The 65,918-nt window shown below is 38.0% G+C and overlaps 1 protein-coding gene across 8 annotated transcripts; it reads right to left on the bottom strand.

Annotated features, from left to right (window-relative positions):
- Nucleotides 1–5,733: 5,733 nt before the first annotated feature.
- LOC114292516 (S-type anion channel SLAH2) lies at nucleotides 5,734–29,621 on the bottom strand. 8 transcript variants are annotated; one of them, XM_082883076.1, is made up of 8 exons: nucleotides 29,390–29,621; nucleotides 29,164–29,235; nucleotides 26,404–26,489; nucleotides 10,702–10,885; nucleotides 8,413–8,925; nucleotides 6,961–7,731; nucleotides 6,463–6,494; nucleotides 5,734–6,376 (listed from the first exon to the last, which is right to left on the bottom strand). In XM_082883076.1, the coding sequence occupies exons 4-8, from the start codon at nucleotides 10,876–10,878 to the stop codon at nucleotides 5,977–5,979; spliced, it is 1,893 nt and encodes a 630-aa protein (XP_082739202.1). In that variant the 5' UTR covers nucleotides 10,879–10,885; nucleotides 26,404–26,489; nucleotides 29,164–29,235; nucleotides 29,390–29,621; the 3' UTR covers nucleotides 5,734–5,976. The 8 variants fall into 8 exon arrangements, with proteins under 8 accessions (XP_082739202.1, XP_082739230.1, XP_082739215.1 ...); XM_082883104.1 differs by lacking the exon at nucleotides 10,702–10,885; XM_082883089.1 differs by lacking the exon at nucleotides 26,404–26,489.
- Between the last annotated feature and the right edge of the window lie 36,297 nt (nucleotides 29,622–65,918).

Below are 65,918 nucleotides of genomic sequence, written 5' to 3'. Positions count from 1 at the left end.
CAATCCAACTTATTTCTTTTTCATTTTTTCAAACACACTCTCTCTCTCTCTCTCTCTCTCACCCATTCTGAAACCCTAACCCCCAAAACACTTGATTTGAAATGCTTATATATATATATATATATACCTTGTGTAGACACCCCATTTTTGACCGTCCTCAAGACTTGGGCGTCACCGTTTGAACACTCGGTGATCATCCATGTTCGTGTTCGTCTTGAGTTCTCGGAGGTCTCGGCCACGCGCCTTGCCTCAGGATTGCTCGACTCGATTGTTTTGTGCTTGGTTTTGCACCAAACACTTGTGTTTTTGCTTTGGAGGATAGGGAATGGCTTGTTGGCCACCCCTACACCTCACCGGCCATGGCTTGAGGCCACCGGCCATGTTTTGTTGCTACCGGCCATTGGTGATGGCCGGCCGGCAATCTTTGTGGCCGGCCGACCATTGTTTTGGTCAATTTGGCATTTTTAGCTGGCCGACCACTGTTCATCTACTTTTGGCAGATATTTTGTGCCAGCTGTGCTAGTTGGCACCCACTTTGCACCCCTTTCATACACGTGTATGGAGGGATTTCACTATTGCTAGCTTGTTTTGTAAGCTTTCCAAGAGTGATCCTCTATAAGAGGAGGGCTTCTCCTCCCTCCTCAGGGGTTACAAAAAAGTTCCAGAGAGCTCTGGTTCTAGGGTTAGCATAGTGTATCTATTCTATCTCTATTTCTCCCTCTCTTTTGCTCTAAGTGTGTGTTTGTCCTTAGTTTTGCACTAGGACACCTACCATTACACCTTACCTTGATTGCTGAGGCATTAGGGGGCTGTCCTTGAAGTTCTTGAGCTGTTTTGGAGCTAAGAAAGTTGCTGGAGTGATCCTTGCGAAGAAGGTCTTCAAGGGTAAAATTCTTGCCCTTTTTACCCAATTTTTTCATAGTCTTTTTGCCTACCTTGCTTGCTGTTTCAAGCTTAGCGTATACCATATAAAAGTCTTGTTTTTACTTGCTTAAAATAGTTGTTTAAGGTTGCTTTGAGCTTTGGGGTTGTTTGACCCCTCTTAGGCCTTGTTAGGCCCTATTTTTGTGCTATTTTGGTGAGCTCCGAGACCACCTTGTTTGGGCCTCCTCACCATTGAAATCTTGAGGGATTTCAATGGTGAGGATGGTGTCTTAAGGTCCTAAGGAGGAGAGGGACATCCCGTCTCCTTGTGGCCTTCAAAAAGTGCCATGTTTGCCTCATGTGTGAGCACCATTTTTTAAGTTCATATTGGCCATGTCTTAAGTGTTATTTGTGCTTATTTTGTTATGATATAGCACTGTTTTTACTTGGTTTAGACACACCATGCTTTCCTTGCATACATGTCTTGTAATGCCATGATTTACCTTCACATGTACATAGCACTTAGACTACCATGCTCATGTGTTTTGGCCTAGTTTTGTGAAGCTTTTATGCTTGTTTTAGTGTGCTTGAGGTCTATTTTTAGTCATTCGGGTCGTCCATGCTTCACTTTGTATAGCTACCATGTAATCCTTCTTGTATGCCTTGAGCATTGACCCCTCTAGCATGCCATCCATGCTTTGTTTCAGTGGTTTGGAACCACTTGCCATGCCATTTCAGTCCTACTGGTGTGCTCGTATGCTTGCATTTGATGCTCCTTTAATGCTTTGAAAGGGTGTTGTCCTATGCTCCATGTTTGGGCATTTGTGTATGCTTCCATGTGTAGGTCATTTAGATGCCATCTAAGTGGTTTTTGAAGTTCATTTTGACATGCTAAAACTCTGATTTTAGTTGTTTAAATCATGCCATGTTTGGTCTTGCCAAGTGTAGTTCAATGCCTCTTTGGTGAGTCTTAGGCTTTAGGCTTGGTTGCATGATATGCTTGCTTTGCTTGGTTGGTTTGGAACCTCTTATAGCATGATTCTCAGAGCTTAACATGCATGCCATTAGTCCATGTTTGACCCTTTTAAGTGTGCTTGAAAGTTGCTTCATTACGCTTAAGTCTTGAACCATGTATCCATGCATGCTTGTATGTGCATTTGGACCCATTTCTTTAGCATTGGCCACTGTTTTGGGCTTGTTTGAGGGCTGCCTAAATTAGTTTAAGACCATCCTTTGCATGTGTTGCATGCTTGCCTTATGTGTTTTTGCATATTTGGCCTTGTTCCATGCTTATTACATTACACATTTGCATGCTTAGGTTGTAATGCATTTGGCATGCATTGTACTTAACATGTTGTCCATGTTGCATCTTGCATGCTTGCATGGTTAAGATTATACTTTGCATGTTTGCTAGCTTGTATACTTGCCCACATGCTCATGTTGCATACTAGCACACATGCCAAGGTTGCATCGCATTGAGCATGCATGCCTTGCCTCTTGAATTGAGTATGATAGAGGTTGGGCTTTATGTGTTTATTTGGTTTGCATGTCATTTGAAATCAAAATGCACAACTTGGTTCCTTGGGCCATCACACATTGAAATGCGCGATTGGTGGTTCGAGAATCGAGTACCATGCTCCTTTGAGTCATGAATATGATAAGGAGTGTGGTTGGTGCAAACATTGCTTGAAATGCATTGCCATGCCATGTTTTGCCCTCTGCTGCTGTCAAAACAGGTTTCTGCAGGAAGCTTTGGCCAGTCGACTAAATATAGTGCCGATCGACCAAAAGTTTGTGGCTGAGAGCTACACCAATGGTCGATGACCACCCTGCCATGGTCGGTGATGATTTCCCTTGGCCGGTGGTGTTCCACAGTGTCCAAAGAGTGTACCTTGGGATTTGTGCAAGTCTCAGAGGAGCAGAGCAGGGTAAACAGAGGCAGATTGCGCATGGCATTGGATTTCCCGGCGAAGCCAATTCGAGCATGCGTGCATCCCTCCTTCCCCGAGGCCTTTTACAGCTTTCCTTACCTTAATTGATTTGTTAATTAATTAGGTGGTTTGTAAATTATTTAATTAGCTTGTAGGTTAATTAAATTGTATTATTCTTTTGGTCCCTCCAAGCGAGGGCGAATGTGTAATAAGTGTGGGTGCGTGTGTGCATGTCTTCCAACCCCCACTTCTTTCTCCCTTTTACTTACCTGCTTTTAATGGTTAGTACTAGGACATGTTTAATTTAGCATACCTTATGCTATGCATGCGTGCATCATTTATCAGTCTTGCATGCACCGGGCTCGGCGCATCATGCTAACCGCATAGTATTTCAATTCCAAACTTGAACACGTGCATCGAGTTGCTGCATTTCACATGTCATTCTTAGATTAGCCGAGCCTGTTCTAATGACATTCTGTATGCGATGCATTAGCCATTTGTTAATTTGAACTAGGATCATGCATGATTGCTGACTAGTTCATTGTTTTGGTACGGAGTACGATGTAAGTATTTATGCTTTAGCATATCGCATGAGTGTGAATGTTAACATGACAGCATGCTTACCATGTGGATATGTGCTTATGTGATATTACTGCCTGAATGCCTGTGGGTGAAGGTTGGATTGTTTGAGTTGGAACAACTCATTGAAATCCGTGTTTTAGCCTACTTGCGAGTAGCAAATTTCAAACCATTTTCCAAACAAACGGATATGCAATGCTTTGTTCCAAATTAGGCGATCTAGTCTATACTTATGTGTTGTGCGCATCACATAGTAATTCTAGCTAATTAACCGGAATAAGAACGCATAATGTTTTCAAAACTAGATATCATGGTTAGTAGAGGCCGATCTTCGGATCGGGCGAGCGGGGGTGCTCATAGTTGACCTTCCCTAATCGTACCAAAGTTCCCGAGCCGAGGCAACTTTGGCGATGACAGACACGTGGCCTTAGGCAAACGAGTTAGGGTTTCCTAAATTTCCCCCATAAAAAATATTTAGGTGGCGACTCTATATCTGGCAAAGCAGTCCATGTTTGGCACTTCTTTACAAAAATCTGTTTTCACAAACGATTTGCCGGATTTGGACTCTTTGGTTCAGATTTAGAACCGTGACAATTCGAGAGTCCGAATTGTAGTAAGCCCAAATGAACAGAACGGGACTTATCCTCCCGGGGCGTTCAGGGACATCTATACCTTGTGATAATGATTTTTGTTGAATGAGAAACCCACATTAGACGTTCATGGTTCCTTCGATTTAGGACTTCAGGACCCTTCGTTCTCTATTGGATGCACCGTGTATAATGTTTTGATATTGAATTTTGTTATGAATTCGATATATGAGCAATTTGAAAATGTATGGATTTCGACATGATAAATGCTCGGTCTGAATTCGTTATATGATATTTGGAAATGCAAAACATGGCAAATGCTTTGTTTTGAAAATGATTTCAGATTCGTTTTGAAATTGAAAGACATGTTTTATATTATGTTGGATTTCATTCATTAACCTCTTCATTTTGATATTACTCACTGGGCTCTAGCTCACCCCTCTCCCTTATATATATGTAGGTAAACAACTGGAAGATCAATATTAGAGATTGTCTCGGAGTCCGCACTTTTGTCAAGCCACCCAAGAAGTTCCTCTGTGATGAGGCTTTAGTTTTTGTTTTTGTTAAGATTTGTATTATGTTTAAGTCTTATATGTGTGTGAGATGTATAAGATATGTCTTCTATATGTATATATTAAGAATATGATTAAATGTTTTAAATATTTCAGTTTATCATGTATGCACATCTCAATGGACGTTCTTATTTTTGTTTTGCTTCCGCTTCAGGCCTCGATATTAATTAAATATTTTCGGTCATGGCCCAAACCTCTAGGGGTGAGTTTGGGGCTGTGACATGTTCATTGTTTGATTAGAATATGGTCAAACTTGTAAACCCAAGAGTATAAACTTTGATATGTTGGAGGATAGATTTCTGGCAAATCTAGGAGTATAAACTTCGATTCAGATGACTTTGTTCTTAGTTTCTATCAAAATCAAAGAACCCAGTTTTTCTTGGATTGGAAATTGTTCTCAATTAGGGTTTCAAATTGATTCAATCAATTTTCATTATCGATGATGAAGGGAGAGGGATTGTCGTTCTTCACTGTTGATGGAGAGGGATTGTTGTCGGTCTTCACTGTTGATGAAGAGGGTGGGCAAATGAGGTGGGTGTGCATAACTTGGTGATGATATTATAAATATTAAATAGGAGTAAATTTGGTTTTAAGTGAGGTGTTGAAAGAAAAATTATTAAAATTAAATTTTTTAGGTGTGAGTTCAAAGAAATAAGAGGTCCAAAGAATAAAGATAGGTGCTAATAGCGGTACTCTTTTTTTTCCTTCGTCACTCTTAAAATAGACATGTGAGACACATTCTCTATTAGTTTAAATGGAAAATGTAACTGCACCATTTTAGTTCAAAACCACGCATGAGGCATGTGATTATTAAAAAACGTAGATAAAGTGCTATCATACCATAAAGGGATAAAAAAAGGATTTTGCCAAAAATATATATTAGGTATATATATAACCTCCTTGGTCATCCTATCAAAGTGTTCAATATGTAATCCAAACACATGAATCTTACAATGTACTATTTCAATCTCTATCATACATACATTCCCGGAGAAATTAGACCCTTTTTTCTGGATTTCTAGACTATCTGTTACTGCTGGTTAATATTTCTTCAGTCTCTTGATTAAATACAAAAATAACTAGCTGGATATTATATTATGAAGATAACGACTTCTCTTCTCAAAGCAATAAAAATATCTCACCCAAAAAATAAAATAAAATAAAATAAAAAAATAAACGAAGAAGACGAAGAAAGAAAAAGACAGAAAAAGTGCAATATTATAAAATCATTATTTACAACTCAAAATGTTCATACACTAGAATTACCCTCTCCCACTAACGACGTAAACCTCCATTTCTCTGTATACATCAAGTTCACCGGAACGACAAAACCATACACCTCTCTCGTCTTTTATTTATTTATTTTTTCTTTCCTTTCTCTCCAAATATCTGAATGTTCCTCCCTTGATTGAGTGGTAAAAGTTCAGAATGACAATAGCATTATTAGGACTTCCGTTGATTGCTGTGGACTTCTGTTGTGCCATAATCATCATTCGGAGGCTTCTGATAAGACTCAATATCCTTGCAATCTGTATCTGCAAATTTAAGGAAATGTTCAGTATCATTCTCAGCGCTGCCAGTTCTCCTGTGGAACCATTTCCGGGTTGTTTTGGGCCTTCTCTCACTAATCGCAATAGCAATGTCATTTGGGAAAAGGTCTCGTAGCACAACGGCATGTAGGATAGTCGTTACAAGCAATGATGTCACGGTGAGTGTGGCAATGCAACAAAGTATAACAGATAGAGATTTTGTTACTATGTTTGGAACCTCATTAGAGTACTTGATGGTTGCAATGGCAGCACCAGTCATCGGGAAAGTGTAGGCCCACCAACCCAATGAGAACCTACGCATTCCAATAAATTAACCTCAGAAAACTAAACCAAAAGAGGGATATATGATAGGTAGCCAAAGACTCAACTAATACTATACCTGAACCCCCGAAAAAAATTAACACGAACAGCCTGTAAAAATACAGAAACAAAGCAGACACATTAGCGAGCCAAACTATTACATAATGAAATTTACCATAAAAGAAGTCATGCGCACGAATCTATCAGGACAACAAGCTCCGTATTCTCCCATTGATGAGGCAAAACAAGTTGAATACTCTATATCCCTTCCACAGATTGTAAACATGCTTTCCTTCACCAATTATGGTAGCTTTTCCAGGAGAGAGAAAATGAGACTGAGTAGGGCACTTGCCAAAAAATGTCCATACTAGTCTTATAATGATATTTAACTCCAAACTAGGAAATGCTTATCCCAGTGTAATAAAAGTAATCAGTGAAGCTAAACCCAGTTCTGGTGTCAACATTTCAATCACTACTGTAGATAATGAAATCCCTCAAACAAATTTATGTGCCTAGCGGAGATCGAGGACAACAATGTTGGTAAATGCTCATGCTATTGAGTGAAAGGCAGACTAACCAGTGAGAAATAAAGAAACAAGGCAATAAAGTATGCAATCCGCGACCCATAATCAAAGGATCCTTGAATATTTGCCCATGCCATAGAAGCGACACTTGGTGCTGCAACAAACAGAAAGAAAACTGGATGGAGCTCCTTCGGGAGTGTCTCATTTGTTGGAAGTCTTTGGTAGAGCGTTACAAACAAGACCATATAGTGAGACAATCCAATAGCAAAGAAGAATATTGGTCCTTCTTTTAGCCCCATCGATGCGCCCAGTAACGCCCCCACAAAGTTCCCAACAATAGCAAGATGATTTGAAGGATTGGCCACCTTTGAAAGCCTCCTTTGTCCTCCTGACATCCACTGTCCATAAATCTTAAGCTCTAGACAAATGATTGGTGTCATAAGAATGTACCAGAGAGAGGAAGGTAGGTTTTGAGTAACTGATGGTGGAACTCCGAGAGCTAAGAACAACAAGACTATCCATGGGGCAAAAAAGAAGTTGACACGTATGGGGTGATAATATTCACGACGAACTGCTTCAAAGTAGAATATCAATTTGAGCATGTAGATGAAAGAGACAATGGCTACAAGAGCAACTGAAATGTACCAGAGGATAAGGTTTACATTTAGGCTTATGCGAAGGAATTTTGTGCAAGAAGTAGTGGCCAAGGCTTTCCACATAATGGCTTGGCTGCTAACTCCGAGGCCAATACCAAATGAAGAAATAGGATAGCGAAGAAGAAACGGCCATTGCTTGTCTTCTGGAAGCAGTATTTCCTCTGAAGCCTGTCAAAAGAAAATGACTAGTTATTTAACATTTCTAAGTCAACTATCAATGCTGATAACAGGGGAAATAGCAAAATCACATTGCAAAATCCAACAATGTTGAACAAAGAGAACCCAAAACAATGATATTAAAAAAGTTCTGAAGAATGTTCACTATTTTTTAGTATATTAATTCATTTAATTATATAGAAGTGCTCCATTCATTTATGGAATGATAGGTTGCCCAGCAATAAATCACAACCAATACAAGTATATCTTCATTAATTATGTACGAGTATAACCTTTTGGTCACACTAGCTTGATTTACAACGGACGGTGGGCAAACCTGAAAATTATTTGTTAAAGGGAAGCACACACATGTATGGTCGAATTATATACACAACATGAAATCTAAAGTTTTCTGGGAAAGGTAAGGCTGGTAAAGAACTAAATAACAAGTATTTTGCAGTGCAACACTTGGATGAGGATGGATGGACACGTTTACAATGTACAAAAATTTACAAGAAAAAGCTCCTTGTTTAATCAAAAATCAATTTATCATCCGATGACTAGAACTTACAAATTGTGGAAATTGCAGCCTTGCACGGTGTATCCAATTCAGAAGGTCCAGAAAAATAAAATTATATGAATAAACAACATGAATTGACTTGCAGAAAAGGGTTGGGGATAGGAAATACATACCCTGAGGGTATCTAATTCTGGTCCTTCCAAAGCATCAAAGTATCGATCTACAGGTAAAGTCTCCATCTCCACATTCCGCACAGTGTTTTCCTCTGTCCCAGTTTCACGAGGCTTTCCACGTAAATGTGAAAGCTGCTTCTCAAGCTTGCCAGACCATGTTTTGAAAGAATCAAACCTTTTATCCTTCAGCCTATCAATCCTTGGATTCTTTGGTGGAAGAAGCTCTGGGCAGTTCGGAAATTTTCCAGTTGCAACTGCCTCATCAAATGCAAAACCTGCTGGCATTGGCTGAGAATAAAATTTTGCCTGTTTAGAGCCAGCAGTAGATGTAGCAGACAAATTTGAAATATTATTGTTGTTGAAAATTGGCCCATCGTCATCTCTGAAGAGAACTTGTTTAGTGCTCTGTAAGTGAACTTTCAAGGGGGAAGCGGGCATGCTGATAGAAACATGATGCAGTTCCTGGGACTGGGTACAATCACTCTGGCCTTGGACAGCAGCTGTTGCAGTTCCCTAACGTAATGAATCAAGAAACAAGTATGCCAGGATACAGTAATCATATATCAGTCACAAATCCTCTCTACTATAAATTAGAAGTGATAACAGATCAGGTAAACATTTTTCCAATTTATGCAATAAACAACACAATAAACAACATAATATATTGCCCACAAATGGTATCAAGGAGCATATTTGTTTTGAGAGCCAGAGACAGCAATATGCATTGGCAAGAAGATTTTTCACAAAGAAGAAAGGATTGGACTGTAAAAATAAATCCTTCACCATATTTTTTTTCTTTAAATTTCTGTCATCCTTTTTTCTCTAAAAGAATTGAAATCTGCATTAAAATTTTTGTTTTAAACTTAGCTATCTCTATGAAAATTCACATCTAAAGTATTTCTTAAACAGCCCCTTTCCTCTTATCTTCTTTCTAATCTTTTACTGAGTGAAAGTTGTTACAGCTACATCTATCACAGTCTTAACTGCAAATAGGTATGAAAATATGGGAAGGGAAGCTTTAAGCATGAAAATTTGATACAATTCATTTCAATTGTAACAAGTAGTCATTATGATTGATGCTTCCTAGTTGAGTTCATGTGTGTATGAAGCAGGGCCGGCTCTGACATATTCAGGGCCCAAAGCGAACTTCATATATGGGCAGCCTTTCATACATTTTTAAAAAAAAATTTGTGACCAAAAGATTATGTATCTTTTTTTTAAGACAATATTTATGAAAAGGCTACATCTATATATAATGATTTAAATATATACAAAAAAAAAAAAAAAAAAAGAAGTTTACCATAAGAAAAACTACCAAATAATCCAAACTCGAGTAATAAATAAAAAAGTGAACAAATTGTAATAAAATATCACTTAAATATCATTCATTTTCACAATTTTAATTGCAAAATTGTTAATCCATTTAATTTGTTTTATGACATAGTTGACTGAAAGTAAAATTTAATCAACTTTAAATTTAAAAAATTTCTTTCCCCATAAACAATTGGTTTTTTTATTTTTTGGGGGAAAAATAATCATCTATTAGCTTTAAATAATTCACTACATCAACTATTTATTAATTTTGAATTTTCACCAAACTTTATTGGGGCTTTTTAAATACAAATATATTTTTTTTTTTTTTTGAACTAGCAGAATAGTTTTTTTTTTTTTTTTTTTAAATTGAGGCCTTTTTTCCATCAATTTTTGGGGGCCCAAAGCGGCAGCTTTGTGGGCTTTGGAGTATCAAGCTCAAGATTACTAAGTCCACTTCGTAAGCTGAGAGTGTTTAGCTGTCTTTCTTGGTGTGGATTACCACAAACATATCTATGAAGACGGCATTAGACATTAAACTCCATGCAATATGTCATTTACTGAAATATAAAAGGGTGTTCTAAACATTTATGGTAACATATAAAATGGATGAAATAAATGGCGAGTAAATACTTAAAACCAAGTTAAGTTTCATAACTCTGCTGAAATAAATGCAACTTAAACGAGGTTATCATGAAGACTAGGTCTTGTCACGAGCTATTTCAATCTTGAATCATGACAAGCCATGCACCAGAGCGAGCTTAGGTAGCTTCATCCTTATGAACCTCTACACAATATATCCTTTGGAATACCACCAGTAGTTTACAAATCTATCACAAGTATGAAAATCATAATATGAATGCTTATCAATGTGTATGCCAGACCTGTCTGGACCATTCAAAATGTGAACAATGAGTATATTGTGAGGAAAATAATGCTTTTTCCTCTGGCGGACAGCACAAAAGTTAAAAAACTTACAGTTGCTGAAGGACTGAAAGAATGACAACGAGTTTGTTGATATGAATTACCCATCATTTTGAGCTCTTCAACACAATCAAAGCCAGCCACTTCAGTTGCTGATATATATTTGATGAGTGGTGGAAGTACTTCAGAAGAATCCTTCTTTGACAAATCCAAATGTTCGCTGCTTTCCATGATAAAGCTGTTGGGTGCAAAGTGTATTTGTGTGAATTACGTTGAGACCAAATTCTAGAGAGAGAAATTTGCAAGACCAAAAAATATACAAAAGGAATTGTGTGTGTGTGTGTGTGTGTGTGTGAGAGAGAGAGAGAGAGAGAGAGAGAGAGGAGAAAAGAGAAACTCTTGTATCCAATTTAAATAATGAATAGGAGAGAAGATAAGGTATATACAGAAAATATACTATATAACAAATAACGTATATACAGAGAATATACTATATTTAACACCCCGCTCAAGCTCAAGGTGGTAATGCAAATATCAAGTTGAGCTTGGAAAGTAAATCAAAAAATTGTCCTGGAGGATTAGCCTTGGTGAATATGTCAGCTGTCTAACTAGCAGAGGTAACAAAGATAAGATGAATAGTGCCATTAGTAACGTGTTGCCAGATGAAGTGACAATCAATCTCAATATGCTTGGTGCAATCATAGAGGACATCATTATGTGCAATCTAAATAGCACTTTGATTGTCACAATAGAGGTTAGTGGCAGCAGGATGGGAAATTCTCATATCAGTAAGAAGCCAATGAAGCCACACAAGCTCTAGAGTAGTATCCGCAAGAGCACGATACTCAGCCTTAGTACTAGAACGAGCAACAATAGTTTGCTTCTTGCTACGCAAGGCAATGAGAGAATCACCCAAGAAGCAGAACCCTATAATAGAGCAGAGGTCAGTAGGATTCCCCGCCCAATCTGCATCAGAAAATGTATGTAACTGTAGAAAAGTGTGCGCTAAGTAGTGAAGACCATGAAACATAGTGCCTTTTAGATAGCTCAAAATGCGAACTAGAGCATCATAGTGCGGAGAGCGAGGAGCAACCATGAACTAACTGACAATGTGAACAGCATAGGCAATACCTGGACGAGTAACCGTGAGATAAACAAGACTGCCAACTAGCTGACGATATAAAATAGCATCAGATAATAGGTGACCATCAAGAGGTGTGAGACGAGTCTGAGGATCAACTGGAGTAGTAGCAGTCTTGCAATCGGTAAGACCAGCACGAGCCAAAAGATCAAAGATATACTTGGCTTGGGTGAGAAAGTAACCAGAAGGATCGTGAGAAATTTCCAAGCCGAGGAAGTAACTAAGCAAGCACAAATCTTTCATCTCAAACTGGTGACTGAGAAACTGCTTGAGACTAGAGATATCAACTGTGTCATCTCCAATGATGATCATATCATCCACGTAGAGAAGAAGAAGAAGAATACCACACTCTGTCTGACACATAAACAAGGCAAAATCATAGGCACTGGACAAGAAGCCAAAGTCATGAATGGTAGAATTGAACTTGGCAAACCAGGCACGAGGAGTTTGTTTCAAACCATACAAAGCACGGCGAAGTTAGCAAACTTTGATGGATGGAATAGAGGAACCAGGAGGAAGTTGCATATAAACTTCCTCAATGAGATCACCATTGGGAAAGGTGTTCTTGACATCCATCTGATAAATACTCCAGTAACGAGCAGCAGCAATTGCTAATAAGCTGTGAACTGAAGTAAGACGAGCAACATGAGCAAATGTTTCCTCATAGTCAATCCCATACTCTTAAGTGAATCCTCGGGCAACAAGACGGGCTTTGTAACGTTCAATGAAACCATCAGAATGAGTTTTGATCTTATAAACCCATTTACAACTAACAACAGTCTTGCTAGGAGGAAGATCAACCACGTCTCAAGTATGAGTTTTATCCAAAGCCTGCAGTTCATCAGTTATAGGCTACTACCAAAGAGGGTTAGAACAAGCCTCACGATAGGAAGTAGGTTCATAAGAGGAAAAAGCAAAGGAATCAACAATATAATCACGGAAAAAAACAGAAGGTTGTTTTACCTGAGTCGAATGACGATCTGCTGGAGGAGATGGTGGTGGGGATGGAGAAAGCTCCATAGGAGATAATGGAGGAGGCTTCACAGGAGGTAATAGAGGAGGCATAGAACCATCGTCAGATACAGAAACCTTATGATTGACGGTAGGCATAGGCAACTGTGAAGATTTTGGACCGGAATCTGCATCAAAGGCAGGAGACATCAAGTCTACAGAAAGATCAGTAAAAAACGGGAAATGGGTGGACTATGGTAGGTGAAACTTAGTTAAAGTATAGAACATTTTATGTTCCCAGAAAAACCACATGACGAGAAATATGAAGAAGCTTGGAGACTGGATCCTAACAGCGATACCCTTTATGTTATATACCATATCCCAGAAAACAGCAAAAACGAGAACGAGGTTCTAGTTTAGTGTGTTCATGAGGTTGAAGGAGAACAAAACAAGCAGAGCCAAAAACTTTAAGAGTGGTGTCTGTAGGAGGAGAACCATATAGACTTTCATCAAGAGAGAGATTGACTATGAGAGGAGTAGGCACACGATTTTATGGTGTAGACAGTAGTGACAGCAGCTTCCCCCAAAAACTTTTTAAGACATGAAAAGGAGATAAGAAGGGCCCGAGTAGTGTCTAGAATATGACGATGTTTTCTTTCGGCGCGACCATTTTGTTAGAACGTGCCTGCACAAGAACGATGAGATTGGGTACCATGTGCCCGAAGAAAGGAAAGAATATCAGAATCCAAGTATTCCATGGCGTTATCAGAACGAAAGATTTTAATAGTTCAAGAAAATCGAGTGTGGACCATGGCAGAGAAATCATAATAAACTTGTTTACGTTTAGACCGATTTTTGAGAACACATATCCAAGTATAACGAGAAAAATCATCAACAAAAATCACAAAATATCTAGAACCCCCCCCCCCCCAAAATGGTTGGGGTAGGGGAAGGTCCCCAAATATCTGAATGCACAAGAGCAAACGGGGCAGTAGAACTAGAATTACTTTTATTAAAAGGTAATGCAAGCTATTTAGCAATTTGACAAGGTAAACAATCAACATTTTCAGAACTAATAACCGACCACTAGAAACCAAAGTTTTTAAACGACTAAAACAGACATGTCCTAAACGACAATGCCAAAGGTGAAAAGAAGACATAGAAGTAAAGGTAGCGGAAGAGGCAACAGAAGCAGCAGTGGATGATGTAGATGGAATGTGAAGATGAAGAAGCTCGAACAGACGTCCATGCCTACGGCCTATCCCAAGGATATGTTTCGTCTGAGGGTCCTACACCAAACAACCATTAGCAGAAAAGGTGACAGTGAGACCAAATTCACACAATTGACCAATAGAGATAAGGTTTAATTTAAGAGCAAGAATGTGATAAACATTAGAAAGAGATATAATGGAAGTAAAAATTTGACCAATGTGACTAACAGACATATGAGAACCATCAGCAGCATGTATAGGGGGAACAAAAGAGGTTGATGAAATAGAAGAAAATATAGTAGAATCAGAGGTCATATGATTACAGCAAGCAGAATCAAAATACCATGAAGGATTACCTAATGTGATTGAAAGAGCAGGGAGAATGAAAAGTACCGGATTTGGCAAGCACCTACTAAATAATGGACTCCGCATCATCCATAGACAATGATGGAGCAATAGGATCAATAGAGTGGTGAGTGAAAGAACCCTCTGATGCAGCAGCGGCAACGGCAGCAGAACGAGAACCATGAGCAGATTTGAACGGATGCCCAGAACATGAAGACCCTTTCCGGAATAAAGAAGCAGGGGTAGCTTGAGGAAAATTGCTTTGGAGATGACCAGGAGCAGTCTTGCAAGTCAAGCATTCACGAACTTAGCACTGAAGTAAAGAATGATTAGCAAGTAGGCCACGGTTGCGACAGTAAATGCATGAACTAGGAGGCTGTGAAGATGAAGAACCCTATGATGATGGCGTAGCAAGAACAGAATCCAAGTTTTGAGTTTTAAGCATTCCAAAACAAGTTTCTTCTAATAAGAGTTCGGTAATGGCTTGCTTCAAAGTCGGTACGGGCAAACGATGGAACAAGGAAGCACACACAGACTCAAAGGTGCTATGAAGAGCCATAAGAAACTGCAATAGCCGCTGATGATTCCTACGAACAATAAATAACTGTGCATCCTCAGAATGTGCCCAAGTACGTTCAGAAAGAGCTAACTGGTCCCAAACAGATGACATCTAGGATAAAAAATCATTGATGGACTGACCAGGCTCTTAGCGCATGTGATGAAGAGTTTGTAGGAGTTGATATTGGTGAGCATGTCCAGTAGTCTGATAGCGTTCGTTCAAGAAATCCCAAATTGCCTTGGCAGGAGAGACAATGAAATCATCATCCTCAAAGTGTCCACACTGAAGGCTAATGGAAAGAACAGAAGTAGCCTGAAACCATGTGATAATCTGGTAGTTCTTCCCTTTCCATTCATCAAGACGCTTATCGAAAGCAAATACAGTCTCTTTTTTTTCCTAGACAAGTTTAGAAAGAGCACCGGTGATAATATGCCAAAGCCACTTCCCTTAGATGAATCCAGAGAGAGTTTGGGCCCAGAGAACATAGTTGGACCCATCAAGTGTAACGGAGACTAAATAGATGTTGTCAAAATGATTCATGATGCTCAAACAGGGCCCAAAAAAAGGTCCTTTGTAGAGGTTGATTTTGCCAAAACAGAACACACCAGCAGATTGGGATATGGTCTGAAACACGACTAGAAAGGCAGTGAATCGGCTAGTTAAAGTGGTTTGACCAATCTGGTCAACCAGAACTAGGGCTGACATCACAAAAAGGGGGTTGACGTCAAAAACGTGCGACGCATGTTAGCAGAGGTGTGCATGGCGCATGATAGCAAGCAGAGCAGCAGTGGCGCATGGGAACCAGGGCTGACGTCAGTGATGACGTCAGAAACACACGGCTCACGTTAGCAGATGAGGCCACGGCGCAAGATAGCGCGAGACAGGAGCAGAAGGCGCGTAAGGCGCGTGGGAAAGCGGCACAGCGCGTGTCCAATCTTCAAGCGGCGCGTGGCGGCAAGCGGGGAGTTGGATGGAGATGATTCTTGTGGCGTTGGCTTCGTCTTGAAGAGACAAAGAAGTTGGTATAGTCCAATCGTCGAAACAGGAAAGGACTAGATACGCAGAAACCAACATGAGAAGGAATCAATCTGCCAGACAAAAAAAGGAAAGAGATGAAGAAGAATAGGAGGTTAGGAGAAAACCCCAGGCTCTGATACCCTGTTATGAAAGTAGAAAGAGAAGAGAAAAGAGAAACTCTTGTATTCAATTTAAATAATGAACAGGTACACACTCCTTATATAGGAGAGAAGATAAGGTATATACAGAGAATATACTATATTTAACAGAGAGAAAGAGCAAGCTTTGTATTGCTTTGCTGTTGGTGTGTACTACAATTGAGGAGCTATTGCCTTTACATAGGCATAGTTGCCACCCCTTTCTATCCAATGAAAAACGGCCCATCTATCCTCAAGTTACTTCCAAAGGATTTTACAAATCTTACACATACATGAACCTGAGTAATATCAGATTGTATGCAAGTTGTTTAGTTGGCAACCTGCAAAACTTATTTACAAACTACCCAAACAAAAAACATATTACAAATTAGTTATTTAATTTTAACAAAAGCAACTATACCTACAGCTGCAAACAGGTCAGTTATACAGTGTCCTTTCAACAGTCTAAACAAAAACTTAAATACGTCTTTAAAAATAAAAAATAAATAAATAAAAAAGAAGAAGAAGAAAAAGAAGAAGAAATGAAGTTATGGTGCATATCCATATACGTATGTGTAGAAATTTAATGTATAAAGAGAAATAGAGAATTGTATTATTGATTGATTTATATTGATTTCTATTACAATGATTCATGATTCCTATATATAGAAGAGGGTGAGTGTGTAGTAGGTAAGGAGTAGGTGAAGTGGAGGTGGTAGTGGTATAGTGGGTTAGGTTTAGTGGAGTAGGTGAGGTGGTAGTGGTGTAGTGGGTTAGGTTTAGTGGAGTAGGTTTAAGTGGGTGAAGTAGGTGGAGAGTAGGTGGATTTTAACAGCCCCCCGCAAACTCAAGGGGGATAGGAACTAACCAACTTGAGTTTGGAGAGAGTAACAAAACAAGAAAATACATAAAAATAAAAGAGGATAAGAGACACTGTATGGTCGTGTCAGACCATTGGTGAAGACACTGGATGGTGGTGTCATAACGTTGTAGAGGACACTGTATGGGGGTGTCATAACCATGTAGAGGACACTGTATGGTGGTGTCATAACGGTGTAGAGGACACTGGATGGCGGTGTCAGACCGATGTAGAAGACAGTTTATGGGGTCATGTCGGACCGTTGTAGCAGACAATGTGGTGACAGTTGTGGTGACAGTTTACGGAGTCTTGCTGGACCCTTGTAGAAACTAACCGGAATCAATGTCGGGACAGTTTACAGAGTCTTGTCGGACCCATGAAGGAGCTAACCGGAATCAATGTCGGGACAGTTTACAGAGTCTTGTCGGACCCTTAAAAAGTCGCACCCTCAAAAGGTGTGCCCAATCTTTCAAAAGGCGTGCCCAATCCATAAAAAGGCGTGCCATCAAAAGGCGCGCCCACTTCATCAAAAGACGTGCCCGACGAAAGCGTCGAGCCATCAAAAGGGGCGCCTGACACGCGGCGATGCACGTGATTGACAGAGCGCGTGTCGGCCTCGTCGTCTCTGTCTTTATAAACCAAAGCGAAGTCTGAGGCTTGGAAGCATAACAAACCAGTTGAAACCTCTTCGTTCTCTGTAACATTCTGTAACCAACCCTTCTCTGAAACACTCAGCAACCCAAAAACATGGCTTCTTCTTCCCGTTCAGCTACCCAGAACATAGCCTCTTCTTCCCGTGGTCTGCTCACTCTCTTTCCCGACCTCAACGAGTCAACAAGAGAGATAACTGGTGTGGTGGCCTGTGAACCTCAACCAAACACCTCTGGTTTTGCTCCGTTGAACTTTCCGATGCGGTCGGTGGAGCAAAAAATGGCAGTGCAAACGGATATTGAAGCTAATCAGTATACATTGAAGTCCTGTGTTGAAACTATGACTGCGGTCACAAACTTGTCGCACCGGCTGCAGAGTAGGACAAATGAGGTGCAGCAGTTAAACGCCCAACTGGCTCTGCTCCAACGCATGTATAAGGATGCGCGAGCAGAGATAAGTGTGCTAAAGGCGGAAAATAAGGAGCTGAAGCGGAAGGCCACCGTTATGTTCCGATTTGGAGGTCCGTCATATGCTGTAGTGGAGGAGCATGGTGGAGTGATCGTGCCCAGTGGAGTGGGAAACACGGAGGCAACACCATCAAGGGCCGCCCAGGACGGAGGCAAGAAGAAAAGACCGGCGGAATAGGCGAAAAAGTGAGGTCGGTGGGTGGCCGTCTGCAGAAAAGAAAACAAATCTTGTGGTGTTGTGGTTTGTGTTGTTGTGGTTGTTTTTTTTTTTTTTTTTTTTTTTAAATTGTGATCGGGGTTGATCCCTGAGATGAATAAAAGATGGTTTGGTGTGCAAAGCTATATGGTATGAATGGAATTTGAAAAAGATTAAAAAATAATGTGAAAGAAAAATAAAGAAAGAAATAATAAAAATATATTTGAAATCAAAATGAAAGATGGGGGAAATAAGGAAAGTGGTTTGGAGAAAATAAATAAAAATAATAGATTTTGAAATCAAACGGAGGAGAGAGAGGGGACAAGCCCATGTGAGAGAAAGAGGGAAAAAATGATAGCCGATGCACCCAAAAATAATCTAGCTGCTATCCACATGCGCTTAGGGGAAGGAAATGGTAGCAAGAGACGGCCAACACCATATATGGCTATAGCAAAGAAATGGAGTATCAAGCTCAATGGGCTAGGATTTAGACCAGAGAGTAAAGCCACTGGTCCTGTTGAACACACACCTCCAAGGCTCAAATAATCAAAACATGTGTTAGAATTTACTATCACCTACCACCACTACCACCTCACCTACTCCACTAAACCTAACCCACTACACCACTACCACCTCACCTACTCCACTAAACCTAACCCACTACACCACTATCACCATCCACTACACACCATCCACTACACCTACATCTATATAAGGAACCATTTGTAATAGACAGAAAAAAACACAACAATCTTGTAATACATCAATCAATAATATACATCAATTTATTTTACATGGTATCAGAGCTAGGTTAACAACCTAGTCATTCTGCTTCACCGGCGGGCAGCAGTCTCGCCTTGGCCGCCCGCCGAACCTCAACACATATCTCCCCCCTGCTCCAGCCTCAGAAAGAACATCATGTATCAATTGCCCAGCCTTCGCTATTTGATCTGGAGTACCCACAAGCTCAACCATCCTGTTCATAATTTTGCTCTTGTTGCATATGACCCTTCTGCTCTGGGAGCTGTTGGTGCCTCAGCAGTTCGTGCTGCTGAACTTCTTCCTGAACCTCCGCTGCGACGTGGAGATGCAGTCATTCTTGTGGGGTTAAGTAGGAGCCTGCAAGCTACATCAAGGAAATCTGTTGTCACCAACCCTTTTGCTGCTTTGAATATTGGGTCTGCCGATTGTCCACGCTTCAGAGCAACCAATATGGAAGTCATTGAGCTTGATACTGACTTCGGTGGTACATTTTCTGGTGTGCTAACTGATGAGCATGGAAGGGTTCAGGCTATCTGGGGAAGCTTTTCAACTCAGCTAAAATATGGTTGTAGTTCATCAGAAGATCATCAATTTGTCAGAGGTATTCCAGTTTATACAATCAGCCAAGTCCTTGACAAAATCATATCTGGTGGAAATGGATCAAATCTTCTCATAAATGGCATCAAAAGGCCAATGCCTCTTGTCAGGATCTTAGAGGTTGAATTTTATCCTACTTTGCTTTCCAAGGCCCGTAGCTTTGGATTGAGTGACAAATGGGTACAAGCTCTTGTTAAGAAAGATCCAATTAGACGTCAAGTCTTACGTGTTAAAGGTTGTTTTGCTGGATCAAAGGCTGAAAACCTATTAGAACAAGGTGACATGGTATTGGCAATTAATAAAGAGCCAATCACATGCTTTCGTGACATTGAAGATGCTTGCCAAGCATTAGACCAATGTGATGAAATTGATGGGAACTCTGATTCCCAAACACTAATGATAGACAGACACACCATTCACACTGCCACATACACAGTACATGCACGACACCATTCACACCCATCCTTTCTTTTTATTTTAATACACACATCCACTACCTCACCTTTATTTTCATTATTATAAAGCACTATCCCCAATTTTATATAAACTTTTCTATTCTAAACTTTTCTCCACCACCCAACACCATCATCACATTTTCCACCACCCATCTTTTATCTTTTATTTCATAAATAAATAAATAAATACATACATTAAACAAAAAAAAAAAAAAACAATTAAACCAAAAATCCCCAAACCATGGGTTTTACCAAAACCGTGGTCCCATCTTTTTTAATATTTCAACTCCACTTGCCATAATGATGCTGTCCATGCCTTGGTTCCTCTTCTTATTCTTATTACAAAAAAAAAAAAAAAAAAAAAAACCAAACCAATTTCCATATTTGCACAACACACCATATTTTATTCATATTGGGGATCAACCCCGATCACACTTTTACAGCAAAACAAAAAATAAAAAAAAATAAATAAATTTAAAAAAAAAAAAAAAAAAAAAACCAAACCCAAACACCCACATCCACAGGCGGGATTTTTTCTTCTCTACTCTGCCGCTGGTCTCTTCTTTTTGCCTCTGTCCTGGGCGGTCCTTGACGGTGTTGCCTCTGTGTTTCCCACTCCACTGGGCACGATCACTACCCCCTGCTCCTCCACTGCAGCATATGGCGGCCCTCCAAATCGGAACATCACGGTGGCCTTCCGCTTCAGCTCCTTGTTTTCTGCCTTTAGTACACTTATCTCTGCTCGCGCATCCTTATACATGCGTTGGAGCAGAGCCAGCTGGGAGTTTAACTGTTGCACCTCATTTGTCCTGCTCTGCAGCCGGTGCGACAAATTTTTGACCGCAGTCATGGTTTCCACGCATGACTTCAGAGTATACTGATTGGCCTCAATATCAGTTTGCACCGCCATTTTTTGCTCCACCGACCGCATCGGAAAGTTCAACGGAGCAAACACAGAAGTGTTTGGTTGAGGTTCACTGGCCACCGCACCAGTTATTTCTCTTGTGGACTCGTTAAGGTCTGGAAAGAGAGTGAGCAGACCACGGGAAGACGATGAAGCCATTTTCTAGGCAACCGAGTGTTACACAGTATCTCTCTCAGAAAACAGAGTGTTACAGAATCTCTCTCAGAAATCTCTCTCAGAATATCTCTCGCAGGTTTTTTGCCTCAGCCTCAGCCTCTGTCTTATAGCCGAGGCAGCCACGCGCATCGCGCGCCTCTTACCACCAGCCGACAAACGGGCACGCAAGCCAAGGCGCCCACGTGCCTCGCCATCATGTCCGGCACACCTTTTGATGAATTGGGCACGCCTTTTGATGGCACGCCTTTTGAAAAATTGGGCACACCTTTTGAGGGTGCGACTTTTTTAAGGGTCCGACAAGACTCTGTAAACTATCCCGACATTGATTCCGGTTAGCTCCTTTATGGGTCCGACAAGACTCTGTAAACTGTCCCGACATTGATTCCGGTTAGTTTCTACAAGGGTCCGACAAGACTCTGTAAACTGTCCCGACATTGATTCCGGTTAGCTCCTTCATGGGTCCGACAAGACTTTGTAAACTGTCCCGACATTGATTCCGGTTAGTTTCTACAAGGGTCCGACAAGACTTTGTAAACTGTCACAACAACTGTCACAACAGTGTCTGCTACAACGGTCCGACATGACCCCGTAAACTGTCTGCTACAACGGTCCGACATGACCCCGTAAACTGTCCTACTACATCGGTCCGACATGACCCCGTAAACTGTCTTCTACAACGGTCCGACATGACCCCGTAAACTGTCTTCTACAACGGTCCGACATGACCCCATAAACTGTCTTCTACATGGTTATGACACCCCCATACAGTGTCCTCTACACCGTTATGACACCACCTTTCAGTGTCTTCACCAACGGTCTGACACGACCATTCAGTGTCTCCTATCCTTTTTTATTTTTTATGTATTTTCTTGTTTTGTTCCTCTCTTCAAACTCAAGTTGGTTAGTTTCTATCCTCCTTGAGTTTGCGGGGGGCTGTTAGAATTTACTATCACCTACCACCACTACCACCTCACCTACTCCACTAAACCTAACCCACTACACCACTACCACCTCACCTACTCCACTAAACCTAACCCACTACACCACTATCACCATCCACTACACACCATCCACTACACCTACATCTATATAAGGAACCATTTGTAATAGACAGAAAAAAACACAACAATCTTGTAATACATCAATCAATAATATACATCAATTTATTTTACAACATGCTTCACGCATTTCCTTCATTGCTTGATCAGGAGATGCACAAAACACCTTATACAGGGCTCCAGTCATTCCTCCACCAGTTAAAGGATGATGCATGTTGAAAGCATCACCTATTAATAGTGCTCCAGGAGTAGGGTAAGGAGCAGCTGGCATACTTCTATTGGGCATTGTTCTAATACTTCCCTTATCAATTGCAGCTATAAATGAATCATGCAGCTCAGGTGGAACCTGGGGAGCCACCAGAGGGAAGCAAAGCCGAAGGCTGCTGCAAAGCCGAAGGCTGTAAAAGCGAAAAAGGAAAAGAAGGCTCCGGCTAAGACAAAAGCTGCTGCGCCAAAAGCTAAAGCCGCTGTGAAGCCCAAACCAGCGGCAAAGGCCAAGCCAGCTGCGAAGCCAAAAGCTGCTGTGAAACCGAAGGCTGCCGTGAAGCTGAAAGCTGCAGTGAAGCTCAAGGCTGTGGCGAAGCCCAAACCAAAGCCGAAGGCGAAGGATCCTAACAAGAGGCAAATGAGCATGGAGGAGAAGCATAGATTGAGTGTTGGGTTGCAGAGTTTGCCCCAGGAAAAGATGCCACAGTTAGTGCAGATTATGAAGAAGAGGAATTCACATTGGCCTCAAGAGAGAGGATTTAGGCAGTGATGGGAAGGTATGTGTAGAAAATAAGCGGAATAGGTTGAGGTCCGGCGGGCGGCCAAGGCGAGGTTGCCGCCCGCCGGTGAAACGAAAAATACTAAGTGCTTAACCTTGCTCTGATACCATGTAGAAATTTAATGTATAAAGAGAAATAGAGAATTGTATTATTGATTGATTTATATTGATTTCTATTACAATGATTCATGATTCCTATATATAGAAGAGGGTGAGTGTGTAGTAGGTAAGGAGTAGGTGAAGTGGAGGTGGTAGTGGTATAGTGGGTTAGGTTTAGTGGAGTAGGTGAGGTGGTAGTGGTGTAGTGGGTTAGGTTTAGTGGAGTAGGTTTAAGTGGGTGAAGTAGGTGGAGAGTAGGTGGATTTTAACAGTATGTCATCGAACAAACTAGGACTGTCCCTAAACTACTAATCACAAGCCATAAGTAGACTTGAAAGTTTCATCTACCTATTTCCCTGTTTGATGGGTTTTTTGGATGCAAGACTCCCTCAATTCAATAATTATCAGCCAATTTTCACCACTTTTATTCTTAATAGGCAGTTATCTCAATTAGGAAATCAGTGTTGGTTCGAGATTGACAGCAACCACTTGTACCTTCTGTCTCCAATCTTACCCCCAAGCGCTCTCGATAAACAGAGACTAACACTAGGTAATGTCCTTATAAAAGACAATAATCAAAAGAACCATACAGCAGTGTCAAGTATTCTCATGCTACGAGAAACGGTCAATCAAATTATTTTGCTATTACAAATAGTAAATATGGAAATTAAGTTGTGTCGACTCATAATATTTTCTTGTTAATTGCTATAAATTGGCATGCCTACAGAAAACAATATGCCTTTTTTGGTAGTAATCTATTTAAAGCCCAACCAGGTCAATCAGTAATTACCTAGCTGCACCACTGTTTTTAAGGGCAAAGCAAATCAGACAAGGTCTCCTAAGGCCTAACCTCAAGGCAAGAAGTGAGGCAATGGCTTCATTGAAGCAAGGCAAACGCTAATGCTGTGTTTGGTTGAGGAATTTGGGCAGGAATTCAGAAGAGAGAAGGGAAAAAGGTGTGTGAAACTAGGTGAAATGTAAATATATTTTATTCACATTGTACCTCCGTTTTCCATTTCTCTTTCTAAATTCTTCAACCAAACACAGTGTAAGTAAATTTTCTTAAAACTAAATAGCATACAAAAACTCAATAATTCCAAAAAAACATGATGCATCCAGCATTCCATATACTAGATATCTATATAAAAAAAAAAAAAATTTAAAAAACATAAAAACATTCAAAAAAATCCAAACATTTGACATACCAATATCCAACAAAAACACAAGACATCCACCAAATACAAAAGTTTGAATGTTTGAAAACATAAAAAAGGAAGAAGAATTTATTAATTGCTCAAAAAATGATGGGAAAAAAAAAAAAAAAAACCAGGATTTGACCTTTGTAACAAAATGAACCCTGATTTTTAATTTTATTAATTTAAACCGTAACCTTTTGATTTTTTTTTAATGTAAACCATTTGCATATTGTCATTAGGTAAAACCGACAGAAAAGAAGGGTTTTTAATCATTAAATTCAACAAAAAGAAGTATATTTTAGACAATGTGTATACTTATATTGAATTTAATGATTGAAATATTCCTTTGATATCGATTTTACTTGACGAAAATAAGCAAACGGTTCATATTGAAGATAAATCAAAATATAAGAGGTTCACCTTGCAAACAAATCAAAATATTAGGGTTTAAATTGACACAATTAAAAATTTAGAATTTATTTTGTTAAAATGATCAAATATTGGGTTTTTATTTTTTATTTTTTATTTTCTTGGTAATTTTCCCGAAAATGAATTTGTCCCCATCTGTGGCCCAAGTATCAATTGTTTAGCCAAAGTGAAAAATAAATAAACAAAAATTATTAACTTCACCCAAAAAAAAAAAAATTAAATTAAATTAAAAACAAATAAAAATAAAAAGATGCAGCCCCTAGTCCAAAGCTATGATCTAGTGTACTACAGCCCCGAGCAGCTCAGCTTGGCCTTGTTGAAGTTGTCTCGCTTCTCGCCTAGGTCCTAACACAAAGTCTAAATGAATTCCACAATATTTTCTAGGAATAGATATTACACATTTTGACTTTATATCTCATACAAATCTTCTAGGATCTACATAGTGTATGACAATCAGGTTCATTATTTAGATGAGATGTAATTGAAAATCTTCATATCAGAAGTGAATCCCTCTAGAAAAGTGACATAATCAATCGTCAAATTCATATGACAATACATGTGGAGAAAAGGAATATTTCTACTAAAGAAAACATACATAGCAGATATGTAGAAACAACAGGCATGAAATGAACTAACAAGATTTGAAGAAAAAAAAAAAAAATTGGGTAACTTCTAGAAGCGAGATTACTACACCAATGTAATAAGTTGCGTACCCATATCTCACAAAGCATCTACGTCACATGGAGTCTTTAAAACAAATCAAATACTTGTGTTAGATACCCAACACTTCAATAAGGGAGTGGGATATTAGTTTGATACTTTCTATCAGACACTTCTTTTATATTTGTATTTAACAATATCATTATATATATGTTTGTGTGTATATAAATTATTGTATAATTGCTATAAAATGAGTAAAATGTCTTTCTAACATTGTGTGTTAGAAACAACACCATTTTATAAATAAAAATACATAATTTGACCCTTTTTTGCAGAATCCGCATACTTTTAAATTTGAGGTTTGATGGGTCCGACCTCCAGATATGTACTTGCACCCACACACGAGTCCATGTAACATAGCAAAAAAGAAACCATTGCCAGAATTCTTTGCATTCCATACCAAATTAATGAGAGGAAATAGCACATACAAAGAGAAGGCTGATAAGGATCCTCACATATAGACAGTCACCATGCACTACTTACTTTTGAAATCTAATATCGAGAATCTCATTATCACATCAAAAAACTGATCTTAAACTCCTCAGCAGTTCATGTATTTGAATCAATGGTAATTTTCTTTGTTAGTGAAAACTACTCTGATATCTAAGATGTCTAGTAAACATGTTATGCATCATAACACAGTAGAAGAGACCAACAGTATCCAAATTGTCACTCCTGTCTCCAAATAAAGCTGTCTTGCCCATGTTTAATTTCAATCTCTGAATTTGTTTTCAGAATTTTTTTTGGAAAACTAGAAACTAGTTTGACAAAATAAATATCAAAAATATATTTTAAAATTTTTTAAATTATTTTTGCCATCCAAAAAAAATAAAACTACACAAAAATGATAAGTTTTTTTCATTTTTTTTCATTTTTTCACAAAATTATTTTTTAATTTTTTAGAAAAAATTTCTGAAACAAGTTTCTAAAAACCAAACCAAATATGGCATAGTGAATAAAGATGCATAAAAATAGTAATCAATTGTGCTAAGATAAAAATCTCAACTTCAAAAATCCAGAGTTATAGATAGCTGCTGATGAAGAAGAAACAGTCTGTACCTTCAAATTCAAGCAACAACGCTGAGTACTTGGGTAGACAATTATTTAAGTTCGCGGAAAAGCACCAAGAAAAAGTATTCCCTTCACTGAAAAAAATGAGTTGTAAGAAAACTCATAGCAGGATCAGTTTTTGGGTTTCTCATACGGTGCAGGAAAGCAAAAATGGGATTTATAGGCATCCAATGCCATTGCAAGATCTACATCAATCACACTTCATGTATGATAAATACAGCTACTATATGTGAAAATAACACATAATTCAATAGGCACAGAAAAAATGGAGAAAAGATTTCTGTTTATCCCGAAAGAAAGTAGGTGAGCAAAAGAACAATAGGCTTGAAAATCTTGTGGTTACTCCCAATTTTATATTCTTAATTTTCAATTAAGAAATCAGGTTTTTGACTATAATATGCAGTAGACAGCTCTGAGTAGACTTGCAAATAGCACGAAATGCGTAATCTGGTTACAAGTAAATAAAAAATAATTGATGAGATTAGTAATGAAATCTCAAGAAATATGATGCTATTAAGCAATCACCCCTGCAATAATGTTTCAATTGTATTTTAAGTGAGAAGCTAGGAAGTATGGATACGGATGCGGACATGGATGCAGATATGATATACAGCAATTTTAAAAATATGGAGACACGAACATGGTTGGAACACAACAATAAAATATATTTTTACATATTTTTATTTGCTATCTAGATTAATACTACATCCACAAATAATCAACATTAACAAAAATTAACTCTAATTCTAAATTTAAGAAGAAAAAAAAAACTTTTAAATTAACACTTACAGTTTATATATTTTTTTATAGATGATATATTAAATATTTAAACATAAAGAAAAAATAATAAGAGGATTTGGTCAAAACCCTCTCATAATAAAACTTAATGCATTAAGTACAAGCAAAAAAAAAAAAAAAAAAAAAAAAAAAAATTGAAAATTCTAACACATACAACTATTACCAAAATATTAAACTTTAAAATAATATAATTTTTTATCTAGACGTCAATTTTTAATAAAATTAGTATTTTTATAATCTTCTCATCAAGATCTATCAAATAAGATCTATGTTGACTATGAAATTCTTTTAAAAAATAAATATATTTATTACCGTCAAAATTAATGTAAACAGGGTTTATGAAGCAAAATAAATTGAGCTATCCTTTTCACAAAATAAGGATCTAATTGAAGGGTTTTGACTAAATTTTACAAAATAATAAACACTCAACATTCATCGGAAACACTAAAGAAAATGAGAGAAAAGACAACTTGACATGTCCCTTCACTACAAAAAATTAAAGTTTTAGAGATCAAAATTTAGGGACAAAATTATTATTTAAGGACCAAATATTTTTGTAGCGAAATATCGTTATTATATTTTTATCAACAAATATTAGATATTAGTGATGAATTATTATTTTTTTGGAACCAAAATTTTTATCTCAAAAAAATAAACCATTTTGAGACTAAATTATTTTGTCCCTAAAAGTCTATTTATTAGTGACATTTTTAAAATTTTGTCGTTAAAAGCCTTGTTTTTTACTTTTCGAGACGACCTTTTGACGACTATCTTCATGACAATGGAAATTGGTCCCTAAATGTCTTTTACAACAAAATTTTCACCTGAAGAGACCAAAACATTTGGTCTCTACAACCATTAGATGTTGTAGTGGCTAGTGTATTTCCAGTGTCTCCAACGTGTCCCCTAAAAATAAATTAATACAATAAGGGGACACGTCATGTGGCATATCCCATACGGGGACAATACGTGTCCCCGCCATGTTTGTGTGTCCGATACAAATACATAATTTATTTTAAAGTGCCGGTGCTTTATAGGTGAGTAGTTTAAGCCCAAAACACAATCAATAGTCGTTCAGTAGATCATTTAAGACAGCAATCTTGATTATTGCAAGAATATTATTGCAGAGATTCTTATCCTGGGGAGGACAGGCCTCATATTTTTCATTAAAATGTACAATTATTACTTCAAGACCAAATCTACACTAATATTTGACATAAAACTTCCCCATTACAAGACAGCCTCAAGAAGAAGAATATTAGTTAGATATTTTTGTTAACACAAGCAAAATATGGCAGTAAAACAAAGAAAGAGACATAATTGGAAAAAAAAAAAAAAAAAACTCCTAAAACAGTTGATGATCAGCTTATAAAACTGATAGATTGAGAGCAGCCTAGGGTAAGAGGCGCCGTCACTACGGGAAGGATCAGATGGATGCAGGCAATTAGACTTTTTATAAAAAAATAAATAAATAAATAAAATGAAAAACGATTAAGTACAGAATAAACTACTTAATGTCAAAGATTAACAAATATAATACAAATACACGGTTCTCACAGACGCCAACACAAACACATGGCTGGCTCCATTACAGGAGCAAGGATCCTCTAGAGTTTTTTTTTCCTAAAGTTTCCTAGAGTGGTGCATTGTGTGGTTGAGATTTAATGACAAGTCACATCAATTTTTTAACATTAAATCTCAACCACACAATACACTACTTTAGGAAACTTTAGGAATAAAATACTCTAGAGGATCCTTGGTGCCATTACAGATAGTTACGGCTGAAAACATAAATAGGGAAATAAATAGAACTTAGTTGTCATGGGATTGATATTTTAAAATTCAACACATTTAGCAATGCTTGTATATATGTCAAAACCAAATTGAAAACTACATTCAAGAAAAAAACAAAAACCAAATTTAAATTTAAATTGTACAACAACAGATCACCTCAGAGAATCAACGGCTATATTTTCTGGGAATCAAAAGCATCTGGCCGGCACCGTCGATTAGGGGACCCGCCTAGAACATCAAACAAAACACGAAACCCACATAACAACCACATCAAATGAGTCGAAAATCAAATGACGAAAATTTATAGAGATCATCAACATTAGTCCCCACATCCATCCAGCACAGACAATACATATATATAACAATAAAACTTGTGACCCACCTTGAGGCGGTCCACGACGGTACCTTTTCTTGATGAACAATGAAATGGCCAGTACCCACTCAACTGGGTTTTTTGTCAGCCACTGAAATGTGTTAAAGCATTGCCATTATAGTCTTTTACAGCAATAAAATAATAAGAGTGTATATCTTCTAATATACCACCCGTATTTTGACAAAAAAAGAGATTAGAGACAAAAAAAAAGGATGAGGGGGTAAGAACAGGACAGTGTAAACTGTTGTTTAATTTGTGAAAATCGTACTCATCTGTATTAATTTATATTGTTTTAATTGTTAATTGTGATTTAAATTTTAAAATTTATAATCCGTTTTCGAAATCATTCCATTTCGTTATAGTTAATATATATATTTTTTAATTTTTAATAAAATATTAAAGTAAAAATGAGTATGAGAAATATTTAAGATTTAAAATTTATTACAAATTAATAGTTATATATATCAAATATATTATGTAAAATTACTTTGTGCTCTATATATAAAATATTATACAAATTAGTATTATATATTATTTAAATGTATGATAATTAATTTGAATATTTTTCAATCTGTCCATCCGCTAAAAACTGTTAAAATCGCAATTTGTCAATCCACTAATCCGTCAATCCATCATTTGATATGTAATTTTACTCTCAAGCTATTCGAATAAATGAGAAGTCAACAATAAAATAATAAGAGTGTATATCTCTAATATACCACCCGAATTTTGACCACTAGTGTGGTGAAAAAAAAGAGATTAGAGAAAAAAAAGATGAATGGTAAGCAGTGAAGTCATATAAATTAGAGATGCTCAATTAAAACAATCAAACATTTATCAAATAATAATAATAATAATTTTAATTGAGCATAATTAAAGGTAAATAATAAGCATGTTGCATGATCAGTTGAAGAACAATGCTATATGTACTAATCAGTATATTAATTAGTATATCAATTGAAATTCTTAAAATTTATTATTTGTATAATAGTGGAGTCAATAATAATATCATAATTAATATTGATATATTAATTAATACATTAATTGATGTATATAATATCACCGTCAATTGAAATAGAAAATGAAGAAAAATAATTTGCACTAACTACAATGGGTTCCCAGTTGGCTGCTTATTCCAGCAATCACATTCCGGCGAAAATGATGGTGGTGACTAGGTTGCGGCTGGGGGATCCGGAATTCACGCAATTTTTGACCTAATACCTTATCTCCAACATTTAGAATAACATGATCTTTGGGAGTTCTAATTTGTATCACATGTTGATTTTTTTTTTTGACACCTCATTAGAGCTAATGTTAGAACTCTCTATCACTACCTTTTAGAATAAATTGTGGGTTTTGGAAGATTATTTTTATTTATTTATTTATTTTTTTTATCTTTCATGAATCACTAGTATTGGATTTCCATTTATCTATGTTTGGCTGCTGAGAAATTTGAAGAAAATGGAAAGGAATTGCAACCGCGTTAGGGAGTGTTTGGTTGTTTGAATAAAATTTTGATTAAAAATGGAATGGATATTCAAAATGGATCTCGAATGAAATGAAATGAAACATCAACAATAATTTCCATTCTAATATTTGTGAAACTTGAGCTTAGTCCAGTGAATAGACAAACTCAAATCTTTGGAGAAAACATGCATCAATCATCAATTCAAAAAAATCGTATCCGCGGAAAATGTGGTTTTGTGTCGTGAAATCTTACTCCTTGTCTGTTATAATTTTCAAAAATAATTTTTAGATCAATTTTCATTTGTTTTTACTGAATTTATATATATTTAGGTGGATTACACTAATAGTCCTTATAGTTGACTTGTGTCACTTTGGTCTCTGACTTTTCATTTGGTCCTGAATTTTAAATCTTGTTCTAAATAAGAATAATTGAAGATATCATTAGATTTTTCGAGGGTAAAATCGTCAAATTGATAAAATATAAACTAATTTGACAAAAATAAATGTCAAACAAATATTTTTGAATTTTTAAAAATTATTTCTATCCACTAAAAATAAAATTATGTAAAATTGATAAATCTTTTGGACATTTATTTATTTTTTTACCAAATTAATTTTTGTTATGTGTTTGATGATCATCTAAAATTAATCATGTAATTTTTATTAATTTTAATCAATTTTACATAATTTATCATTGGTGGATAAAAATAATTTTAAAAAAACTAAAAAAAAAATTAATATTTATTTTTGTCAAATTAGTTTATATTTTATTAAATTGATGATTTTGCTCTTCAAATTAAACAATGAAATCTTCAATTGTCCTTATTTGGAACAAGATTCAAAATTCAGTGTCAAATGTGTCATAATTGAAAAGTTATAGATTAAAGTGACACGAGTCCCAAACTATAGGGACTGTTAATATAATTTGCCCATATATATATTAGATACATTAAGATTAGATGAATCTACAAACAAAAAAAAAAAAAAAAACAAAACAAAACAAAAACAAAAAACTAAAGTACAAAAAAAAAATACTAAAAACAAATGAAAATCTTAACAAAAATGCACACAAATTTTTGTTTGAATTTTCGTTTTTTTTTAGTAATTTTTTAATATTTTTAGTCAGTTGATTTTACTTTTTTAAATACATCTTGATTTGGCATCTAAAAACTACAAAAAAAAAAAAAAAATTAAATTAAATTAAATTAAAATATCAAAATAAAGCACTAAAAACAAAGGGCAAATTACAACAACAAAAAAAAAAAACCCCAGAGTTTAGTGTGTTTTTCACATTAAACCCCAATATTTTTATTTTGACAATTTAAACCCTGAATTTTTAATCATGTCCCAATATTAACCCTCCGTTTGTTTCTGTTTGTTTCTGTTAACTTTTTACACTTATTTAATACACGTGTCACTTTTAGATTCGTCTATAATTATTATAATTGTTTTATTTCTAAATTGCTTTTTTTTTTCTCTATCAGCTCTCTCTTTCTCTCTCTTCTCTCAAAACCTTAACTCTCTCTATTTTTCTCTTCTACGGTCGTTTGTTCCTCATTCGTCGTTGCTTGCATCGACGTTGTCGCAACTTTGCCTCTATCATATCTAGATCTATCACTACAGTGGTTGTCGATCCACCCACAACTGCACCATCTCTGGCCTTGTTTCCCTCATCTCTCTCTCTCTCTCTCGTCCACTCGCTGCAGCCAAAAATCCTCGACACCGTGTTCACCAAAACTCAGATCAAGCCTTTCCTCTGGCCACATCTCGTAGGTTGCCTTTGATTTCGGTACATTTCTAATATTGAAGGATCAGTATCTGTAGCTCTCATCTTTTGTCCCTTCCTACCGTTCCTCCCTCTACGGCCTTATAAAACACACCAAGAAGACCTTCAAGCTCCTTCATAACCTGATTTTGACCCTATGGAATGTCGACATATCCCATGCCAATCTTGACCTCAATTTGTATGGTTTCCACCCGTTCTACATGGACGTCAAGTCCCCAATTTTGAATTCAGATTTGGATTCTAAAGGCAAAAGAGAGAGACATATTTGGATTCTAAAAGCAAAAGAGAGAGAGAGAGACAGACAGACAGAGACTGTTTCAGAGAGAGAGACAGAGACTCCTCCGCCGACGAGAGACTTGGTTTGGTTGCCTTTTAAAAATCGACAATCCGAGAGAGAGAGAGAGAGAGAGAGTTGGAAGAGAAATGGTTTGGTTGCTTTTGTAAGAAATGATCATTCATCTTGGAAGAGAGAGCGAGAGAGACAGCTGATAGAAAAAAAGAAAAAAAAAACAATTTAGAAATAAAATAATTATAATAATTATGGATGAATCAAAAAGTGACACATGTATCAAATAATGTAAAAAGTTAACAGAAATAAATGGAAACAGACGGAGGGTCAAATATTGGGACACGGTTAAAAATTTAGGGTTTAAATTGTCAAAATTAAAATTTTGGGATTTAATGTAAAAACATGCTAAATCCTGGGTTTTTTTTTTTTTATTTTATAATTTGCCCAAAAACAAATAAAAACTCATCTAAAAATGATTTTTGAAAAATCAAACCAAACAAACACTTATCTAGGTTGTAAAATAAATAAAAAAAATATAAAAAATCAAATCAAATTTTCGTCAATTTTATTAATACCATACACGTATAGATGCAATAATAATGGTTGGTAAACAGATCAGGTTTTGGACTTAGATTTGGGATTCTCATAATGGCATGACTCATGACTCATGATCCATGTAAAACCTATTTGAATTTAAGATTGAATTTAAATTCACAACTATCATAGTGGATAAGGATGGGTGGTTATCTATCTTTTTATATAGCGATCATATATTAAGATACAATATACTCCCTTCGTCTCAAAATATTAGTCCCTTATTTCATTTTTTATTATCTCAAAATGTTAGTCCATCTTTATAAATCAAGTACAAAAATAATGTAAATTTTCTATTTTGCTCTTCTTTTAAATTAATAAACAATTTAAAAAGTACAATTATGATATTGATATTCTCAAAAAATGTACTATCAAAAGGATAATTTTGAAAAATTAATTTTTTTCAAATGTAATAAATATACTACCAAAAAAAATTAAATTCCTCAAAAGAGACCAATATTTTGGGACGGAGGGAGTATGTATTTATTATGGGTGCGAAAATATTTGTAGATAAGTATCTGAGCTTTCTCAATCTCTACTATTAGAGAACTAAACGCACGTACTTGTACTACGACTTGTAGGATCACTCCACTATTAAGATTTTAACTAGTGATTTGGAGGCACATGATTCACTTATCAAGTTTATCTTTTCGGATTTGAGTTATTCAAATATGTATTGAATTCATTGGTTCATTGTATATAAATTATTCTACAATTGGTTTGACTTTTTTGAATTAAGTTTTTTGAAAACTCAATTTGTGGTTTTCGTGTTTTTTTTGTTTTTAGTGAATATTTTTAAAATTTTAAACATTTTTTTTAGATGCACCTTACTTAAATGTATCTAAAAAGTAAAAAATTTGTGAAAAAATATTTTAAAATTTTAATAAATACATAAAAATATAAAAAATGTATTGAATTTTCGTATATTTTTTGTATTTTTGGTATTTAGTAAATTTTTAAAAGGTTTTTTCACAAATTTTTTACTTTTTAAGTATATTTATGTTAGGTGTGTCTAAAAAGTAAAAAAAAATTGCTTAAAATATTAAAAAAAATCAGTAAAAATAAAAAAATACGAAAAACAAGAAAATAGAATTTTCTAAAAAGTGTTTTTGAAAAAACATAACCAAGCATAGTAATTATAACTTGATTTAGAGGGTAAAGAATTAAATGTTGCCATTAAAAATATAAAGAATAAAATTTTGATAAAAATATAGAAGAGCTAAATGTAATAAAATAAAAGGAAATTTGTGAAATTAGTCTAGGAGTAGGATCGTCCCAAACATCAACCGGTCCAGTAAAAAATCAATCTGCCTTTTTTTCGGTTTGGGAAGAAAATGTATAGATTAAATTGAAAAAGACAAAAGTATCAGGTGTCCGGTACTACACTGAATAAAATGGTCCCCTTTATGCTGTGTTTGGTTGGAGTTTTTGAGGTGGGATTTGGAAAAGGAATGAGAAATGTAATCCTATTTATGTTTGGTTATAATAAAAAATATATGGAAAAAGAAAGGGGGTGAGAAATAAATAAAGAAATAGAATACCTTTTAGGACATCAATTCTATTTTATAATCAACACAACCAAACATAGTTGGGATTTGGAATTCTATTAATTCTTTCTCCTTTTCCTTTCATTTCCATTTCCCTTTCCATTTCCCTTCCCAAATCCCCCAACCAAACACAGCGTAAATGTCACATTTATTTGGCAGATTAGATTGGATGAAATTATTAATAAGGAGATAATTAATGAAAATATTGTTAACGTATAAATTGCTAGTAAAGAGATTAGATAAAAATGTAATTGTTTTGATGATATAATATTAAGATGGTTAGTGATAAATTGTTAAATTATTTTTTATATTAAAAAATATCTAAAATAAATATAAAATTTTCTTTTAACGAGTTGCAATTATTTCAAATAAAAAAAAAAAACTATTTCAGCCAACCAATCAAATAATCGATCAGACGTCTAAAAGGATATCCAGATGAACGACTAGATAGATCTAATACCTTCACTGCTTTCTTAATCTCACGCTTTTTGTAATCAAACTAATCTCCTTACTAAAAGAGATTAGTAAACCATTCATACTGTCAAACCATTTTTTCATGTCATCACCAAATATGTTGTAAATGAAACTCACAACTGTCGTAATCTAGTCCAGCCGCTCTCGCGGCCAAACAACGGGACCCAAGGGCAATGCCGTGAGGCATTTGGCACCCATTTTAAATGGTTGTCCTTTTAGTAGGATAGATAGTGGGTGGGTGGGTGACATTCGTCAGACTAGAGAGGCCGCTGCCATTATTGCTAGCCCAATCAATTGCCATTTACTAGTGGGGTTTATTCCGAGTTCAACAATTGTGAGTAGGGGTGCAACTCGGGCGGGCTCAACCCGAGCAATTCGAGTTCAGTCTGAGGTTTTTTAGGGTTTGGGTAATTATATCTTGTAATCTGGACGGGTTTAGGTAGATTTTTGATGCCCGAATTGCAATTCGGGCCGGGCTTGGGCAGAACCAATGGCTAACCCGAGCAACCCAAACCCGAATTGAATTTAATATATTATATAATATATAATATATAATATATATATATAATTTAATAAATTATATAATATATATAAATTAAGTAAAAGAGTTAGTCTTAATTTTTATTTTTTATTTTTTTTTTGGTTAGTCTTCTATTAAGTAAAAGAGTTAGTCTTAATTTTTATTTTTTATTTTTTTTTTGGTTAGTCTTCTACCATTAGATTAGCATCTTTTATGTCTACCTTTAGATCTACCTACAGGTTTCTGGACTCGGGCAATTCGGGCAATTCGGGCTAACCCGAGTTCAAAATACAAAGCTTGGGCCGGGCTTGGGCAGCAATGCTCGGGTTTATGGTCGGGCTTGGGCGGGCTTGGGCACTGCCAAATACAATTCGGATCGGGCTTGGGCAGACCCCCAACCCGACCGAACCCGCCCGAGTTGCACCCCTACTTGTGAGGTGGATCACTGTGATATATAAATTTTTTTGTGATCAATTATTTTGATCTTTAAAATTATTATTTTGGTTTTTAAATAATTGTTTTGTGATAAAATTAAATTCGTCGTCAGAAACGTCGTTGAAAGTGTCTTTAGAAAAGTTAAAATTAAATTTTAGCAATGAATTTTGAAAGTGTCGTTGAAAATTATAACAAGCGATGAACTTTCTATCGTCACAAAATATTTGATTTTTCAAAACTAAGTATTTCGTAGCCAATACTTTGGTACAAAATGTCTCAATTTGGTTGCAAAAGCCAAAATAGTGGCATCTTTAACCACAATTATATTTGGTTGTTAAAAAACAAATGACTTTCTTTGCTGCAAATTTTCATTTCTAAAAGCCAGTTTAGAAAATGTTTTGTTACCATTTAATTTCATGCACAAAAATTAAATGTCATCCAATGATATAAAAAAATTATATTTGACATTCACACATCAAAACTACTCTGTTCCCAAACCATAATGAGTATATAAAAAGTAAAATTCTACAAAAACTAAAACTAAGTTTCCAAATTCCAAATTTAAATCAAAATAGTTCTTATTCTCTAATTTCAAATGAAAAATAGCAACAGATTCTTTAAAAGAGAATCTTTCAAAATGTATCTTTGTCACTTGTCTTTGTGTTCTTTCTTATTCGCATCCCTTTCAAATATTTATTCACATTCCAGAACTGAGCACAGGTTCCAAACCACACACGCTAAGGCTCTGCCCCCAAACCTAGCAAAGCCCAGATGTAATTTGTCAGATTTTTTTTTTTTTTTGGGTACATCAGAAATAAATTTGTCAGATTTAATGTAGCTGAATAAGAACTACTTTGAAATAGCTATCAGAACCAAAGAAACGAATATAAGTAAACTTAACCTAAACAAACAAAATAAGAAAAAAAATATCACTTTATAAAGAAGACAACATTATTCATAATGCTCTATGACGTAAAAGAACAAGAATCACTAGCACTTCATTTATACATTTGTTTGATTCACAAGATTAATAGTGAAGTATTAATAATTCTATTAAATCAGTGTGGTATTCACTATCCAATTGGATTAATATCCATTTGATTAATAATTCCACCCCTACCTCATTACTAATAATCCTACAAATTTATTGGATTAATTATCCATTGGATTAATAATCCTAAACCAAAATGTTAAAACAAACATAGGATAATTGAGCCCACGAATTAATAATCCCAATCCCATATTCTAATCCACCCAATCAAACATGCCCTTAAGAAAAAATAATAATTCCAATCAGTAGTGGAGTCACGATTTCGACTTAGGAGGGGTAAGATTGAGTTAAGATTATAGTGATCTATCACAATGTAAATAATTTTAATTTTTAATTGAGGATAAAACAACTAAAAATGAATATAGTTTCATATTTAAAATTTTAAAGTTATGCTCAAGTTAGTTATTTTTTTTTTTTGCTTTATGTTTTTGATTTTTGATTGTTTATTTATTATTAATATGATTTGCTATTTTAATTTTGTGAATATGATGATGATTATAATTTAAAATGCGATCACATACTGTTATTAAAAATGAGAATGACAAAATTATACCAAAATACACCCAAAGAAAAAACAGAGTGGAAGAGAAAGACATAAGAGAAAAGAGAGAAATAATATAGAATTTAAAAGAAAATATTTTAACAAAATTAAATATTTAGAGTCATAAATTACAAGAATTTGTCTTTTATTTTTAAATAATGAATCATTTTATAATGAAACTAATGAATTATAATTATAATGAAAATCAATACACCATATAACTAATATAAATAAATATTTTCAAAAATAAGAGAGAAATCATAAATAAATAACATGGAAAATACAATCAATAACAAGATTGAGATATTTGAACCTCTAACCTCATAATGAAAATGCGCCATGTTGGTTTTGCAAAGATTTTGTCAAAAATTTAAAAAAACAAAAACAAAAATAGAAGATGAGATATAAAAAATTATGACATACTTTGAATTTTAAAAATTAATTATTTTTCAAACAGGGATAAAAGTGTAATTTCCAAAAATTTAGGGGAGGGGGAGGGAGGCACATTACCCTCCTGGTCCTAACATGCCTCCGCCCCTGATTCCAATCAAAAGATTATTCACCAAATTAAAAAAAAAAATTACTTAAATATATAATAAAGTTTACAATAAGAACAATAACCAAAATAATTTCAACTTAAGTACTAAATAAAACGTAAACAAATTGTAACAAAATATTAACATCACCATTCTCGTAATTTTAGTTGTAAAATTGGTAATCAAATTTGCATTATTCAACTTATCAACTAAATATTTTTTAATGAATAAAATTACTAATCCATTCAATCTTTATTGTGATATAAGTAAGATTTATACAATTTTAAATTTGATTTCTTTCCCCCTAAACAATTGTAACTCATATAATTACTCGTATTCAACACACAATCCATAAATTTGGGAAATAATAATTTCAAATAACTCATTATGAATAAACTTTTCAATTTTTTTAGGGTAAAAACAATCATCTATTAGATTTAAATGATTCACTACATTAACCATTTGTTAATTTTGAATATTTATCAAATTTTGTCAAGGCCTTTTACATTTAGGTGAGATTATTTATGGCATAGTATAATAACTAAAAATATTTCTTTAATCAATTTGCAGATCTCAAAGTGGCGGCTTTTCTAGCTTTGGGCCATAGCTAGCTCGGACAAAAAAGCCATCTTCATTACAGCTTGCTAGGGGTGTAAAAATGGTCCGCAGTCTGTGAGCGGCCCAAAACTCGCCCGCGGCCCGAGATGGGCCCGGTCTGTTTAAGCTCGCTTGAGCCCAGGCCCAAGCCTAGCCTAAGCCCCTAGGCTAGGGCCTGGGCCATTGTTTTGAAGCCCGGTTCGGCCCGTGGCCCAACATATCAGCCCTCTTAAGGCCCACTTAGAGCCTTGCTCGAAGCCCAGCTCGCACCAAGGCCCAGTGTATTTTTAATGAAAAATAATAAAATTTTGGTAAAAAAAAATTAAAAAATAGAAAAAAAAAAGAAGGTTAGACCTACCCAAGCCTGAGGCCAGGCCCAAGCCCATTGGACTGGTCCAAGGCTCGAATACCCCTGGGCTTAATTTTTTGGCCTGTGGGCCGGCCTGGCCAGGGCCGAATTTTGGCAGGAGCCTGTGAGGCTCGACATTGGCCCGCCTTGTTGCAAGCCTAGGTGGGCCGAGTCAGGCCGGGCCGGGCCGGGCTGGGACAGATTTACACCCCTACAGCTTGCATGAATCACAATCGATTTTTTAAATACATGTTTCATGCATACTTGGTTTAACAATGCAGACCTGAGGAAAATGAGGTAATTAACAAATTTACTATACTTTTCTCCATTAGATTGTTTATGTTCTTATCTTTCATCATATTTTAATCCAACTTACAAACCAAGATAAAAAGGATACCCGGAGGACTATATATCAACACACATTATAACATACACTTGTGTTACAACAATTTGTCTTGAATTCTTCAATTGGTGATCTTCGGGTTTTCAAAACTTAGCAATGATCTTGTCTATGAAGAACAGAAAATTTGGTACTTCAAGTCGCGCTACTTAGTCGTTTTCCTAAAGACAATATTTGCACTCACTAAAAGGTGTGCAGTGAGTTACAACTAATTCGCCTCCATAATACAATGAAGCCTGATTTAAAGATCAATTCTACTAGCGTCTACACCGATGACAATAGATTAGAATACTCTTGATATAATTAAGAAAACCACTGATAATCAAGTGTGCAGAATTTGATTACCAGTAAGAAAAGCAGAAACTTGCTTAAGAAACTCTTGATTGAAAACTCTAAATCAAGAGAGAGAGAGAGAATTGCACGAATGCTTTATGAATTTTGGATGGATGGAAATGACTGGTTTCGCAGCCTATTTATAGGCCTTAATGCATCTGATTGAATGGTCATATCCCTTGATCACATCCGATCAACTCTGATCGTTGGATCGACGATCTACGGTGCAGATTATTCTCACACCAAGTAGATGCCTTGATTGATCATACTTGATCATGATCTGGTGCCATCTCATCCCTACAATCACGCGCATCTCTAATCAACGGCTATGATAAAATCGCTCCAGATCGGATACGCAACCGTGCGATCGGTTGATTGACTTATCGCCAACGGATGCCACATCATTGCCACGCAGAGCCGATAGTATTCCATGTAACCCATGCTACATCAGATCCACGTCATCGCCCTTATGGCGCCTTGCATCTATGGTAAGTGCAAAGTGCGCCATCAAACGCCACACAACCCACTACCCACGCCACGCGCATGTGCGTGTTTAGATGGTGCGAAGCACTATCCTTGCGGTGTGAGTGCATGAACACTAGCATCCATCCCACAATTCCATATTCAAAAGAATATTCCATGTAGCACTTTATTAAGTACTCCATGTTTTCCTATCTTTACAATGTGGGACAAAGTCCCCAAGCTTATTTCAAGTTTTCTAAAGAAAATAGGAAATGTTTCGAATACACCCAAAAACTAAACAATAAATTTTGAAAACCTATTTTGAAAATTTCCTAACATTCCCCCACCATTTTCAAAATATCAGATGATGATTCTTGGTTCACTTGGTAGCCTTATGCATAAATGAAGACATCTTACAATTTGAATCATCCACTTAGTGAGGACACCTCAAAGTTAGTCAAGATGGCATAGTAGACTTGTCTTTGAACTAACGATTGTATACGACTAACTGGACATGTCTTACGCACAGTATAGGTTAACTGAAGTATTCAAACAAACCGACACATGGATTGGCCTTGTGTCTATATCCTGTTTCATGAGTGCTTTAGAGTCAAACCCTTGGACTCATAGGAAACGGCACCACCTCCTATACTCACATAGGTAAGCTTACTAAGAGTACTACTGTAATTTACAGTACCCTAACAACCCATTTGTAAGCTTATTAAGAGTTTGCTAACTCATCCTCTTCTTTTCACATTATAGGTACCAAGCACTTTAACCTTGGGATAAAAATGAACTAAAACTAAGTGCTTGCAATCACGATATATAGCGTACTTGGGCTCATTGAACTCATGACTCGATGTTTTTTCAAGCGTTGAGTTGAGTTTTCACCATGAGTAATTATGTTAAGTGGGCTCAAGACCCATCCCCTTTGATGTTTTCTGCACCAAATCCCTTGCAAGTCCCTTTGTTAAGGGGTCAACCAAGTTTTCACTTGACTTTACTTAACTAATGGTAATTACACCTTTTGTGATTAATTACCTGACACAACTATATGCCTGGACTTTCCATTATAGAGACGGCTATAAGCCTGTGATAGAGTTGCTTTATTATCACAATGTAAAGATATTGGTGGCATATGTTTTGGCCATATCTTAACCTCTAACAAGAGATTCCTTAGCCACTCTGCCTCTTTGCTACAAGAAGCCAATGCTACAAACTTTGACACCATAGTTGAGTCTGTTATGCATGTTTGCATCTTAGAACCCCAAGACATAGCTCCTCCTCCAAGAATAAAAATCTAACCACTCGTAGACGAGTGATCTTCACGGTCAGTTATCCAACTAGCATCCTGTAGCTCATTTTTCGCGCTCCTCGGAGGGGTTAGTCTCCTGGAGTATGATAGCCTACAGTGAAGACGACAACATTAGATTAGGAATACATGACTAATATACATGATTTATATACTGATGAAGAACTCTCCTTCTCCTTTGATAATAAGATCCTGAACAGCGGCCTATCCGCCCAATATCTCTCTACCTCGAAGGACCTTCAAGAACAGGAAAAAGGCCCTACAGTTCGGACTCCCATGGTTCTGAATCTAGTTTCACAAGTGCAATGTGAAACAAAAAAACACAAATGAGAGTTCAAATCCAGAAAATCTTAGAAAATCCATTTATTATTAGTGATGCCTAAAATGGACTACATTGCTAGATTTCAAAGTCGCTACCTAAATATTTTGGAATGCTTTGATTTTATATTTGTTTGAAAAGAGTTTTGAATATGTGTTACTTGAATGAAAAACAAGCTCATATGTATATTTATCAAAGTCGTTCCAAGTTAAGTGAAATAGCCTTTATCCATAGGCATTCAAAGAGGTATTTCAAATAAGCGCATAGCCTCATGGTAATATGCTTGACATGGCAACACAAATACATATGTAATATGCTAAAGCAAAAATGCTTACCTAGTACTCAACCGAGACAAACCAAAGAAAAGAAAATAATTAGAAAAATGCATGGTTCTAAATATGTAAGTGGCCAATGCTATGCATACAAGAATGCAACTATTAGGTTCGGCTTATTAACATGGATTAACTCAAAACATGCAGTAACACACGTATTCAAGTAAGTAACGACAATGATATTCAATAATGATTAATCGAACCTTATGTATGCAAAAATGGATACAAAACATGATAATGATATGAAACGAAAACATGAAACCAAATGCAACCATGGTAAGCATATTAATAAAAAGGAGAAAGAAATGGGGGTTGGAAGACATACAAATATTACAAGTTGGCCCTTGCACAAGAGGGTCTGAATGAATGTTCTAATTAACTAATTATTACAAACACAAACAAAAATGAATAAACTAATTAATTAACTATTACAAATTCGAACGAAACCAAAGCAACTAATTAATTACAACATACGAATCTAGAAGCTACTAATCTAATGGACTTGAACGGAAGGCGAAGAACCACATGTGCACAACCGAGAACATCTTCCAGAAACCTCTCTGTTTGTTGCCAGAATGTACTTTGTTTACAATTAGAAAATTGTTCTATTTTGGCCTCAGGATCTACTCTATTTTGCTGTAAAAACACCATTGCCTGTACAAAAATTGGTGGCCGGTGGGCCTAAGAGAGTGGTCAGCTGCACAGAATGATGGTCGGCCAGCCACTGATTATGGAGAATACCCTGCTGCAACAGAGCTGAAACAGAGCAAAACAGAGTGTTTCCAAAAGATGTTTTTCCCCTCTGCCCTTCCCTATCATGAAGGTGATCAATGGAGGAGGGGATTCAATTCTCAAATCATTAACCATCTCAAATTTGTTGCATGATGCTTTTAGAATTGATAGGACAAGAGCTTAATAAATAAAACAAAAGATAGATAATAACTCCTCCCTATCATAGAGTTACCTCAAGGGAGAGGGTAGAGTTGCTTCATGAATCACCGAACATCACTAAAATAGTAAGCGATGATTCAAGACGCAATAGGTCCAATATAACGTCCGACTGAACCTAATCAAATTTTATTATCTTTTTACCCATTTTTTACTCCAATTTTATTAGACCTTTTTACTTTACCTTTCCATTTTCTTTATATTTTCTACCTTTTTGTCCGAAGGTGATGATTACGTTGACTAAGTCCAAAACAATAAAGAATAGCAAGCCTGATTTAACCCGAGAAATGAGCTTTTTAAGCCCTTTTCTATGAGAGAAACTACAAAGGAAGAATCAAACTCATTTACAAGTGATAATGGATTTGGAGTCAAACCCAGAATGAGTGATAGTGACTCCAAATCCAAACCCGATAATGAGTTATAATGAATCTTTCCTTTGTGATTTCCAAGGGTCTAACTAAAAAATTAGCCCGTTAGAAGTAATGCACTGGAAATAAAGGGGAGTTCCAAACAAGGGATCATGCTTAGCATAAGAGAGATGTAATGCCCTAGTAATGAACCTCCGAAGAGATTAAACCATTTAACATGATTGGTCTCTTTCTTATACCTTGAGCGGCGATCTTTTGTTTGATATAACTCTTAATCAAAAGAAACAAAGAAAAGAGGGAGGTTGTAGATTATGAATGAAAAGGTGGATGATTACAATGATATGAATATATATATATATATATATGAAAGCTATATAAAATGAAAGAAAAGGCTATCAACTCAAATGGATTGGATGCTATAGCCTATACACCAAATCTATGAGGACTTACAAAAAACACAAGTGTAATATTCGAAGCATAAATTAAATAAACACATTAAACAGCCCCTAAACTCCAAAAACACAGTGGCCAAAACCAAAAGAAACAAAGTGGGAAAAAGCGAAGCAACAGGCTATGGAATTGGGCCTAAGGAAGGATGGCTAACCCCTTATCTTTTTTTGACTTTAAATCACATTTTTAAACTTAAAATAGCTTTGAAATCAGTATGAAAATACAAGAAAAATAGGGAGAAAAGATGGGTAAAGAGTTCAAACATTTCCCCTTTAAAGTGAGGATGTTCTTCTTAGTTGGCAAACCACAAGCTTAACACTCTCTAGGACATGAAATTTTCTTCAAGAACCTCAGCAAAAGCCTCAAGTTTAAGCTTCAAAGGTGTATATGAAGTGTATGTATATTGGAATAGAGGAGAGAAGTGTGTTGGACAAGTTATGGCTCTTGGCAAAATTTTCTAACCCCAAACCATGAGGGGGCCTTATATTTATAGAAAAACAACATCTCATGTCGAAAATATCTGAAAGAGGACAGCTGGGTTGGAGCTTGTGCATGGGAGCAGCTACAACTGTCAAAATATCTTCTCTCAGTAAACACAGTCGGCCAGCCAATTTATTGTACATCTGCTTATTAATTGGTAGGCCAACCAATTATTTTAGCCTTGCTGCTCACTGAGTGGTCAGGCTAAAAAAGAGTTTTGGTCCGAATGCAATGGAAGGCTTGGGTTTGAAGCTTAAAACCGAATTCTTTTGCTTAAGATTCGAACAATTTGCATGACGTAACTTTCAACATCGAGTGTTCAGAGTGAGGCACCTAAGTCTTAAAGGCAGTCAAAATGGGGTGTCTAAACATCAGTGAATCCTTCTAGCATTGCTGTATAGCCATTATAGACTATTCCATATTCTATCATTTTCCTCAAGTACCTAAGTATTCGGTTAACAGCATGTCAATGCACACTACTGGGATTACTAGTGTATCTACTAAGTTTTACCACTGCAAATGCAATATCTAGTCTAGTACAAGTCATGGCATACATTAGGCTATTTATCACTCTTGAGTATTCTAGTTGATTAACAACTCTTCCAGTATTAGGATACAATTTCAAATTTGAATCAAAAGGTGTAAACATGGGTGTACAATTATATTGATTAAATATCTTAAGAATTTTCTCAATATAGTGTGACTGGGTAAGAACCAAATTATTGTCCTCTCTTTGATCTTAATACCCCGAATTATGTCAGCTAAGCCCATGTCTTTCATACTAAATCTAGAAGACAAGAAACTTTTAGTACTTTCAATGACATCATTGTCAGTACCAAAAATAAGCATGTCATCTAATATAGACATATGATTACGCCTCTATTGCCAGTAAACTTACAGTACACACACTTATCAGTTACCGAGGCACTTTGCCTCAGTACTTCCATTCCTAATATTGCCAGTTCCGCTACCATTTGAAGTTGCTGAGGGAAAAAGAAAATAGAGCGACTAAGTTGCAGAGGCAGTAATTGCAGCGGTCAAGTTGCGTAGGCACTTTGCCTTAGCGTCACCCTTCCCAATATTGTCAATTCCACCGCCATCTGAAGTTACTGAGGGAAAGAGAAAACCAGAGCAACTAAGTTGCAGAGGCAACACTTGCAACAGCCAAAGTAGCAGAGGTACTTTGTCGGCGTCGCCATCCCTAATATTGTTGGGGGAGCCATTTGAACTTGTCGCGGGAGATAGCCACTACAGCAACCACAATCGCCGCAACTAACTTGCGGAGGGAACACTCTGCCAAGGTGATATAGTAGCATTTTCCTCTTCATGCTTAGCGTTGATAGCAGGCCCCAAGGCATTACTAGCCTAGGGGTGATAGCAGGCCCCCAAAAGTCATTTTTAGCTTGGTGCTGATAGCAGGCCCCGAAGCTCACTAGCTTGGCGCTAATAGAAGGCCCCAAGGCTTACCGGTTAGAGCTTATAGCAGGCTTAAAGATACTAGGGTACCACGACAACCTCACAAAGATAAGAACAGGGCAGCCCGAGCGCAAGGGACTCCCTTTCCATTTTCCTAGGTCATGGACCTACCTTGGTTGCACTGGAATGACCAAGGAAGCCCCCTTGGACTTGGTACTAAGGTACAACATGGCTGATAGCAGGCTTGGCTGTGGCCTTCGCCCTGGGTAGTTGGGGAGTTTGTGGTTAGGTGGCTAAGGGTGAAGGCTTCATTGAGATGAACACGAAAAACATGGCTGATAGCAGGCTATGAAGTCCTGCACTGTCTAAATAGAACTGAAAAGGCAAGTATAGCAGCAAGGTTTACCGTTGCCAGTGCACTTGCTGAGGTTCAAGCTGAAAAGGCAAGTGCAGCAGCAAACACTACTGTCGTGAATGCACTTGCTGAGGCTCAAAAGGTAGTTGCAGCACCAAACACTCTTGCCACAAGTGCACTTGCTGAGGCATCTGTGCCAAACAGATAGTACGCAGTACATGTAGAGGGATGCGTGACACCTTCAGCCTGGTGGCTCAAGACAGAATATTCTATGTGATCTTTAGGGACACATGTCTTCTCTCTATTTGGTGTCCTCTTGGTACCAAGGAAAATTCTATAAATATGACCCAACTTCCCAAGGTCCAAAAAGAGGATTATTGGGGATTTAGGGGAGATGTTGCCCATTTGTGCACTGCCATTAATTTTTTCTTGAGCTACTTGCGTCACCCCCACCTAGCTACTCATCCTCTAGCCATTTCGTAATTGTTGGACCATTAACATAGTTTTGCCTCTTTAATCACTACTCACATCGAACCTCCCTTACATTTTTGGTGACACTGCTGAGGATGCTGCTTTGTTGATGGTTCATACCCGCAATGGCCTACATACTTCACTAGAAAAAATGGTAGATGATGAAGTTCAACAACTATCAAGGTTCTTCTAATGGTAGAGCAACACATGCTGAGTACCATGACCACAATGTCATGGTCGAGGCAGTTCAATAACTTCAAGATACACAGAGGGAGATCTTGATAGCTTTACAAACTCTCACTGAAGCTATTATGGCCACGGTGTCCATACCATCTCCAGCATAGGAACCTCCTCCTGTAGCAGTCCCAAATCCAGTGCCTAATCTGTTCCTCGAGAATCATGCTTTGATCTAGGTGCCTTCGACAATGCCTCAACCGAACGGAACTCTCACCGAAACTATTATGGCCATGGCCTCAAGACCAACTCCAGCACAGACACCTTTGCCTGTAGCAGTCCCAAACCTAGTGCCTAATTTGTTCCTTGAGAATCATGCTCCGATCCAAGTGCCTCTGACAGTACCTCAGGCGAACGGTACGGCTATTGGTTTAGCTACCCAGGATCAGACTAGTCCATTCCAACCCACAAGCTATGCTCAAGCAAGAGTGTAGCAAGAAATAACTACCATCTCTCCCCGATCTAGATGTGAAACTTCTATACTCTCAAAAGATATTGGTCATGCCATACCCAACTGGGCATACAGTACCCAAGTTTGTAAAGTTTCATAGGAAGCAAGGTAATGCCAAAGGAACATGTGGTGAGGTTTATTGAAACTCTTGGCATCCATGGTAGTGACCACTCTCTACGCCTTCGGTAGTTCTCCAAATCACTTACTGAAAGAGCTTACAGCTGGTATGTGAACTTGGCTCCCAACTCGATCAAGAGTTGGAAGGAGATGGTGAACAAGTTTCACACAAAGTTCTTCAAAGTCCAATATAAAGTCACGACCCTCACACTTGGGTGAGATGTCCAGAAAAATGGTGAAGATATACTAGAATATGTCAAATGAATCCAGGATAAAGCCATTGACTATCATAAACTAGTGGATGAGGCCCACTTAGTCAAAATATGTGTGGAGGGTGCCATACGCGACTACAAAATCTTCTTGGTGAACTATAATCTGACTACCTTTTCAGCCTTGGTTGAGGCAGCAGGAACCTCAGTACAACAGGTCTTTGCATAGATCTTGTGATAGTCATCGTTACTTCCACAGTAGCAGAGTTGCTGCAGTAACCTCCGTAGGAGGGAGCCGCTCACAAGGAGAGACGTCGTCCTCCAGGAAGAGGAAGAGTTACGAGCACAGAAACCCATATCCTTACAGCCTTGAGAATGTTAAAGGCTTGGTTACAGAATGGTTAGCTAATGGTGAACTTACTTTACCTTTGATTGATGTTCCCCCAACCAAAAAAGATAAAGAAAGCCCAGATTATTGTGTCTATCACAGAGCCACTAGACACCTTACTAAGGACTGTTGGACTTTGAAATGTATCTTTAAGAAGAAAGTTGCTGTGAATGAGTTAAAGTTCAAAGATGTTGATAACCATGATGTAAGAAAGGACCCTTATCCTAACCACAAGGAGAAAGGAAATGTACACATGATTGGGTATCTTGGGCTTGTGCGTAATCAAGTGCATATGGCGCCCTACTATGATGAGTTAGAAGAAATCGTAGTGGGCCAGCTCCTTGAAACAGTACCTGTGGAGGCAAAACTCGTAGAGGATACTCATGCTCAGGCCTTACAAAACTCTATTAAGTTTCGTACCTTCTTTGACCAGTCGGGGCTAAACCAGGCCGCCAGGTTGGAAACAACAAAGGCCCTCATCAATATCTCTGAAATGCATCATATTAAAGTTGCTGAGGCTAAGGAGTATGTGCTTCGGCATATCCAGGAAGACTATGGGGCTATTACTTTTTCAAAAGTAGACAAAGCATACCCATTCCCCCATAACCGTCCTCTTTTTGTCATAGCTTATATCCATGATATAGAGTTCAAGCATGCTTTCCTTGATGGTGGGGCGTCCATAAACATCATCACTATCGATACCTTTGCAAAAGCTGGTATCCTAGAGTCCAGGATGGTCTGCCAACCTATTACTGGGACGGGGTTTGGTGGTGAGAAAAAAGTTACTAAGGGCCATGTTGTAGTGGACTTAGCAGTTGGTGAGATCTGCTCCGCAACTAAGTTCCATGTGATTAAAGCAGACACAAATTACCACATGATACTTGGTAGAGCTTGGATGCATCGATATGGGGCTATCCTATCGAGTTATCACTAATGTGTGAAGGAAAAATTGGAAAAACGAATAGTGACCATAAATGTGTTTGAAAAACCATTTGGAGTAGAGAAGGCACACTATTCTGATGTAGTCTTGTTTACTGAACTGTCAATAAATGAAACCCTAAGGACTGGAAAAGTTGGGAGGTTCATTCCAGCCGTTGCTAAGATAACAATTTCTTAGCACTTATCGACTCTACTGTAGGCTATCAGATGTTCTTAGGCAAAGTGTCATACCTTATTCTTAGGCAAAGTGTCATACCTTAGGAGGTTCATTCCAGCCGTTGCTAAGATAACATTTTCCTTTGGGACACTGCTAAAAGGGAATCACAAGTTTGAGTGATTACAAGAACACCAACAGACATTTGATATGGTGAAGAAAGCATTTACCTCGCCACTTATAATGATTGCCCCACAACCTGAAAAGCCTCTGCTACTGTACCTTATTTCTACACCTCGGTCTATTGGAGCTTTACTTGTCCAAGACATAGATGGCGTTGAGAAGCCAATATATTACATTAATCGCAAAATCAATGGTGCTGAATCATGATATACCCCAATTGAGAGGCAATGTTTGGCCTTAATGTTCATAGCACAGAAGTTGCGCCATTATTTTTTGGCACACCCGATCCAAGTTGTGACCAGGAGTGATCCAGTCCACTACCTACGGAGCAAGCCCGCTCTGACTGGGAGAATGGCAAGATGGCTTTTGGCTCTAGCCGAATATGACATCACTCGCATTATGCCCAAGGCTATTAAGAGCCAAGCTTTTGCAGAGTTGCTAGCATAGTTCCTATCTGGTGAACATAAACCTACAGAGGTATCTGAACCTTGTGAGGTCCATGTCTCAGCAACTGCGGTTGAGACTTATTAGGACTTAAAATTTGATAGAGCCTTTGGGGATGGGAAAGGTGGAGCTAGCATAACACTAACAAGTCAAGAGGAGGAGAAGTTCCATTTATTATATAAGCTTGACTTTGAATGTTCAAGCAAAGAGGTTGAATACGAAGCGCTGATACTGAGTTTGATTGTTGCCCAAAAGAAAGGCCTCCACAAGTTGAAAATTTGGCACAACTCCAAGTTAATTGTCAAGCAAACACTGGGTGATTTTGCCTTGAAGGAGCCTCTTTTGGCCCCATACCGCACCATAGTTCAGAAGTTTCTCACTCAGTTTGATGATGTCCAAATCCAACACACCCCTCAAACACACAACTGCTTCCCTGATGCCCTGGCTACACTGGAGGCAAAGGTGGACATACCTGATGATAGTATAACCATCGTCATTGAGAAAAGAACAACACCAGCAGTGTTAGCTAAAGGACATACATAGCAAGATGCTGAGGGATGAAAAGCAGATATAATCCAACGGCTAAAAACAAGCCAAGGAACAATCAGACCAGCAGAACTTGCATCATCCATGCTCCTCAGAGGAGAGTTATACTTTTGTAGTCCTAATAACCTATTAGCAAGGTGTGTCGGTAGACAAGAAGCAACTTATAGACTTAAGCAGATCCATGCTAAGTCCTGTGGGGATGATGATATCATTCTATACCGACGGATGCAGAGGCAAGGGTATTACTTAGTATTGAGTTGCAGAGGCAATGTGCAAAATGTCAATCCTATCCTAAAGAGGAGGAAGCCCATTTCTTAAGCAGTGAAGAATGGAGACAACCATATATTGACCATCTTGGAAGCGGCATACTGCCTGAGAACAAAGTCAATGCAATCAGAGTTAAGAGGTGGGCCCTCCGTTTCTTCCTTGACCAAAGCAAGCTGTATCGAAGAAGCTTTGAAGAGGAACCTTTGGCGTGTTTATCAAAAGATGAGGCAAACGAAGTATTGAGAGAAGCCTACAAGGTGGAGCATCAATGAGGGCAGCGACTATATGGACACCTTATCCACCTCAGCTACTATTGGCTAACAATAGAGGAAGATGCTAAAAACTTTGTAAAAAAATGCCAGTCTTATCAGAAGTTTGGAAACTTGATACATGCACCGATGGTTGAGCTGCATAACATCCAGACACCCTACCCATTTCATACTTGGGCATTTGATTTGGTAGGTCCTATAGCGCAGCAATCCAAAGGCCGCAGATGGATACTTACCGTGATTGAAGTTGGCACCAAGTGGGTAGAGGCCATACAAATGAGGAAAGCGGACGGAGCAGGAGTAACCAACTTCATCAGAGAAAACATCATCTGTAGGTTTGGCATACCCAAGGTGATGTTGTCTGACAATAGAACTCCCTTCGTAAATTGCCATGTGGAAAGGTTGTTGGACGACTCTCAAATCAAGCACCATAAGTATACTACATACTATCCTCATGGGAATAGACAAGCTGAGGCAACCAACAAAACCCTAATCCGAATATTGAGTAAAATGATGGATGAAGCAAGGGGCACATGGTCTGAACAACTCCCCATAGCACTTTGGGCATACAGAACGTCAAGGAGGAAGCCGATCCAGGCAACTCCATTTCCCCTAGTGTACGAGTATGAAGCTGTGTTACTAGTTAAGTGGCAGTACCCTCAGCAAGAATGGCTATGTTGATACACTTAGCTCTAGACAGCAGAAAGAACAACATAGAGGCCAATGAAGAAAGAAAAGATCGAGCCTCGCGAGCAATGGAAAAGTATCACCAGTTCATAGCCTACGCCTACAATTAGTTTGTTCAACACAGGAGTTTAAAGAGGGGGACTTGGTATAGAAGACGGTGGACATGATTATGCGGGGGCAATCAATCCCCAAGTTCTCACCAAGATGGGAAGGCCCTTACAAAGTTGCTGAGGCAATCAGCAATGGGTATTACAAGTTAACGAGAGTAGATGACGGGTTCAAAACTGGCAATATCAATGCTAAGTATGTAAAGGAATATTTTCCTTAATTTTCTTTTGTTAAGAAAAGAGTTGTAAGTTTCTCTTGTTAATATTTCGAAAGCAAAGTGTAAAGAAAGTGTCATACACTTAGTAAACTTGTCACTCTTATAAATACTTAGTTACAGTGAAATCCTGTTCATGGCAAAAGTACTAATTGCCTTGAGAAGTTATGTAAAGACAATGAATGGAAGGCAATGAAGTGAAATTCAACTACCTAATATTTTTACTCCTCAAAGAAATCAAGTTTCCCAAAGCATGATTACAATATTCAAAAGAAAAGAGAAGAAAGAAAAAGATAGCAATAGTGCCCAAAAAAAAAAAAAGGAGGAAAAACCATAACAAGGTCATAATACATCAAATTAAACCCTTCATCAGGGAGTCCGTCAAAGTCACATCCTAAGGCAGGTGGACAACAAGAGCAGAGTCTTTTTCCTTGAACCGAGCCAGGTTTTGATGGTACTGCTCTAAAGCACCCTCACAGTCTTTGATGGTCTCTTCCAAGGAGGCAATCATGGCCACATTATTCGCATGCTCGAGAAAACCATCAATTGCTTGGAGCCTAGCCCTCATCCACGACAAGTCCAAACCATTCTTTTCAAAACCACTAAGATTTGCCTCAGCACTCTCTACAAACTTGCCGGAAATTATCAAAACCTTCTTCATCACAAGGTGCGAATGAAATTGGCAAATAACTCTAACAGCGCTATTTGCACCATCGGGCCTAGAACATTGAAAGCAATAAAGATGCTAGGGTGCAATGCATGGATGTAGACAAGAATGGGAGTAGCTTCAGCGGAGACCCAATAGCTCAAAAAAGAAACTCTCGCTGAAGGCTGTGAGGACTCTCTTATACCACTACTAGCTTGAATTACGAGAGTGAGACTTGCAGAGCGACCAAAAGTCTGAGGGCGACGTACCTCCCTTAAAGATGACTGCCCAATATCGTTGGAGTCAGTAGATGCTAGGGGGTGGCCAGGTGAACTGATCTCATGGGATAGGCAAAAGCTTCCCACATCTCCCTACTACTCTGAAAAAAGGTCATCCATATGGTAGTCCCCAACAATCAAATTTGGCACAATGGTGGTGCCCATCCCCCGTATAAAAGTCTTGTGATTTCCCAAGATTAGTTGGCACCTCAGGAAAGTAATGGGATATAGATCAACAAGTTGCTCAGAAGTTGCTGAGGCAATTGGGTCAGAAGTACCAGCGACAACAGTAGCACCTGGAGTGGCCAAGTTGGTAGCTGCTTTCGTGAGTTGGGTCAAATTTGGGAGCCCACATTAGGAGCAGCCACTACATCTTTGCCTCCCTCAGCACTGTGATACTGGATGTTATGGCTTGCTGAACTAAAGGAGACTCAGTGGATTCAGAAGAATTCCCAAATCCAGCTTCCATATAGGATAGCTCAACTTCAGGTGGCTCTTTTACTCCACGCTCTTCTCCTGGAGTTTCAGGAATGAAATCTTCCCCACCAGCGGAGGAATGGTCAGAATGAATGGGATCAACAAGTTTGGAGCCTCAATACCCTCAGCAATCATATCACCCTCTATAACATCCACTGTAGGGGGACTTGTTCACTTTCAATAGGAAGGAAGTCGTGACCTTCTTCCATATCTTCAACCTCAGTAACTAGCTCAACCGCAGCAACTGGTTCAGCCTTAGCAGTTAGTTCTTCCTCAACAACCGAGAGTATCATTCTATAGGTTCTAAGTCTAGTAACCCTTGAAGTGATAGGAAGGTTGTCATCATCATCTGAATCTGAGGAGAGCCCAACAACAGTTGAAGGATCTCCGAGCCTGAAGGTGGTATCGTCGAAATAGTGTCGTGCTCTAAGACCGGTGGGCCTTGAAAAGAAAAAGACAATGTGGCTATTAGAGTAACGATAAAAAAGCTGAGGGAAGTATAGAAGAATGCAAAATATGTTTTAAGTATTATTACCTTCCGAAGACTTTTCCTAGTTGGTGAGGCACAAGCCTCAGCAACTAATGCCACTATCTCCTGGATTGCCCTTAGCCGAGAGCAACTCATGCTGTAGACACCCCATTTTTGACCGCCCTTAAGACTTGGGCGCTACTGATTGTTTACTTGGTGATAAGGTGTGCAGTGCAAAGGTTCAATTTCTTCGGCCAGGAGAGAGTCAAATCCTAATGTTACACCCCATTTTTGGACTAAAACTATTTTGACCAAATATTTTAGACCTTAAAACCCTCTCTTTCAAAACATTTTTGAAACAAAGTTCCTGCGATGTTTCGACGCTCGCATTTTGTTAAATGTTGCGTTTTTCGGCAAACCGAGCAAGGACAAAGTGGAAACGAATGAAAGAGAGATGAAATCTTTGAAAATCTTTCAAAACACCTTGTTTAGGGGTTTGGAGTTGAGAAAAGAGGAGTGGAGGGAAGAAACCTAGTTGAGGAAGAAGTTGGGCATGAATTATTAAGAGAGAGTCGAGCAGCCCTCGCTAAATCAGGCCTATCCTTTTGTATGCTTGGATTTAAGCCATGAGGCCACACCATTGGAAATCATACTTCCGGGGCTTCATTTTACACTCAAGAATCTCCTAAAGACGAGTCCGGATGGGGGATATATGATTGGTTAAGTTGGGCATCATTCTGGTTGGACCGAAACTGAGCAGCCTTCACTAAAAGAGGGATATCTCTTAGCATAGTTGTAATTTTGATGCAAGGCTGCCACCATTGGAAAGATTACTTCCGGGGCTTCAATTTGGACACAAGAATTACCTGAAAAGGGTCCATATGAAGGAGTTATGCCTATTTGAAGTTGGACCTGCAAAGCAGAATGTCCTGTCGGCCACAAATGTGCACAGTCGGCCATCACAAGTAGTAGGTCAGCCCCAAAGATGGCTGGTCGGCCAAGAGTGACCCAAACTTAGAATTTTTGAAGATATTTCTCCTCCAGCTGTTTCCAGCTTGTTCCAGCTATCCTAATTCAGATATTTTCGACCAAATGCTCTCTTTTTGCTATATATGAAGCTATATCTCATATATTCCAGGAGAGAACATTAAAGCATTTTTGGGAGCCTCTCTCTCTAAAAAAAAATCCTCTCTCTCTAGAAAATTTTCATAGCTAAATCTCTGCCTCTCTCTCTATAGTTCACTCTCTCTTGCCCTTTTTGTGCATAGAAGTGCATAGAAGTAGAGAAATACTTCTAGTTTGCCTAGGCATCCTTCATCAAAGTTGCATATCGTTGGGCTGAGGTCCCTTGGAACCTATTTTTGGGCTGTTGAAGGGTCATTTGAGCCAAGAAAGAGGCTGTTTTGCTGCTGTGCATCAAGAGGTATAACTCTCCTCTTTTGTATTTGTTTTGCACATTTGCTTCACCATCATTTTTCCATTGTTTTGGGCTATTTTTTTGGGGTGGTTTTGAACTACAAAAAGGTCTAATTTTCAGTCCTAAAAATGTTGGTTTAAGCCTTGTTTGGCTAGGGGGTGTTTCCTCCCTTTTGCTCCTTGGCTTGTAAAGCCTTTTGAGCTATCTTTCAAGGCCTTTCAAAACAAATTTTTGTGGCCTTTTAACCACTGAAATCTAGAGAATTTTTAGTGGTAAAAACCCTATTTTGAGGTCCTAAATAGGAGGGGGTGGTCCCCCCTCCTCTTGTCTTGTTAGCATGTGTTGTTGGCCTATCAAATGAGCATGTATTTCTCCCTTCTTGAGGCTTAGTTTGAGCATGTTTTTGTGACTTTTTGAGCATGCTTTAACTCTGATTTTGGCTGGTTTGGTCACTTCCTGCATGCATTTTGTACTTGTAGTGCAAATCGTGCTTACTAGCTTAACATGCTTGATGTTGTAGCCTATTATTTTAGCATGTATTGGCTCCATTCCAGCATATTTTTGATAATGTTTTGACATGCTTTATGACTGTTTTGAGTGGTCTTGGTCATATGAGCCATGCTTTGTATAGCTATAGTACAAGTGCCTTCACTAGTCTTGATTTTTGAGGCACTTAGCATGCTATATTTATGATGTGTGCATGATATGGCATCATTTGGTATGTAATTTCAAAGCTTATATCTTTGTCATACTTCCACTTAAATCACTCTTTCATTGCTTTTGAGAAGTTGTGCCTTATGCCTCATTTATGAGCCAATACGTATGCATGCTTGTCTAGGCTTTTGGGCTACCATTTCAGCATGTTTTGGTCTTTGTTTTGGCCTAATTGAGCTTTGTCCAGAGCTGGTTTGGACATTTTTGCTATGTATTGCATGCCTCTTGTGTAGTACCCTTTATTAGCCTTGCGCTTTAGGCCTCCTAGCATGCCATACTTGTGTTATTTGTGTGATATGGCATCATTTCTCATGTGATTTCAGAGTATAAACTTCTATCATACTCTCATGTTTATCACTCTTTAACCGTGTTTAAGAGTTGTGCCCTTATGCCTTGTTGATGAGCCAATGTATGAGCATCTTTATCTTGCCTTTCATGCTATCATTTCAGATCATTTTGGCCATTGTCTTGGCATGCATGAGGTCTGTTTAGGGCTGGTTTAGTCCATTGAGCAATGTATTACATAGTCCTAATGTTGTGTACTTCATTAGCTTTGATGCCTAAGTCTTCTAACATGTCTTGCATGCATTGTTTGCATGATTTAATGTTGTTTAACATGTCATTTCAATGCTAGAATGTATGCCATCGCACTCCATTAATTCACTCTTTCATGTGCTTTGAAAGTGGACTTAAGCCCTTTATTGGTTTGAGCACGAAACTGAGGTGTTCATGCCCAATGGCATGATGTTTCTTTTATGCTCAAAAAGCTTGTGGCTTGGTCCGTCTTTCAAATTAGAGGACTTTTCACTTTTGGACTTAACCGGTTAAATGGCTTATCAGTAATCTAAAATGAGTAAACAAAATGAATCAAAGTAAAACATGCCAAGATAACATGTTTGTGTTGCATTGCATGTGTTTGGATCGGACGTTAATCCAAACACAAGAAATGAGAGACATTTCATACTTGAAGTGATGAAACGTGCCTCATTTCTTAGTCACCGACACCCTTGATCGTGCATGATAGGGTGAAAGTTTCATCGAGTCTATTTGTGCATTCATTGACTTGTACACATTTGGCTTCTCAGCCATCGTGCATTGTAATGCTCGGTTGGTGGCCCGAGAGTTGAGTACCATACTCCTTTGAGCTTGAGATATGATAAGGAGTGTAGTGGTACACACATTTCCTTGCAAATACACTTCCATGCCTCTGTTTGTGCTTTGTTGCAGCAAAAGGAGGAAATTCAGGGAATCAGTAGCTGACCGGCCACCAGAGTAGTCGACCGGCCATCAAAGCCTACCGACCGGCCATAATTACTGGCCGATGGCCACCATCTCTGGTCGATCATCCCTCAGTATGTTCCTGAGATGGGTCAGAATCAATCTGGAAGTTGGCACAGTTTTCAGAGGTCTAAAGGTGTGCAAATAGAGGCATCTTGAGGCAAGGCGGTGGATTTCCGGGAGGACGTGACCGAGCATGCATGCCTCCTTCGCCCGCGAGGCCATTTTACCGCTTTACTAGCTAGTTGTAGTTAATTACATGTGTTGTAATTAATTAGCTTAGATTAGTTGGTTATTCAATTCAATTTGGTTTGTAATAATTAATTAGTTAGAATAGTTAGTTAATTAGTTGGTTTGTAATAGTTAGCTCAATTAGCGTAGCTAGTTAGCTCTCTTTCATTCGGACCCTCCATCGAGAGGGCAAATGTTGTAATAAGTGTGCGTGTGTGTGTGAATGTCTTCTAACCCCATTTCTTTCTCCCTTTTGTTTACCCGCTTTCAGTGGTTAGATTAGGACATATCTCAATTAGCATACCTTATGCTTGCATGTTTGCATCTTTCATTTGTCTTGCATGCACCGGGCTCGGCGCATCATTCAAACTGCATCGTATTTCAATACACTTTCTTGAATACATGTTCAAAGCATGATTATCAAGTGTTGCATTCGTATGCCATCTTAGATAGCCGAGCCTATTTAGTCGCATCTTTGCATGTGTTGCATTAGGCACTTAACATAGTTAGAATCATGCATATTTCTAACTAGTTTCTTGTTTTGGCTCGGAGTACACTGTAAGTGTTTACACTTTAGCATCTTGCATGAGTGTAAGTGTTGCCATGACAACATGCTTGCCATGAGGCTATTTGCTTAACTACTATAGCTGCATGAATGCCTGTGGATGAAGGCTTCATTACTTGAATTGAAACAATTCATCAAAATGTACGTTTTAAGCCCACTTGGAGTGGCAAATCATCATGTTTTTAAGGCCACCTTGTTTGGTGGCAAATCCACGTTTTAGCCTACTTGCAAGTAGCATCTTCAAACCATTTTCAAAAAAAAAATATGAGATGTTTTGTTCCAAATCGAGCGATTTAGTCTATACTTGTATGCTGTGCGTATCACATAGTAATTCTTGATTAATAACCGGAATAAGAACGCATGTGTTTTCAAAAACAACATATCATGTTAGTAGAGGCCGATCCTTTGATCAGGTGAGCGGGGGTGCTTATTTCAGGACCTTCCCCTCTCGTACCCAAGTTCCCGAGCTGAGGCAACTTTGGTGATGACGGACACGTGGCCTTAGGCACGAGTCAGGGTTTCCTAAATTTTCCAAAACAAAATATTTAGGTGGCGATTCTGAAATCTAGCAAAGCAGTCCATGTTTGGCCCTTTTTGATTAAAATCGATTTTCTAAAACGATTTGCTGGATTTGGACTCTTTGGTGATTTATCAATCTTATATTGCACTTTGTGAGATTAGATTCAGAACCGTGACAGGAGTCCGAACTATAGTAGCTATGAACCCAATTCGCGCCCTCGCGCGCGGAGCGAGTTCGGGACGGTCTACACATGCACATTGTTGTACTGATAGGGGAGGGGGAGAGAGACTTGCAGAGGTTGGACAAACACCGCCCAGATGGAAGAGGGTCCTCTGCGGCAGGTAGAGACAAAAGTTTGAATTGGCAAAACAGACTGGTCTGTTTCCCGAGACCAGAAGGAAGACAAAGAGATAAGTCAGGTTGCGGAATGGGTTCTACTGCAAGGACAATTGGATCACTGTTACAAAATTTGAACAAAGAGTTGAGGTTGCAATACCAAAATAGTTTGTTGCCGGGGGTGAAGGCACCTTCTCTCCCAAGTGAAGGCAACCCCATGAGACCAAAACCCTTCATGGGCAAGGCATTGTAATTGCGAGCGAACCGTTGGAAGCTCTGATGGAAGTCTGTTTGGAGTGGAGGAGCATGTGGGATACCTTGGTCCACACTGAATTGCCTAAGGAACCTGTTTGGTCGATAGACAAAACTAGACATACCCTCTTCATTCCATGCTGGCAGGTATCCAGGGTAGATCATGGTGGCTATAAGGAGAGAGTTGGCTTGGATATTGTTAAGAAAAAAGTCGACATGATGAGCCTCCGAGAAGTAAAAAGGGACAACAAAAATGTTTGCAAAAGTTTGGGTGAAAAGGCAGAATACACAGTCCCCCACACGAACAATGTAATCCACAAATGGCCTATTAGTGCCAACACCAGACCACCTAGAAATGTGAGGGAGGGAGTTGAGTACTTGCCTTGTAACGGGTCATACCTCCGCATCTAGGATAGGATGACCCTCTACATCGAGAGCTCCTTCAGTAAGGAAAGGCTCATGCTCCTTAGGAGCATGACCCATAGTAGGGAACTGCTCATAAAAGAAGACGGTTAGGATTTGGGTGTGCACATAGCTCCATACATCATAACGGCCTATGGATCTCTCTATGTTCAAATGAATGAGGTCGAGACGGATGTACAAATTCCCTAAAAAAGGGGGAGCCAAGGGAATCTGATTGTCGCTACAGAGTTTGATGGCAAGCGAGAACACCAATGGGTTGATGCTCTTGGTGGGGTTGCTGGGAAGAATGAAAAAAGAGATGAAATAACTGACAAATACAGCCAGGTACAAGTTACCATGGTAACCCGGGCCAACTATGGAGTTACGGTTGTCCTCTATAATGTCGCCCACGACTGGTTGCATATTCTTGAAAAAGTGCTTCAACCAAGAAAGGTATGTTGTCTTGTCTCTCTTTGGCCTCTCTTGAAGCAACTCTCCAGTCCTGGGATCATACCAAGAACTATACTTTTGTGCATCTAGAAAAGCACCTTGAAGAGTGGTGACGGTAGTTTGCTCCACAATAGTTAAGGATGCAGGGTCAAAATGGTGGTTTCGACGAGTGCTCAGACGTAACAGAACAGTAACATCCTCAAGAGTTGGAGTTACTTCCACCCAAGCAAGAACAAAAGTACGGGTGTCGTGGCTCCAATGTGAAACGATCACGTCTGTGTTGGTTTTCACCTTAGGCATAGATAACTCCCTCGAAATCAAGATAGCGTTGAAGAGACGAATGTCCCTCAAACGCTACTCGAAGTCGTCATCCACAATGACATTGTCAACCTAAAGGGACCAGTCGGCTAGAGGGCTTGAGTGAGTGCGGTAATAGATGTATGAATGAGAAAAATCACCATGTTCAACCCGAAACTACAATACTGAGATGAGGTTAACCATGTCAGCATCATCTAAGGAAGCCTCGCCAAAAGGGAGTAGGGGTTCCTCTAGAGAAGGTGCATCAGGAACAAAGGAGTTAACAACCTTCTAGAATGGGTCAGTGAGGCCCCCAAAGTATGAAGCCCTCCTCTATTCAGCGCTGGGTGGGACAGGTTTGTCGTCTAAGAATCTGGTAGTGGCCATGAGAAAGAATAAAGAAAGGAGATGAAAGCTTTGGAAGAAGGAGCCTAGAGAGAGGGAGAAAGACAAGAAAATGGGATTTGGTGGAAGTAGGGGACCAGTGGACCCAAGGGGTCCTATTTATAAAGAAATCAGAGAAAGGGTGCCAACGTGCCTCCCCAAGACCATTATGACCCATTAGTAAAACACACTTTTTTAGAGTCATTATGACCTTACAGAGAGTCGATGCAACCTCTGACATAACTAACCCAACCCTAGGGTTACTTGCTTACATCATGCACGCACGGAAAACAAGTGGCGTGTCCCCTACGCACACAGGGAGCATGTGTAGAGGGTCATAAATTAAGGTCTAAATTAAGCATTGGCCTAAGTTGCTGAGGCACTTTGCCTCAGTGCCGCCATTTCCAATATTGTCGATTTCGTCACCATCTGAAGTTGCTGACGGAAAGAGAAAACTGAAGCAACTAAGTTGCAGAGGCAGCACTTGCAGCGGTCAAGTTGCAAAGGCACTTTGCCTCAGCGTCGCCATTCCTAATATTGTCAGTTTTGTATCTGAAGTTACTAAAGGAAAAAGAAAACCGAAGCAACTAAGTTATAGAGGCAGCACTTGCAGCAGCCAAAGTTGCAGAGGTACTTTGTCGGCGCTGCCATCCCTATATTGTCAGGGCAGCCATTTGAACTTGCCATGGGAAATAGCCATCGCAACTAACTTGCAGAGGGAACACCTTGCCAAGGTTATAGTAGCCTTTAGGAGAAGCTTCCCCTCCACAAGTAGAGGCTAATACTTGCCGTTGATAGCAAGCCCCAAGGCATTACTAGCTTTGGGTTGATAGCAGGCCTCCAAAAGTCATTTTTAGCTCGGCGTTGAAAGCAAGCCCCGAAGCTCACTAGCTTGGCCCTAATAGCAAGCCCCAAAGCATACCGGTTGGAGCTTATAGCAGGCCTAGAGATACCAATATACAATGGCAACCTCGCGAAGATGGGAACAGGGTAGCCCAAGCGTAAGGGACTCCCTTTCCATTTACCCAGGTTATGGACCTGCCTTGGTTGCACAGACAAGACCAAGGAAGCCCCCTTGGGCTTGGTACTAAGGCATAGCATGGCTGATAGCAGGCTTGGCTGTGGCCTTCGCCCTGGGAAGTTGGGGAGTTTGTGGTTAGGTGGCTAAAGGTGGAGGCTTCACTAAGGTGAACATGAAAAACATGGCTAATAGTAGGCTATGAAGTCTTGAGAATGCATGTACTGGCTAGATAGAATTGAAAAGGCAAGTGCAGTGGCAAGGTTTACCGCTGCAAGTGCACTTGCTAAGGTTTGAGCTGAGAATGCAAGTGTAGTGGCAAACATTACCGTTACAAGTGCACTTATTGAGGCTCAAAAGTTAGTTGCAACGCCAAACACTCCCATTGCAAGTGCATTTGCAGAGGCATCTATGCCAAATAGATAGTATACAATACAAGTAGAGGGACGCGTGGTACCTTCAGCCTTGTGACTCAAGGAAGAATATTCCATGTGATCCTTAGGGACACACGTCTTCTCTCTATTTGGCCCACTTGGTGTCCTCTTGGTACTAAGGAAAAGCCTATAAATAGGACCCAACTTCCCAAGGTCCAAAGAGAGGATTATTGGGGATTTGGCGGAGTTGCTGCCCATTTGTGCACTGTCATTCATTTCTTCTTAACCTACTTGCTTCACCTCACCTAGCTGCTGATCCTCCAGTCATTCCGTCATTGTTGGACCATTAGCATAATTTTGTCTTTCTAATCACTACTCACATCAAACCTCCCCTACACAAATCAATCTTGGCATTGACCTGCACGCTATTAGACTCCAAGTTGTGCACTATTGTATTCAGTTCCTTATTGATTCTCCCTTGTTATTCAAGCTCCCTTCTAGTTTTCTTCATTTCTATCTCAAGAGCAGTATGAGTACGTCGACCAGATGCTGTTGTACTAGGCTTTGGACCACGTCCTAAACCATTTATGTTCCTAGACTTATGCCCAAACACCTCAATGGAAACCTGCTTATCAAATAGTGGGCCAGATCCATCTTCTATAGCTTCATTCTCTCGCTCTTTAAGTTTTTTCTATAGTTGTTCACGAGATGAAATAAAGCTAATTGTCCATTGTATATTTAGCATTTATTTTCTTTATGTTCACTATTAATGGCTTAGGCAAGTAATCATTAACAGGAAAATTCTTATATTTAACATTAGAAAATTCTTACATGTCTAATTTTAGCCTCATTGTGGACCCATGCTTGCCTTTTCTCACTGAAGTGTTTCTTGTGATACAAATCAACAAGTCCAAGCTCCTTTTCATCCTCGTCTCGCTATCAAAACCTTTATAGTTAGTATCCTATGGAGTATATACATCACTGAATAAAAGAAATAAAAAAAAGTAAAGAAAAGAATTATAACATATTCCAAAAACACAATCAACTTTTTTGTATGTCGAATATAATAATCCTAACAAGAACCCTTAATGTTTGTTAATCTTAAAAAAGCAAAATAGACAATGTAGCAGTCACTTAAGAGTAAAGAGGAGGTTTATGAAGTGCAAAATTTATAATATACACTATGATTTAAAGGCCTTCAATATTGTCACAGCTTCAAGAAGAAGGTACACCAACTCTATAACTTACCTCATTGTATTGCACCTGTCTAAATGCCTTTGAGCCAGCAGTGTTGAGGACTTTAAGCTCAAACTAATTTTCCTTGTTTTTATGATATTTCGATTACATGAAATGTAAAAATGTATTCAAACATAAACCTGACTACTCAAACCAAAAATAATGAATTAAGTGCAAAAGAATCAATTGACACCCTTAAAAATAGATTAAAAGAGTAATTATATGATAAGAGTATCAAGTCCATGTGCCCAAATGCTTGCAACAACTGCATGCACAATAGTAGCCTTAGCTACAGAAGCAGCTGTAGCTGTAGCATCATCAGCAGTCCAAGTACAAGCAACCTACACAAGAGTTGTAGACTCAGCACGAATGTGTGTAAGTGCATTAACTGGTACATCTAGCACATCTAGCTTATTAGTTAATTTAACAATTAAATCTAATTTGTAGCACATGTAAACATACTATTATCAATTTCAACATGTAACTTCTAAAGAATAATTTTAATATTTAAAATTTAAAACATTACTTAGTACGTCTTATCAGCCCACAATTGACACAAGTATCGCCATTTGATATCTTCTTGTGGGTTTACAATGGCTGATTTCATTGTAGGAAAACTTCTAAAATGTTAGTATAGATTAAAGCGGTAGTTTTTGTACCAGAGTTTCATTATTCAAAGGATAGAACTAGCAACATAAGGTTCATTACTAAAAATGAAACCTTCATGTCAAACGAATAAAATAAAACACTTAAAAATATTGGGCAGCATAATTCATAAACTTAAACTAGACTAAAAAAAGCTATCTTAGTCGAAAGTATGCAATTGGTATTTCTTTATCATTGGGGCTTATAAAACTCCACTTCAACATATTTTGTGGGGCAAATTGGCTAGTGACGATCCCCAACTTGGTGGTAAATTTATCAAACCACTTTCCTCGGTAATCCTACAAACTTCAACGTTCAGTTGCTTCCCTTGACTTTTTAGTTTGACTAATGTGGGGCTTCATGAGTTCCCACAACCTTTCTTATGCTCGACTGTATCTATTAAAAACAACATATAGAAAAAAAAAATGTCAACATATGACTTGGATGAAAAGAAGAAACAATCAACCAAAATAGAGCATAAAACTAAAATATTTACAAACCTACCAGCAATATAACAGTTTGTGCTATAAGTATCCAAGTATGAAGATTGTGATATAACTTCATGCATAAATACTGATATAGATGCAAATGCTGTGCTGATGTTGTTGGGGGTACAAACTTTGGTGTGGATGAAGAAATTGACTGAATGGATGTGGATACAAAAGATGTAGCTGTTGATTTGTTAGGCACGTAGCCTCCCCGTCCTCTACCTTGGTAGACAATAAATAAAATGCCATTTTCAAAGAATTAAATATTCCAAACTAAAAATATAAATAAGAGACATTAGCAAGTAAACTAAACCAAACAAAATATGTTTCTTTTCCTCTAAAAATTTTATCTAAATATCTAAACATGACCTAGCTAAAAACAAGAAGAATGAGATCAATATATTCACCTTTCTTGGCAAAGTTTTTCTGCCTCAGGATCCGGTGGCACTTCCTTCACTACTTCAAGAGTTTTTCTCTTCTGTTGCTTTTGCACTTGTCTTCTTAGGAACCTTTCTCCTAGAGCTGCAAGTGAAGGAACAAGTGCAAATGCCTGATCATATGACATGAAAAATAACAAATTATGCACCAATAGAAGTAAATCAAACCATTGCTTATGTGCAACATATGCAAGCTTCTTCGTTCATAATAATAAAGGTGTAAAAGGCTGAATAGATAAAAAAAATATATATATAAAGCCCCATTTCATTGCTGATAGTTTTAGAAAATAAATGCAGTACACATAGATAACGAAGAAAAAGAAATTTAGACAACAAAAAACACACATATTTTGATTTCAATGAAGAAACATCGAACTCCTGCTCACTTCCATACTAAATTCCCGATCTTTAGATAACTCCTTGTCATAAAGGGAGAAGTCGAACTTGTCAATCAAATAAAATACTATCTAGGTTATTCTACTTAAATACACAATACAAGTCAAACAATAGTTAGTTACCTTTCACCCCATCTCTCCATTTCATGCTTCCTCTTTAGATCAGTGTTCCGAGCTTCAAATTCCT

This window comes from Camellia sinensis, chromosome 1, assembly GCF_055761805.1.
Source record: "Camellia sinensis isolate YWXY chromosome 1, ASM5576180v1, whole genome shotgun sequence".
In the NCBI taxonomy this organism is placed as follows: domain Eukaryota; kingdom Viridiplantae; phylum Streptophyta; class Magnoliopsida; order Ericales; family Theaceae; genus Camellia; species Camellia sinensis.
Note: the sequence above shows the minus strand (reverse complement) of the source record. Positions and strands in the feature narration are given on the sequence as shown.

Bases quoted from the DNA above. Each gene is read 5' to 3' on its own strand.
- LOC114292516 (XM_082883076.1), bottom strand. From the start codon at position 10,878: ATGGAAAGCAGCGAACATTTGGATTTGTCAAAGAAGGATTCTTCTGAA. The intron at 7,732-8,412 runs GTATGTATTTCC...TTCTTTTGACAG, and splicing joins CAGAATTAGATACCCTCAGG to GCTTCAGAGGAAATACTGCT. The intron at 6,495-6,960 runs GTTAGTCTGCCT...GTATTTTTACAG, and splicing joins TGTTTCTTTATTTCTCACTG to GCTGTTCGTGTTAATTTTTT.